Source organism: Callorhinus ursinus, unplaced genomic scaffold (genome assembly GCF_003265705.2).
Source record: "Callorhinus ursinus isolate GAN/ISIS: 27379988/994484 unplaced genomic scaffold, GSC_fseal_2.0 scaffold14, whole genome shotgun sequence".
NCBI classification, from domain to species: Eukaryota; Metazoa; Chordata; class Mammalia; order Carnivora; family Otariidae; genus Callorhinus; species Callorhinus ursinus.
The window spans coordinates 46813381-46880980 of NW_027397076.1; the positions used below are offsets into that span (position 1 = coordinate 46813381).

The window sequence follows — 67600 nt, forward strand, 5'->3', positions numbered from 1 at the left end:
CTTTTTCTTTTTCTTTCTTCTTTCTTTTTCTTTCTTTGTTTCTTTCTTTCTTTTCTTTCTTTATTCTTTCTTTCTTTCTTTGTTTCTTTGTTTTTCTTTGTTTCTTTTTCTTTCTTTGTTTCTTTCTTTCTTTTCTTTCTTTTATTCTTTCTTTTTCTTTCTTTGTTTCTTTTTGTTTGTTTCTTTCTTTTCCTTCTTTCTTTTTCTTTCTTTGTTTCTTTGTTTCTTTTCTTTCTTTCTTTATTCTTTCTTTCTTTCTTTCTCTTTCTTTTCTTCCTTCCTTTCTTCTTTTTCTTTTCTTTCTTTCCCTTCCTTCCTTCCTTCCTTCCTTCTTTCTTCTTTCTTTCTTTCTCACCAATTGCCCTCTCTCCAGGCCCAGGCCCAACATGGGGTCCTGCTGGGGGCGGTGGTCAAGCTGCCCCCATGCCCAGTTTGGCCAACAGGAGGCACCTGCTGGTCAAGGGAAAGGATGGGTCGAAAGGAGGGGTCTGAGCCCAAAGCCTGCTTCTCCTTCTCCAGGGACTTCAAAACGCTGGGAGGCCTTTTGTCACCGCAGGAGGTGACAAAGTCTGATTTGGGCTGCTAGGTGAGGGGGGCTGGAGTCGGGAATGCTCAGAGGGAAGCTAATGTCCAGGAGAGAGCCCAGGGCAGCGAAGATCAAGGTTGTTGCCAAGTGAGGGTGTGTGTGTGTGTGTGTGTGTGTGTGTGTGTGTGTGTGTGTAGCAATGGTGAGGGTGTGTGGGTGTGTGGATGGCCAGAAGATCTGGCTGGGGTCTGGGAATGGGAACCAGAAATTAGAGATGTGAGGGCAGAAGAGACTTCTCTGGGCTCTGCCTGGGGGTGCCAGCGACCCCCAGCCACTCAGACCCTGCCTCATCTCCTCACTTCTGGTTCCCTGAACTGCAAGGCCACATGCAGGGGGAGGAGTCTACTGTGTGGATAGCCTGAGTGAATGCTCCCCAAGGCCTCCTGTGCTCTGCTGCATCCCCCCCACCTATGTCAGGGGTGCCCCTGGCATCCAGGGCTTCTCTTTGGCACAGCCCTACCCACACTGTACTTTTGTCTGTGCCTACAGGTTGGAATCATCTTGAAGGCAGAACCATGTCTTACTCTTCTCCATAGAGGCCCAGTGCCCGGCATGTTTAGGGCTTTCAATGGATGGGTGGATCGATGGATGCCCCAAGGAACAGATAGATGCCTGAAGTAACCACCCCATCCCATCATTGCCTTTTCTCAATGCTCCCATGTTCCTATCTGCTCCATCCCAGGGGAAAACTTAGTTGTACAGGTCTGTGATTCTCAGGTGGAGACCACTGCCTCCTGAGCCGGCCCTGGATCAGAACCACACAGCAGCTGACCTCCTGGGCCAGGCTGTGCATGAAGATGACATGGGACGGGGCTGCCTGCCCTGCTCACTCACCTGCTGGGCACCTAGAGTGACCCCATGGGCAATAGTGAGGAGGCTGGGACAGGAACCAGACAAGGTTGGGGAGAATGAGGGGCCAGAAGTCAGGGGCTGGGGCCCAAGGAGCAGAGAAAGGAATAGGCAAGGACAGAGGAAGAGCGCTGAGGATGGAATGTGGGCAGTGGGGGGTGGGGTGGGTTTGGAACCAGAGTGGGGCCCTGGGGCTTGAAACGGGGCTCTGGGCCAAGGCCAAGGTGGGAAGGAGGGACGGAAGGAGGCTGTTGTCCCCCCCCCCACCCTTTCCTTGGCCACTTCAAGTGGGGTGGAGTCCAGATATCTATTTATTTATTTTTATAGAATTTTATTTTATTTTATTTTTTTGAAGATTTTATTTATTTATTTGACAGCGAGAGACAGAAAGAGAGGGAACACAGCAGGGAGAGTGGGAGAGGAAGAAGCAGGCTTCCCGCGGAGCAGGGAGCCCGATGCGGGGCTCCATCCCAGGACCCTGGGATCATGACCTGAGCCGAAGGCAGATGCTTAGCTTAACGACTGAGCCACCCAGGTGCCCCTAGATATTTCTCAAAGCAAAATCATTTTCATTCCGATGAGCCTCAACACAGGGTATGCTAAAGCCTTAAGGTAACAAAGGCTGACAGTAACAAAACTGATCCCTTTAAATCTCTTTTTCGACCCTTACAACTGTCCTGTGAAGTGTGGCCCTGTGAGGTGGGGAAGGGAGTAGTTTTCCCTCTTGCTTAACTGGGAGGAAGCTGAGGCTCAGGAAGGGTGAAAGTTTAGCCAGGGTCGCCCCCTTCTTACCAAGCAGAGCGTGGGGCACGTGCAGAGTCCCTGTGTTACTTCGCTGCAGGTTGCCCAGAGCCTTGCTTTCCTTGCAGAGAGGATCTAAGGTGACTTTGGCAGTGATGGTGTTCTCCTGGGTACTAGGGGCGCTGTGACCTCGTCTTGCCCAGACAGCTGGGGGGGGGCGGAGGGCGATCAGAGAGGGCCGCCACTGACTCCACCAATCAGGGCAGCTCTGACCTTGCCCTCGTTTTGACCTAACCCTGTAGTCTGGGAGCTGCCATCAAGCACCCAGGCCTCCCTTATAACTAAAGCTGGGGTCTTCGGATTTAAATTTCAGTTCCCGGGGCGCCTGGGTGGCTCAGTCGTTGGGCGTCTGCCTTCGGCTCGGGTCACGTTCCCAGGGTCCTGGGATCGAGCCCCACATCGGGCTCTCTGCTCCGCGGGAGGCCTGCTTCTCCCTCTCCCACTCCCCCTGCTTGTGTTCCCTCTCTCGCTGTGTCTCTCTCTGTCAAATAAATAAAATCTTAAAAAAAAATAAATTTCAGTTCCCTAATTCATTTTTAAAAGATTCTTTTTTTAAAAGATTTTATTTATTTGAGAGAGAGGGAATGAGAGGTGAGGAGGGGCAGAAAGAGAGAGAGAGAGAGAAGCAGACTCCCTGCTGAGCAGGAAGCCGGGTGTGATGCGGGGCTCCATCCCAGGATGGAGAGATCCTGACCTCAGCCGAAGGCAGGCGCTTAACTGACTGAGCCACCCAGGCACCCCAAGATTTTTCTTATATTTAAGTAATCTCTACATCCAACTTGGGGCTCGAATTACAACCCCGAGATCAAGAGTCGCATGCTCTACCGACTGAGCCAGCCGGGCGCTCCTAAGTCTCAGTTCCCTGATTCAGACCCAACCCCTGACCTTCAGTTCCAGCCATCACCCTTCCTACCCTCCCTAGCAGAGATGGCCTTGATGCTGATGCACCCTTTGGTGCCTCTATCTCCTGTCCTCTCCCCCTCTTCCTCCTCCCCAGCCTTTCCCTGGCATCTGTTTTCCCCTATCTCCTCCATGCCTCCCCCTCCCTAGCCTCCCCTGTACCTCCCAGCTGTCCTCAGCTCTTTCCTTCCCTTCTCTCCTCCTGTCCTTCCCAGTCTCCTCACTCCTTTCCCAAGCCCCCCACCCCTGCTGGCCTCTGCAGGTGGCAGTTCCTAGGTCATGGGGCTTCTCCTACTAGGGTACCCACGGCTTATCCCTGAGCCGGCCCCTCCTAGTGGGATGCAGGCAGGCACAAGGGGCCTACTGGGTGGAGGGAGAAGGTATACATGCAGCGGGTGCTAGGCTCCCTGTGTGGATCTGGGCTTCAGAAGGCCTTGGGTGCTGGGGAGGGGCAAGGGTGCTCACTCCAGCTCACCTACCAGCAACCAGTGCCAGGCACCCAAGGGACAGCGGCATGAGCTAATGAGGGCGGTCGCATAGCTGGATGGCATACCTGGATGCCAGGTGCTTGGAGCAGGTGCTGGGGGCTCTGAAGGCCATGGTGTGAGGGGCCAGGTCCCAGTCAGCTGATTCCCTGCTCAGAGGGACACAGGGCTGTATGCTGATTTTCCAGACTAGGGTAGTGGGCCACTTATGTGTGTGTGTTAAAATACATTTGACATAAAATCTACCAACTGAACCATTTTAAGAGTACAGTGCAGCGGCACTAAGTGCCTCTGCAGTGGCGTGCAACCACCCGTGCTACCCATCTCCAGAACTGCTTCATCTTACCAAATGGAGCCCCAGTGATCGCCAATCCACCCAGCCCCCGGCAACCACCCTTCTACTCTCTGTCTCTATGAATTTGACCAGGCATGGGCTTTCCTTGCCCTCCCGCTTCCGGCTCCACAGTGGCTGCTCTCCAGGGGTGTCCCCGGCCTTCCCCTCTTCCATGTTCCCTGCACCATTCTTTCTCTCCCCTTGCTTGGCCAAGCTGCTACCACCACTCTGCGCTCGCCACCATTTGCTCCCAGCTTCTTCCCCTGGTGCTCCTCTCCCAGGCCCCGGTGCTCCTGACATCCCCCTCAGCTCTGCCCTTGCCCACCTGGATGTATCCACCTTCCTCTCCTTCCTTCTGGGGCCAGCAGGTGCTCCGGATCCTGCCCTGACATGGCTCTGGAGAAGGCCATCCTATCCAGTGGCCTTCCCTTGTTTCTCACTCAGATTGACCTTTCTATACTGTTTGATGCTCCTGGCCACTGTCCCCTCCCCATCCTGACGTTCTCTTTCCTCTTGCCCCCAGGAGAGAGTGGAAGAACACAGGCTCTGGAACCCTCAGAGATCTGGGTTCCAACTCGAACATAGGCCTTTACTGGCTAGGACTCTGGGCATGTCATTTCCTGTCACGGAGTCTCAGTTTCCTTATCTCTAAAACAGGACAAGGTGTACAGATCTTGAAGGGTTGTGTGAGGGTCAAATGAGCTAATGTGTATAATGCCAGTCCTGAGCCCAGCAGCTGTAGGGGTCCAGCTTGGCAGCTTCCTTCCGCCTGTTCCTGAGATGTAAGCTCTGTCTTTGTTTTCTTCTCTTGCTCTGGCCCTCACCCATCTAAGAATTTATTTTTTAAAGATTTTATTTATTTGACAGAGGGAGCACAAACAGAGGGAGAGGGAGAAGCAGGCTCCCTGCTGAGCAAGGAGCCCGATGTGGGATGCAATCCTAGAACCCTGGGATCATGACCAGAGCCGAAGGAAGCCGCTTAACCGACTGAGCCACCCAGGCGTCCCACCCATCTAAGCGTTTAGATAGCACTTTTTCTCTCTAGTCTGACTACCTCTCTCCTGAGTTTCACATCCACAATTCCCAGTGGACATCTCCACCTGGGTGCTGCTTTCGTGCCTCCTGCCTCGACTGACCACCACCTTTTCCCCTGGGCGCCCAGGTTCGGAAGCTCTGAGTCATCTCGGACTTTCCTTACTTCTTCTCCCCTTCCACAGGTAAGCAGTCATCCTGCCCTCTGAAATGCCACTCAGACTTCCTTCTCGTCCGTGGTTCCAGCCTTCATCACCTCTCCCTTGGGTGGTAGCTGTGATGTCTCAACTATCTTCTGGGCCACCTGCTATTCATTCCGCTTTTTATTAGGTTTAATTTATTTATTTGTCAGAGAGAGAGAGAGCGCACAAGCATGGGGCGCAGCAGGCAGAGGGAGAAGCAGACTCCCTGCTGAGCAGGGAGCCCGATGCGGGGCTCGAACCCAGAACCCTGGGATCATGACCTGAGCCAAAGGCAGATGCTTAACCAACTGGGCCACCCAGGTGTCCTTCATTCCCCTTCCTTCCTTCCTTTTTCTTCTTTCAAGTTTTTTTAAATAATCCCTACACCCAACATGGGGGTTGAACTCATGACCCCGAGATCAAGAGTTGCATGCTTGGGGCGCCTGGGTGGCTCACTCACTTAAACATCCAATTCGATTTCAGCTCAGGTCATGATCTCAAGGTCTTGACATTGAGCTCCGCATTGGGCTCCATGCTCAGTGTGGAGTCTGCTTGAGATTCTCTCTCTTCCTCTTCCCCTCCCACTCGTGCTCTCTCTTTCTCTAAAATAAATAAATCTAAAAAAAAAAAAAAGTCACATGCTCTTCTGGCTGAGCCAGCCAGGCACACCCCCTCCTTATTTCAAGGTAGGCCTAACCCCAAGATCGCTCACCCTTTCCAAAACTCCCCACCACATCCCACTGCCTTTAGGACAGTCCCAACCTTGGGGCACCTGGCTGGCTCAGTTGGTAGAGCATGGGACTCTTGATCTTGGGGTCATGTTTTTTTTTTTAAAATTAATTAATTAATTAATTTGACAGAGAGAGACACAGCGAGAGAGGGAACACAAGCAGGGGGAGTGGGAGAGGGAGAAGCAGGCTTCCCGCCGAGCAGGGAGCCCGATGTGGGGCTCAATCCCACGACCCTGGGATCATGACCTGAGCTGAAGGTAGACGCCTAACGACTGAGCCACCCAGGCGCCCCGGGGTCATGGGTTTGAGACCCACGTTGGACATAGGGTTTGCCTGACAAACAAAACAAAACAACATAGCCTTCTAGGTCCTCAATAGTCCTATCACTTAGACTGTTTTTTAATTTAAATTTTTTTTTTTTTTTTTTAGGGAGAGGGAGCTCACACACACACTAGCAGCTGGGGAGGGACAAAAGGAGAGGGGGAGAGAGAGTCTTAAGCAGGCCCTGAGCCCAGCAGCCTGATACAAGATGCAGGACTCATTCTAACGACTCAAATCATGACCTGAACCAAAATTAAGAGGTGCTTAACCGACTGAGCCACCCAGACGCCCCAAGACTCTCTGCTTTTTGCTTCATCTATTGTTTTGTGAAATATTCCAAAGCAAATACAGATATGACATTTCACTCTTAAATATTTTAGTATGCATCTTTTTTTTAGTATTCATCTTTAAAAAAATAGAGTAGGGGTGCTTGGGTGGCTCAGTTGGTTAAGCGTCTGCCTTCGGCTCAGGTCATGAGCCCAGGGTCCTGGGATGGAGTCCCGCATCGGGCTCCCTGCTCAGCAGGGAGTCTGCTTCTCCCTCTGCCTGCCACTCCCCCTGCTTGTGCTCTCTCTCTTTCTCTGACAAATAAAATCTTGAAAACAAATAAAAAAGAGTAATTTTCTTATACAATCATACTATCATCACAGCTAACAAAATTGTATTTTCTCATGTCTAATTCTCAGTCCATATTCAAATTTCCTCAGTTGTTCCCAAAATGTCTTTCACAGTTCGTTTGTTCAAAGATTTAATCAAAGACCAAGCATTATACTTGGTTGTTACGTGTCTAAAGTTTCTCAGTCTTGACTTCAGACCACTTGCCCATCCATTTTTGCCACATCCTTCCGGAACACTTTGAGCTAGCCAACCCCAGGCTGCCATCGACTTTGAAAATTACTTTTTTTATACTTGGCTCTTTCCTTGTCTCTGGAACTGAGAGCTTGTTTCTTTATTCTCTAGAGTCACCTCAGAAAGTACCAGCCACCTTTGTGATACGAAATCTGTTCTTTTTCCTCTGGGGCAGAGGCAGCACCTGTCCCACCCTCTGAGATTGTCTGCTTTCCACCAGCGGATTTTGTGTCTGTTCACAACGTGGGCTTGGCTCTGTCTGTTGGCAAACGGCAGGGCCACTGTCTTCCTTGCCTTGCTGGCCCCCCGCCCCTGCCCCCCCATCTCCTGTGCATAGCACATGCCTGGCATCTAGAGGCAGCACACTAAAGAAACTAATGAATACCCTTCTTGTAGCATCTCCGCTCCTCTTCCGCTGCCTGCCTACTGCGATAACCCTAGGAGCAAGGTCCAGAATGGGCTTGGTGTGCCTTGCTGGAAGGTTGTGATCCTGGAAACTGGTTCTTAGTTCAGCCCAGAACTCTTTCCTTTTGCTCTTACAGCTTCTTTCCTTCTTTGCGTACACATACAAAGACTCAGGAAGTGGTTCTTAAGTCAGGACCGTAAGAACCTAAGGGGTGGGGCCCAGGCTGGGGTAGCTCAGAGTAACCGCTGGTTCTATCCTTGGGCTGTTGACACAACTCCTTCTGGGAACCATCATGGCACACAATGGAGGGAGGCAGCTTGAGGCCGCCCCCTCCCCTTCCAGCCTTCACCTGGCTTTGCTCCCAGGTATATGAAGTGCTGCCTGCTAGGATGGGATGGGGAAATCCAGAAGATACACCCATGCCTGCTTCGGTGTCCTCCCCCACCTGGCTGATCCAGGAGTGGCGGGAGCATAGACCTTGCCCACACTCCCCCAGAGGGAGGGGCCGCACCGGACTGGCTTCCTCCGGTTCTCAGCCCACTACTCCGGAGCCCCAGAAAATGGAGAAGGGACTAACAGAGAGGGGGACAGGAACACCCACTCTAGAATGTTGGGGGACTCCCAGGTCGTGAGGCCAGGGACTTTCTGGAAGTGTTTGTTCTGAACCCACCCGATCCCAGGGAGCTAACAGCGCCCTCTGCCGACTGGGCGATGGGGGTGGGGGCTCCAACAGAGACGCGAGCCAGAGGAAAGGAGTGGGCCCCGGGGCGGGGGGGGGGGGGGGGAGGAAGACCTCTTGAAGACCACCTCGTCACCTTGCCTCAGCCCAGCCGCCCGGCGCGGGCGCTCAGTCTGTAGCTCCGGGCCGCTTTCCCCGCCTTGGCTCGCACACGCTTCCTCCGTTTGCTCGAACCGGGCGGAATCAGGCGCCGCTGGGTCCCGCCCTCCCAGCCCGAGGCGGCACGGGGGCCGGGGGCACCAGGAGGACCCCAGGCACCCTGAGGTCCTGCCCTCGGCGCCCTCCCTTCGCGGGGGTGGATGCTGCCTTCCCGGGAGGGGCCACGTGGCCCTGGCCGGGCGGGAGGCTCGGCCCTCCCCTCGCCGGCCTGGTGACTCAGGCCGCAGCTGTTCCCGAGTCACATGAGGGAGGCAGGCGGCCACTGGGCGGAGGAGGCGGCGGGGGAGGGGGCTGCGGCTGGAGGCCGGGGCGGGGCCGCGCGGCGGGCGGGGCCGCAGCCTGGGGGGCGCCGCTAGAGAGCCCCTGAACCGCGGCTGGAGAGGAGCGCACAGCCTCGGGGAGCGCAGGTGAGGCCGCGGGGCCCACGGGCGGCCTCAGTCTGGGTGGGAGGTCGCGGGCAGCGTCCTCCGCTGGGGCCCGCCCCGGGTCCCCGAAGATCCGCCGCGCTCCCGAGGCCCTCGCAACTTTGCAACTTTGCAAAGTTCCGGAGGCCCGGGCGGGGTGCGGTGGGGGGTCGGCTGTGCTTATGCTTTGGGGGAGGTCAGAGCGCAGGGGAAGGCGGCTGGGGGAGGGTCGCGCTTGGGCCGAGGACCGTTTGTAGCGGCTGGCTGGGTGGGAGGGGGTGTTGGGCGCTGGGGTCTGGCGGGCCGAGGGTGGGCGTCGGGCTCCGGCCTCGGTCGGCGCCCTGGGATCCCGCCCGGGAGGCGGCGGGGCGGGTCCGGGCTTCGCGGCGGTCGCCCCCACCCCTCTCCAGCCCGGGAGAAGAGGGGCCTGGGAGACGTGGATCTGACCGCGGGTTTCCGGGTGGGAGGGGCCGGGAATGGGGGCGGCGCAGGGAAGGCCTCGAGGGCCGGCAGGGAGCACGGAAACCGAGGTCCCCCCTCGGCCGGTTCTCATCTCCCTGCGCTCCCCTCTTCCCCAGGCCCGGCAGCCATGGCGGTGGAAGGAGGAATGAAATGTGTCAAGTTCTTGCTCTACGTTCTTCTGCTGGCCTTCTGCGTGAGTGGGAAGGGGGCGATGGGGGCGCGCTGGCAGGGTGCGGGGAGACCTGGATCCGGAGTGTTGAGGGCTTGAGGGGCCGAGAATGAAGGCAGCTGGAGACCAGATGCGGGAGAAGAGCCCGGGGAACAGGCCTAAGACAGCATGGCCACCCCACCCCCTCCAGCTTTCGGGGTCGTCTAGAGGCTTGTTTGGACCAAGAATGGACAGCGTGGGTGCAGAGCACCCTCCCCCTCGCCCCTTCTGGCCCTTCCTGTCTGGTGACCCAACTACTTGTGATACAGGGCAATGGGGCAACCAGCCAACGGCCGGCCTGATGGCTATCGCTGTGGGCCTTCCCTCTCCTCCCCACCCTCCCCTCCCCCTTACCCCTCATTCCTTTCCAGTCCCTCATTCCTTTCCAGGCCCTCGTCCCTCATCCCTTCTCTTAGCTGCTTGGGGGTGGGGAAGGGCTCTGCCCACCTCAGTTTGCTCCTGTCCTGGGCTCCTGGCGTCAGAGACTGCTCTTTGTCAAGGGAGGGGCACACCACGCCTGCCTTTTTTTCTTCTCCTCTCTCCTCCCTGGCCTAGTGGGCCTGAGGAAGCCTAGTCACAGCTGATGAGGATGGGGCGGGCTCTGGAAGACAGTGAGAGGGCAGTTCTGGGAGCCCTTGAGGCGCATAGGAAGCACCACTCTAGGTGAGGAGTATGTGCCCTGGGGTTAGGGCTTTCTGGGAACTTCTCTTTTGGCATTTGATCAAACTGTGGGGCCAGTATGGGACACCCTCTTCCCCTGCACTCGTTTCCTGGAGGTGTGCGGCTCTGCCTCGCTGGGATGGGGCTACGGCTGTGTCCTGGGTGTACCTGCTGCCCTCCACCACGGAGGGCTGACAGGTTGTGGGGCTGGCCTCACCCTGACCTGCCCTTCTCACAGGCCTGTGCAGTGGGGCTGATCGCTGTGGGTGTAGGGGCCCAGCTGGTCCTGAGTCAGACCATCACCCAGGGGGCCACTCCCGGCTCCCTGTTGCCCGTGGTCATCATCGCAGTCGGTGCCTTCCTCTTCCTGGTGGCCTTTGTGGGCTGCTGTGGGGCCTGCAAGGAGAACTACTGTCTTATGATCACGGTGAGCTGGGTGTGGGGCCAGCGTGGGGGTCCGGGGCTGCAGGGAGGGCGTCCACGGAGGGGGCTCACGAGCTGAAGTGAGGAAAACCTTTATGAGTGAGCTAGAGGCTGGCTGGGCCACAGCAGGCCGCTCTCACCAAGACTCCAAACCTGACCCCTGTCCACCGTGCCTGCAGTTTGCCATCTTCCTGTCACTCATCATGCTGGTGGAGGTGGCCGCAGCCATTGCTGGCTATGTGTTTAGAGACAAGGTAAGCTGGGGAAAAGGGGAGGGCCCTACCTCAGAGGTCTGGCTGCTCTGATATGTGTGAGCCCTGAAGTTTGACCTCAGCAATGCTCCTTCCTCTTCCCAGGTGATGTTAGAATTTAATAAGGACTTCCGGCAGCAGATGCGGAATTATCGGAAGGACAACCGCACGACTTTGGCCCTGGACAAGATGCAGGAAGATGTGAGTGAGGTTGCTGGGAGCAGGGGTAGTGGGGGAAGAAGATTCTTATCTTCACATTGAAGGCGGAGGTTCACGTAATAACTTTCTCCTCGATATTTCTCTTCTCCCGCAGTTTAAATGCTGCGGGGCGGCTAACTACACGGACTGGGAGGGCATCTCTAGCATGCTCAAGGGCCAAGTTCCTGACTCCTGTTGCATCAATGTCACGAAGGACTGTGGGGTTTCTTTCCATGTGAAGAACATCTACACCGAGGTAGGGAAGAAGCTGAGCTAGCAGGGAACTTGGGAAACCTGGGAAAGATTTCAAGGGTTGAGAGAGGGACCAGGGATGGAGTGGAGAGGGTTGGGTCCCTGGGATGGGGAGGGGATCTGGGAGTGCTAGGGGTGGGGTGAAAGGTAGAGAGAGTAGGGAAGAGACAGAGGGACCGGGGAAGGTGGGTGGGAAGTTTCTGATTATGTTCTTGCCTCGTGTGCCTACTACCCTTCAGGGCTGTGTGGAGAAGATTGGGGGCTGGCTGAGGAGAAATGTGCTGGTGGTGGCCGCAGCGGCCCTGGGCATTGCCTTTGTGGAGGTGAGAGGCACCCTTGGGACTCATTCTGGGGCATCTGGGCAATAGGGGCAGTGGGAGGAGGGTGCTGGGGAAGTCCCGGCCTGGGGACGGGGGCCCTGGTTGTGTTTGGGGTCTCTTGGGTGGGCCTGGGATACTTTTGCCTTTCTGACTCCTCACCGCTCTATCTTTACTTTTAGGTACTGGGAATTGTTTTTGCCTGCTGCCTCGTGAAGAGTATCCGAAGTGGCTATGAAGTGATGTAGAGGGTCTGGTCTCTTCAGCCCCCTCATCTAAGGGAGTGGGATAGTACACTCCAGGTTTTTCAATTAAACGGATTATTTTTTCAGACTGAAAAAAATAGTCTGTTTGTCTTGAAGACAGTGATAACTTTAGCCTTTTCTTCTCCTCACCCATGTTCCTGTCCTCTGGGATCTTGTTCTGTATGCACCTCGGGAAGGAAAGGTGTGTTTTGGGGGGGGGGTGTTTGGGAAAGGTGGGTTTTGCTGAAGGCGCTGGTGGGGCTGGCAGTGGGAGTGGGGATCTGGGGGAGGCTGGGACCCACTGCGCTCCCTGTCTCCTAGTCCTGCACTGCCACGTTTAGTGCTGCAATGTTCATGAAGCCATGTCCTGCAAAAGTCAAAGGGATTCCCCACAAAGGCCCTACCTGGGAGAGGCCAGCCCACATCTAGCACGGGCATCTGTTCCTTGGTGTTCTGCCCACCTCTGAGGGCCTAGCAACTCCCTCCCAACAAAGGGGACCTGGCTCCTTTTAGGGTGGTGGTAAGTTGCTGACACCTTTGTGGCCAATACCATCCTTCTTGACTTAGATAAGAGGACAATTTAGGGGTTCCTGGGTGGCTTGATCGGTTGAGCATCCGACTCTTGGCTGACTCAGGTCATGAGATCAAGCCCCATGTTGGGCTCCCTGTTCAGTGGGGAGTGAGATTCTCCCTCTGCCCCTCCCCTCGCTCGCATGGTCTCTCTCAAATAAAAGTGTAAAAAAGAGGGGGCACCCGGGTGGCTCAGTCAGTTAAACGTCCTGCCTTTGGCTCAGGTCATCATCTCAGGGTCCTGGGATTGAGCCACACATCAGCCTCCCTGCTCTGTGGGAAGTCGGCTTCTCTTTCTTCCTCTCCTCCAACTCGTGCTCTATCTCAAATAAACTCTTTAAAAAAAATAAAAATAGAGGGGACAATTTAAGTGGGTATTACCTTTTTTCCCCATGGAAACCACCCAGCCTGGTCCTGACCCCTCTTCACTACCTTCCCTCCCTCCCAAGAAAAATAGGTAACGGCCATTTGTACTCTAAACACCGAACTGCAACTTTACTCTTTGTAGAAAATAAAGGAAATGTCCAACGGTGCCTTCTCGTGGCCATTCCAGGTGCAGCTTCAAAGAGCACTCGTGTGCCCAGTGGTTGCTAGTGGTTTTGCAGGTACTAAACACGCTGGGGACCCTGGGCATTAAGTCAGCCTAAGGGGTAGCACTTAAATGGGGTCAATCTCCCACTGGACAACTTCATTTCTGCCCACCTACAGTGTTTTGTTTGTTTAACGAGACATATTTATTGAGTGCTTATTTTGTGCCAGGCATCAGGCAGTACCAGGGTGGGAGCAGAAACAATGTGCTGCAGGAAGGCTGGATTCAGCAGACTGCCTGGGCGGGCTTGGGAAGGACCCAGGTGAGCACAGCATCCACCAGGCTGGCTGGCAGGTAGGAGGCTGGCAGCCAGAGCAGCTTGGCATCCCAGCCTGGGCTGTAACGGGTTCTGGGGTAACGAGCAGTCAGGGCATGCTCCAGGCACCTGCTCACCTTGGTCAGGTCTGCGTCACAGATCAGGTTCATGATGCGCTGCTGCACTTCCAAGTCTGCATCCCAGGAGGTGGTTGTAATCAGTGTCCCTTCCCACTCCAGCCCATGCCAGGCCCTGTCTTCTGGGTTCTGGAGCTGGTCCCCAGCAGAGGTCAGAGGGATCCTTAGTCCCTCCCCAATTTGGCAAGTGGGCAGGTTCCACATGGCCTGGGTGTCCTGTGGCACCCCATTCACCCTCACATCCTCCCAGCAGGCTGGTGTAGGACAGGCTTTTCTGGCACTCTCCTTTCCCCTCGTAAGCCCGTGTGGGCCCAGATACTCACATTTGGTGAGGAAGGCGTCCCCATAGGCGGCCTGTGTGGCGGGAGGTAGCCGTGCCCAGCACTCCTGCAGTGTCTCCTCCAAACACTTGAGATTTGTCACAGGGGTTCGGAAGAAGCCAGGCTCCACGATGGAGACTCGGACCCCAAAATGAGCCACATCCCGCCTGGATGGGGATAGAGGGAGGGTTCTGGCTTCTTGCCTTTACAGGAAAGGGATCCTCAGGGACTTGGGTGTGGGGGCTAAAATGGGAAAGTTATCACGGGCCGAGAACCGGGGTATTGAAGGTAAAGGGGATCCCTGCTGTCCTGGGATGGGGGCAAGTGGGCTGTGTATTTATGAGGTTTGTTTTCCTTTGTAGTCTAAGATCTAGAACAGGGGTCAGTAAACTTAAAGGGCCAGACAGTAAATATTTTTGGCAATACAGGCCTAAAAATTAATGATATCAGTCAGGGAGGTACTTACCTCACCATTTTATAATGTAACCATTTAAAATGTAAACACCAGGGGCGACTGGGTGGCTCAGTCGGCTGGGCGTCCGACTCTTGATTTTGGCTTGAGTGGTGATCTTGGGGTCATGGGATTGAGCCTTGCAGCAGTGGGGAGTCTGCTTGAGATTCTCTCTCCTCCCTCTGCCCCTCCCCCCATGCACACGCACGCTCTCTCTCTCAAATAAATACTCTTTAAAAAAAAAAATAAAATGTAAACACACCATTATTAGCTGGTAGGCAATTGGCCACATTTGGCCTAAGAACCAGTTTGCCAACTCCTGACCTAGAACTACCCCATTCCCTAGGTCCCAGAGCATAGGGTTTAGTCCTGGGTGCTGGACAGGAAGGGTGTAGCCTGGTATTTGCTGGGCAGACTGCACACGCACCGAACCTCCTTGACACAGATGCAGAAATCCAAGTAGAAAGTGTGTGTTCCATGATGCTGACTGGAAAATTAAAGGACCAAGCGACAGGGACAGAAGTACACGAAATTCTTTGCTGAGCGATGGTGACGAAGGCAGGCTTCCTATAGAAGGTGGGCTGGCTGGGGGCACATTACTGCTCAAAATTCAGACCCTGATTCCCTGTGGTACCTGTCAAGTGTCCTTCGTGCTCTCATGGGACTTCGAACATTGTTATTTAATTAAAAAAAAATTTTTTTTTTTAGATTTTATTTATTTATTTGACAGCTAGAGAGGGCACACAAGCAGGGGGAGCGGGAGAGGGAGAAGCGGGCTTCCCGCCGAGCAGGGAGCCCGACGCGGGGCTCGATCCCACGACCCTGGGATCATGACCTGAGCTGAAGGCAGACAGATGCCCCCAATTTTTTTGTTTGTTTGTTTAAAGATTTTATTTATTTGAGAGAGTGAGCACTAGAGAGAGCAAGCATGAGTGGGAAGCAGAGGGAGAAGGAGAAACAGACTGCCCGCTGAGCAGGGAGCCCGACATGGGGCTTGATCCCAGGACCTGGGATCATGACCTGAGCCGAAGGCAGACGCTGAATCTACTGAGCCACCCAGGCGGCCCTGAACGTTTCTGTTTAAATATGGAGGGCAGGAGAACATAAAGGTGAGGGGCAAGCAGACCTGGGGGTAAGTCCCACTGCTTCCACTAACTAGTTGTGTGGTCTTGGGTAAGTTATGTTACCCTGTGGATATTCATGCCCATCCCTTAGAGGGCTGCTGGGAGAAAAAGAGGAGAAAATGTTCTGTAAAGGTACTAGCTCATCACAAGTAGTAGTTACTAATACTACTACTAGGGGCAACAGTTTAGTTGAGCCCTAAACTGTCTCCTCTTCAGGACCCCACCATGCTAGGTTTTAGTCATCTCTGCAGGGCAGCCCAGGGCTCTGCACCCCTCACCTCAGGCTGTCAGAGAAGGCCTCCAGGCCAAACTTGGAGACACAGTAGCCCCCACCACTGGCTGCCAGGCGACCCAGGACACTGGTGATGTTGACCACCCGGCCCCGGGCCTGCTGCAGCAGGGGCAGCAGGGCAAGGGTGATGCCGATGGGACCGAGTGTATTCACATTCAGCACCCGATGGAAATCATTCTGTGTGAGCCACGGTGTGGGCCCAATGATCCCGGCCACACCAGCATTATTCACCAGACCAAAAAGCCCTGTGGAGAGATGAGACAGATACCACAGGGTAGGTAAGGCATTCCAGCGCACTCTCTCCCGATCACTGCTCCTTCCCCACGCAGTCCCTCCAGCTTCCCACTGCCCCTGTGAGTGAGCACCCTGCACCATGGCCCGGCGGCCCCGGCGCTACTCACCTGCTTCCCCAACATGTGTTTCCACCCACTTGGCTGCCCGCTGGACACTCTGGGGATCCGTGACATCCAGCAGGGTGGTGTGGAGGCGGGAGGAGGCCACTCGCTGTAGGTCCTCTGCCCCTGAGGGGGTCAGGCAGCTGGCCAGGACTCGGAAGCCTCTCTGGTCCAGTCTCAGGGCCAGAAGCTTCCCGAAGCCTGAGTCACAGCCGGTGATGAAGACGAAAGCATCGCTGGCGGGCAGGCTCTGCCGGTCCCTGAGTGACCACAGCACTGCCCAGAGCAAGACTCCCAGCAGCAGAGGCAGCCACATGGCCAGAGCCCAAGTGACCGGCAGGTGGCAGCCGAGGCTGGGCAGGAAAACTTGTCTAGTTTACTCTGGCTCTTAAACCCTTGTCCCTAACATCCTCCCTAGCTGGAAGTCTGGTCTGAGCAGATTGAGAAGTTATCTGCTTGGCAGGTAACTGGCAAACGCTGGCTCACCTAAGCAAAGCAAAGATCCAGGCAGACCCTGTATCTGCGGCCACCTCACCTAAAGCCAGATGAGCCGGGGCCGGGGCACGGGAGCAGAGGAATCTGCTTGGCTTTCACCTCTCCTGCTAAGCCAGCGGCATCTGAATTCTCTACATGTAAACTGGGCCTTATTTTTGGGAACACGTACAGGGCAAAGAGCACTTCAGTCCTGTTGGCCCCAAACTTCTCACCGCATCTCTGAACCTGTTTTCTACCCTACCAGTGGGGCCAGCACCCGCTGTGGCCCAGCTGGGAGCTGTGGAGGGTCAAGGGCGATCATGTGTGAGGAAGCACATGAAAAGCTGCCGGCTTCGACTCATCAACACGTGTGAGACTAGGGGAGCCCCCTCTGAGCACCCAGCTCCCGCGCCCCTGCTTACCTCTGGGGAAAGCGAGCAGGTAGTACAGTGCCTGAAGCTCCTTCTTTTGCTCCGTTTGAGAGACTTTGCTCCCAGTCTTTCCAGGCTTCCACACTAGCTACAGCTAATGCCAAAGTCCGCAGTGGGTGGCCTGGGTCCCGGAAGTATTAAGTGTGTGTGTCGGGGGGGGGGGGGGCTGGGAGGAGGAGCCAGGGAAGCTGGAGGCGGCAGTCAAAGCCAAGGCTTGGCACAGGCCAGGCATGCCCAGGCCCCCTTCCCGGCTGTCTTTTCCAGCCAGGGTGCCTGATTGCCTCTGTCATGGACTACTAGGAGGAGGGACATGTCAAGGATGGGCAGCTGCCACTCTGTTGGTGACCTTGGACCTGCCACTCCTCCTTCCAAGTCCTGAAGCGCCCCCATGCCCAAGAATTAATCTCCAACCTGGTCCGGACTCATGACACTGCTTAGCACCAGGCTGGGAGAGGCCACGAGCTCGTGGAGAAGCAGAGAGCCAAAGCTGGGACCAAGCCTGCTCTGCGTCATAGTTCTCCTCTGCAGGGAACTGAAGTCCTGAGTTAGGAAGCTTGGGGCAGGTGCCACTAACCTTCTCTGGGGAGGTGTGGGAAACTTCCGCCCTCTGCTTATGCAACATGCACCGGCACCAGGCCCAAAGAGGGATGGGATGGTAAGAGGACGCTGGTTCTACCCTTTACCCAAAAGGTAACTGTCACTTAGGGAAGCAGTCTTTGAATCTTCCACTCCTACCCACCACGCTGGGCTAGTAGCTCTTTGAAACATACCACGGAGAAACGGAGGCTTGTGTTTTATTCTTGGCCTGTCAGCTTCCCCCATGGGGGAGGTAGGAGGGGTGGCGTAGAGGGAAGGGAAGAGGGGCTAGGAGGGGGCAGACTGCAGCTGCCCTTTGTACACATATTCCAGTGCAGTGGCAATGGTGCGCATGTCCAGCTCGATGCTCCGAGCCCAGTTCTCCACATCCCCGATTTCCTGGGAAGGGGAGGAGATGGGAGGCTGGGAATCAGGGTGCGTGGAGTGTGGCAGATAGGGACACCTCCAGCCATCCCCTAGAAAGGGCTTTGCTTGAGCCCACCAACTACTTTTATCTCTAGCTTCTCGGACACTGGGGCCATAGATACCATTTCTGGGACCATTCCCATTTTCTTTTTAACCTGAGGCCTGAGCTGACCTGACTGGAGGCAGTCAGTAGGGTCCCAGTGCTGTAGGGAGTGTGGCCCACCTTGAGTGCCTGATTGAAGTTCTCCACCATCCCGATCCACTGGCCTGTTTGCTTGGCAAACTGGGCAGCCTGGACCTGTAGGGTCTTCACTTCATGGTCCAGCTTTCTCTGGTTCATGTAGGCCTGGGCCACACTAGAGGTCGGAAGAAGGATGAGATCAACTCACCCAACTGGTGGGGACTGGTTTCCAGGACTAATATTCCACTGCGAGGGTGGGAGGGCAGCCAGCAGCCAGACTGGGGAAAACCTCACGATTCTGGCCATTCTTGGATGTGATGCAAATGACTACCATTCATGCAAATGAGCCAGCTGCTTCCTCCCACTCCGAGCATTCCCAGGAGAGCCTAGCTGGGAGCTGACTGAACACTTACCATCTCCTACCCCACAGAGGAATTCCTAAAGCTGGGTGAGAGAAGGGAGGATTAACCTGGAGGGAATATCCCTGGGGAAGAAGCTGGGAGGGTAGAGGGGGCTCAGAGAAGCTGGGAAAATCCAGCAGCAGGGACACAGCTGGCCGTGCTTGGAAGCCCAGGGATCTGTGCAAGAAGTTGGGAAGGGAAATTGAGCCCCTCCCTGAATCTGGGGTGGGATGGGCGAGCAGCCCCCCTCCCCAGGAACTCAGGGTCAAGAGAAGATATCCCAGGGGCTTCTTCTTGGCTCTCAGTCTCTCTCCCAACCCTTCTCCTTTCGCCCACACAGATGGAGGAACACACACACACACACAATCTTTCTCTCTCTCTCACCCTTTCTTCCTTCTGCTCTGGGCAGTTTTTCTTTTCTCCTCAATCAAGATTGTCTGCAGTTACCATTAATGCCATGAGGTTGCTATCCCCAAACCCCTGCTCTGCCCCCCTTCCCCCAATCTCCCCATCCCACAACAACTGTTCTCTCTCATTGGCTGGTGAGTTTTTCGCTCCCCATCCTAAAGCTCTAGGTCATCTGGGAGACTCCACATCCGCTGCCCAGCCCCCACTGGAATCTGTGGGGGCTGGAGGGGGCAAGGGGTTGAGGTGGGTGGAGAGAATGGGAAGGACACCTGACAGGGGCTGAGATAGACTAAGGCTTTGTTTTCCTTTCCAGGGAAGGAGAGGACCCGTGGGCAGCAACACAAAACCCTTTCTAATCTGGCTTTGGCTTAGTTGTCCTCTAAGCTGGAAGAGGGGTGGCCCCTAGCAAAGGAAGAGCAGAGGGAGAAGTCTGGGCCAGTCTCACAGCAGAGCCCAAGAGGCGCCAATGTGGGAGGGAGGAAAGGGGGCAGACCTTGTCCTTTCTCTTTGGGACACAGCTTGGCCATAGTGGGGGGGTAGTGTAGGAGCTGAAACAGTAATAGCAGGGGGGCTCCCAATGCTTTAAGAGAGTCCCCTGGCAGTTCCTAAAATCCTAGTTTTTCCTGTTGACCTCCCACTCTCACACTGAGTGAAGGGAGAAGTCTGGAGGGGAGCGAGATCAGAAGCCCCAACCACAGCCTCCTTGTCCCCTCATCTTCCCCAGAGATGAGTCATGAAGATGACAGTCCCTGTATGGCTCACTTGGGTGACTCAGTCTCTGGATTCACAACCAAGCTATTCTACTTGTCCTGGGGTGGAAGGCATCATACTTCCCCCTTTCTTCCAATCATCATCTCAGTACTCTTCTGGGTCACTCAGGGTCAAAAGACAATATTCTTTGCTCCTTCCCAAGTCTTTGGTTGTTACTGACATTCTCCTATAGGACTGTGGCAGGAGGTGGGCTCCGGAGACCCGGAAGGAAGGGACGAGACGGCCTGGCTCTGCTATAGCTCCTGGCGTAGGTTCTGCCCTCACCCTCACCAGCTGTGCCATCTCTCTCCCGTCAGCTGCTCCCCAGGCCTGCCAGAGGGTGGGAGGTAGAGAAGGAGAGGGTGGCAAGTTTTGGGGAAGGGGGGTGCTTGCCCTCCTGCTGAGGCGACAGCTGCACTTGGAGGGGTGAAGGGAAGTGGGCAGATGGCATCAAGCTGTGAGCAACAGGGAGGTTACTGTGGGGAGGGGGGACTCTGGCCGCTTCTCCAACCACTGCAGCTGCTCCTCGGTTAGGGGTCAGAGCTGACTCAAGCCTCTCCCCATGAAGTTAAGCTGGCGGAGGGGAGGGGAGGGGAGGGAATGAATGGAACACCTCACCCCCTCAACAGCAATCCGAGGTCTGGACCTTGTCAATGCCTAAACTTGTGTGTGTGGGGGGGTGGGGGTGGGGGTGGGGGAGGGTGCTGATGGGGAGTTCATACCCCACATTGAGGTGATCCACCAAAGCTTCTGTCAGGCAGGTCGCTGCAGTGATAGCCTCTCGCCTCCTCTTCTCTGGGGATAGGGGAAAGGGATTGGAGTGGAGACTCGGTTTTCTGAAGGGTGCTAAGGGTCGCCACCCGCTAATTACTATTCCGCTAGGTGCGGGAACATCTCAACTAATCTCACAGTGCCGGAGCTGAAAAGGACCTTGCAAAACATAAAGCAAGCCTTTTCATTTTATTGTTTTTCAAACTTTTTATTAAAAAAATTTTTTTTCCTAATTCTTTTCATTTTAGAGGTGAGTTAACTGGTACCCTGGGAACGGAAGCGACTCGCCCAGGGGCGCTAACGAGTCAGTGGCAGCCACCCAGGACTCCAGACCCCCGGCACTATTTTCCCACTATCTTGGCTTGAGGATTCCCAGGCCAGATCCTCGAAGGGCCCCACCCCCATTTCCGTCGTTTCAGGCCGCCAAGACTCTCATCCCAGTCGGGCCCCAACACCCCGGTCCCTCAGGAGCGTCCCTTCCCATTTTCGGGCCGAGAGGGGCTCCCTGGGCCAATCGGCACAGCGCTGTTCCACGCGCAGGGGCGGGGCGAGGATGCGGGGAGACGGAGCGTGGGGGGCGTTACGTGGAGGGGGGGCCGGCTCGCAGTGTTGCCGAAGGGACCAGAGCCCGTTGGCAAGGGAACGGGATTTCCAAAAAAGCGCCCCCACCCCCTCCCCGCCGCCCGCGCCCACCAGCCCGCGTCCTTCCCTGCATCTGGGCCGTTACTCGAGGTCCAGGCTCCGGGCTGAGGCTAGGCCGCGGCGGGAGAGAAAACGGCGGACGGAGACGATCGGCTCACCCTGCAGCTCCTTGCGTTCGTTCTGCTTGGCCTGGTGTTCCTTCAGCAGGCGGGACAGCATGGTGGCGGCGGGCTGGGGGCTGGGCACGCCAGGCCCCCTCCGACTCCAGGAACTGGAACCCGCACCTCGGCTCCCGCGGGGCCCGGGTCACGTGACCGCAATGTCACGTGAGGCCAGGACCGCCCCCTTTTGAGAGCGGGGGTGGAGGGTATAGAAGATCTTGGCTTTGAACCGAGGGACTAGTAGAGGTTTGGGGGCAAATGCGCTCTGGTTTTTTTGCGGGGGCTCCCTTTTTTTGTGAGTGTTGGAAGAAGTTTTCTTTAGTGCGCGTATCGCGGAGCCCGTTTTGATCGTCTCCTTTGGATGTCAGGGCTCCCGGGGAGGGTCGGTACTGCCGGGCTGTGCATCATTGTTCCTTTACTGGGGGAGCAGAGGCTCCCTGGACTCATTGGAATTCTTTTCCTTTCCTCGCCTTTCCGTCCTGGCAGCTCTGGTCGCTTCTCCGTTGATTCTCAGCACCCTCCCTCCCTCTCGGAGGGAATGCTTTCCTCTCTTTTCCAGCCCCTTCGCTTCTCACCACCCTGCCAAGATCCCTCAGCTCTGGTGATCACTGTAGAGAAGAAGCATTTTCGGCATTTCAAGCGGCCTCTTAGGGAGGTTTGCTAATTTGGCTGGCTATGTGTGGTGAATGTATAATCCCATCTCTGTCCTTTTGTGGTCAGGGAATGCGAACCCTTTCAGTCTTACCAGAAGAGTAAGTGCTGCTGTCACGGGAAAAGGTAAATCATATAACACCTCTCTGAACTAAAGAGAAATGCTTCCGGGATTAACTCCAACAAGAAAAAAATTATAAATATCACCATCATATTCTTGCTATTGCCATCGTTTCTCTTGGTGCACCACGCACTAACATGTTCAGTGTCTCTCTGGGCAAGTTGCTTATGCTCTGGATTTTGGTTTTCTCCCTAGGAAAGTAAGGGGATTGGATTAAATCAGTAGTTCTTTTTTTTTTTTTTAAAGATTTTATTTATTTATTTGACAGAGAGAGAGACAGTGAGAGAGGAAACACAAGCAGGAGGAGCGGGAGAGGGAGAAGCAGGCTTCCTGCCGAGTAGGGAGCCCGATGCGGGGCTTGATCCCAGGACCCTGGGATCATGACCTGAGCCGAAGGCAGACGCTTAACGACTGAGCCACCCAGGCGCCCCTAAATCAGTAGTTCGCAGCCCTGGCTAATCATTGGAACCGCCTGGGGAAGTTTTTAAAAAATTCCCTGGCCCTAGACTGAGTAAGTAGATCTCTAAGGAGTGGAACCCAAGCATAAGTATTTTTTAAAAAGTTGTTCATCTGATTCTAGTATGCATCGGTGGTTGCGAATCACTGGACTAAACCATATCTAAGACTGTTTTCCAGCTTCAGCATTCTCTCCTTTTGTGGTTCAGTTACATAGTAGAAAATTGGCTTCACGATATATACTTACAGGGGAAGAGAAATAGGTGTTGATTTAGAATAAAACAGTCTTGAATTTTCTGAGAGTTGAGGGATTACTCATTGAGTCATTCAGCTATTTGCAGAGTAGCATCTTAAATCCTGGGAGGTGTGCAACGGTGAAAGGATTAGTGAATGAAATGGTTAAGTGGTAGCATAAAGCAGAACATTAAAATGCCACCAAGATAAAAATTCTGAATAAAAATGTTGGATACTGCATATGTGTCTATGCTTATATGTGTACTATAATTTATTTTCCCAACATTTCCTGGGTACTTACCATGGGTCAAACACTTTACACATATTAATTCATTTAATCCCTAGATCTATGGTGTGAATTATTGTTGCCCTCCATTTTCAGATGGAGAATCTGAGGTACGGAGCAGTTAAGTAATAGAGCTGATAACTGGTAGAGCTAGGCTGCAAATCCAGGCTATCTGACTCCAGAGCCTGAGTGTAACCACCGTCCTATGCCGCATAAACCGTGGGAAAGACCCCAGGAGGGTAGGCTCTGTTTTGTCACTATGCCCTTCTAGCTTGTGGGCACAGTTGGAGGGAATCCTGGTGGGGGAGGAGTGTTTGGGAAGAGGCTCCGCTCCAGCGTGGGGTTGATCAGTAGGAGCGGGAAGAGTGAGAGCATCACCGGGCAGCCTTGTCCCGTCCTTCCCCCAACCCCCGTTTGGCTCCACCTTCCAACTGCAGTGAGCAAGCAAAATAGAAGCACATTGGAAGATGCTCGGTGCCTCACTCCCAGAGCTGTGGGGCCTGGGAGAGAAGAGCAGGGGTTGGAGGGAGTACCAGAAAATGGTTACTTGGGGATGTGAAACAGAGGGCAGGGGCTAATGAGGGGGGTTGGTGTTGGGGGTTTTGGTGGTGAGTTTGTGAATGTTAAGATTAGGCTGACTCAGGGAGAGTGCCAGCCCGTCCTGTGTTACCCTCACCCGCCCTGGCACAACCGCCTGACATTTTCACAATCAGTATAGAGACTGCCAGGAATCTGCAGACATCAGCCCCACCCCCCTCCCCACACACTGGCTGTTCCTTTGCCCTAGAGCTGGGCAGAGGACATGGGTACCTCTATCTGGGGACTCCAGCTGATCTCTCCAGGGTCATCCTCCAGATGCTCTTTTTCTAGGCTTTTGCTGCTCACTGTGTAACTTCAGTTTCTGCTGAGTTGAAGCTCAACTCCCCACCCGCCTTTGGTTGAGACGGACACAAGCTTCATGAATCTCTGGAGAATGACTCTTGACATTTGAAATCTCTTTCTGCCCACATCTCTTTATACTCCCCGCCCCCCAGATTATTTCCTCTTAGAATGAATGAATGCAACCCCACACTCCTTTCCTTCCCCACTCATTTCCTTGTTCTTTTTTGAGGTCTTTTCCTGGGTTAGCGTTACCTAGCAAGTTCTAAACTGAACGCCTGGGCCAAACATTCGGGCCGAAAGCTGCTGAGTTGTTAAGGGTTGGATGGGGACTGAAGGAGAACATTGGGGTGAGTGGAGAAGGCTTCTCATACTGGGAAGCCTGGCTGGGTTTCAAGAGGGGGGTACTGTTGGTGGTGTGGCCAAGTTCCAAATGTTGGACTGCAGCCAGTGCTCAAAGAAAAGGGGCCCTCAAGACAGTCTAAATGGCTCCCTGTGGGAAGTGACCTCCCAGTCCTTCTCCAGAAAATGCATGGGTTTCCCTTGGATCCTCAAAGATGAGAGCAGTCAAGTCATTTCCCCAGCGATTCCTCTCAATCACATTTATATTCTCTCTCTCCCAGCCACTCCCATAGTTCAAGCTTTGGCTACAGCCAGAATTCAGAGGCAGGCAGAAGGATTCCAGTGCTGGAGACGTGGGTGGGGTGAGAAAGTCCTCGTGTTGTGTGTGTTGGGGAGGAAGAGACTGACCCTGGGACATATGCTCCAAGGCTCTGCTGCCAGATGAGGTGGAGGGAGAAGTTAACCCTGCAATGTGTTCTGGAAGTGTTTGCCTGTGTAAGCTAGAGGCAGCAGCTGGAAAATGTGTAATCTGGGGAAGCTGAAAAACAGGGATCCCAGATGGAGGCAAAAAAGGTTGTTAGAGGGGGAAGGGGCTGGAGAAAGCCCCAGCTTCCACTGAGGTAGGGCTGAAGCCTTTGCTGGGCCTGGACATTAATCAATTTTTAAAATTATTTTGAAATGGTTATAGGCTCAGAGGAAGTTGCAAAAATAGTACATGAAGTCCTGTGTACCCTTCACCCAGCTTTCCTCACTGGTGACATCTGATATAACTGTAGCACAATATCAAACCCAGGAAGCTGACATAGGGACACTGTTCACTAGCTTACAGGCCTTATTCAGTTTTCATCAGTGTTCTACATGCATTCATTTGTGTGTGTCAGTGTGTGCATGTGTGTGTAGTTCTATGCAGTTTTAGCCCGTGTATAGATTTGAATACCACCAAAATCAAGATACAGGGGCGCCTGGGTGGCTCAGTCGGTTAAGCGGCTGCCTTCGGCTCAGGTCATGATCCCAGGGTCCTGGGATCGAGCCCCATGTCCGGCTCCCTGCTCAGCAGAGAGCCTGCTTCTCCCTCTCCCTCTGCCTGCCACTCTGCCTACTTGTGCTCTCTATCTCTCTGTCAAATAAATAAATAAAATCTTTAAAAAAAAATCAAGACACAGATCTCTTCATTACCACAAAGGAACTTCCTGTGCTATCTCTCTTTTTTTTTTTTTGGCATTTATTTAATTTATTGAGAGAGAGAGAGAGAGCACAAAATGGGAGGAATGGCAGAGGCAGAGGGAGAGGGAGAAGCAGACTCCCCGCTGAGCAGGGACCCCCCCCCCTAGACTTGGGGCTGGGTCCCAGGATCCCATGATCATGACCTGAGCCGAAGGCAGACGCTTAACCGACTGATCCGTCTAGGCGCCCCTATTTATTTATTTTTGAAGTGTAATTAACACACGATGTTATGTTAGTTTCAGGTGTAATGTGCTATCTTTTTATTCTCACCTCCTCCCATCCCTGTCCCCTGGCAGTCAATAATCTCTTTGTCATCTCTATAGTTTTAATTGGTTTTAATTTCATGAATTTCCAAACTCTTGATTCAAATACAAGAAGTTCTTGGCAGGTTGTTTATTCAAACACCGAGCTTCATTCTCCAGATCTCCCTCTAGCTTCTTCATTCCACTCCCCCACTTCACCTACAACCTTGTGCCCCATTCCAACAATCTGGTCTTCACTTCTCCTTTAGGGAAAATCGACATGTCTAAATTTACTAGGCTGGTCTAGGACTCTTACATTCCCCCGCCCTCCCTTGCCCCACTATTTATAGCCAGGCTAATTTTGGGCAGCCTCTCTCTCTTTTCCTGCTCCTTCCTAGTGTGGTGGGTGAGATGACTTCTCAAATATTTGGGCAGAGGAGGTCAGGAGCAGATTCTTGGCATCTGATTTCAACCTTGGATTTAGCAGGAGCCAGTGGGGTGAAGAGAAGGGAGGCAGAAGCCGCAGGTGCAGAGAGGAAGGCACCTGGGCCTCTAAAGGCATTTGACCCACGTTGGAGATCTCGGCTCAGAGTCAGGAGTCCTGGGTTCTATACTGATTTGACTACTCTGCATTCTCATATCAGCTCTACTGTCTGGGGCTCTAAGATGGAAAAGGGGTAGAGAGGGCAGATCTGGGGGATAATAAAAGGATCCTGGTGCCGGCTTGCTGGCAGCACATGTGTTTCCTCGATAGCCCCTAGTTAGAGCTGTGCTAGTCCCCTTGAGGGAATGTCTGCAGTATACTGTTGCAAAATCAGAGGCTCAAATCTTCAAATGTATAGCAACTTACCCAAGGCAAGGATTGTCCCAGGGCCAGCAGAGAGAGCGCCTACCTTTCTGTTTGTTTTTAAAAGTATAGTCTTGGAAAAAGAAGTAAGAGAGACAAAGGGAGCATGGGAAGAGAAATTAGGTAGGGTGCATTGGGGCTTTTAAGAAAGTGAGGGAGAGGGGCACCTGGGTGGCTCAGTTGTTAAGCATCTGCCTTTGGCGCAGGTCATGATCCCAGGGTCCTGGGATCGAGCCCCGCATCGGGCTCCCTGCTCGGCGGGAAGCCTGCTTCTCCCTCTCCCACTCCCCCTGCTGTGTTCCTGCTCTTGCTGTGTCTCTCTCTGTGAAGTAAATAAATCAAATCTTAAAAAAAAGAAAGGGAGGGAGAAAAGAAAATATTTAGAAAAATTTCATATTTAAATAATCTCTCCCCCCAACGTGAGGCTCAACCTTATGGCTCTGAAGTAAGAGTCGCATGCTCTACCACCTGAGCCAGCCAGGCACCCCATGAGAAGAGAACATCTTTTTTTTTTTTTTTTAGATTTTTATTTATTTGTTTGTTAGAGAGAGTGAGTGCGAGAGAGTGAACAAAGGTACAAGCAGGGGGAGCTGCAGGCAGAGGGAGAAGCAGGCTCCCCGCTGAGCAGGGAGCTCGATGCGGGACTCGATCCCAGGACCTTGGGATCATGACCTGAGCCGAAGGCAGATGCTTAACGACTGAGCCACCCAGGCGTCCCGAGAAGAGAAAATCTTAAGGATGTGATAGACTTGGAGGAACAGAGACAACATTGGAGACATTGAGAAGTCTTCAGAGAAGGGTTCCAAGTGATAGAGACAAGAAAGGGGACAAAAATAGAGCTTGGGATGAGACAAAACCAGATAATGAGAGAGGGAAGGGAAAGATGGATAGGTGGATATACAGAAGACCAAAACCCAGTGAGAAGAGGAGGTGAGAGCAAGCGAGGTTCCAGTTGTGCCAAATTATTTCCTATCTCTCCTCCTGGCCCCATTTCTGGATTGGAGTTATAAATAGCAGAGGGCTGGAAAATGTCCCTCCCCCCCCCCCCCCCGCTTTGCTTCTGTCTTAGCCTGGGGGGAAGGGAGAGGAAGAGAGACAGGCTTGCGGGTCCCTGTGGAGATCCTTGCAAAGCCCCACCCAGATCCTTCATGGATCAGCCTGGGACACTGCCCTCTCCAATCCTTTCCCGTCAGAGGTGGGAAACGGACAGTTCAGGGAAGGGGGTCTGTGAGTCGAAGACATCCTTTCCATCTCTCTGCCTCTTGGGTCCAATCTTTTTCATCCTTGCCCTTGCTCTTCTTTGACCCCACTCCCTCTTCCCCAGCTTAATTAATTTCCTCTTCCTCTATCAATCACCCTCAGTAATTTTCTTTTCTCCCTTCATTCCATTCCATTCCATTCCTTTTTTTTTTTTTTTGTAAGCTCTATGCCCAAAGTGGGGCTGGAACTCACCAGCCCGAGAGGAAGAGTCGCGTGCTCAACGCACTGAGGCAGCCAAGACCCCCCCCGCCCCCACCATTCCTTATTGATCAAACTCTTGCCCTTCTTTCTCCATCTCTTTTCTCTGTTTTCTTTCTACCTGCCTCCTTTGCTCTCCTCCCTAGACCTGCTGAGTTTCTCTCTCCCTTGCTGCCTCTGTCTTTTCCTCAGTTCTCCTGAATGCTGACGATGTGGCTAGCATAGCCGTTGTCACTGCCGGGCTCTCGGGGGTGGGATGGGATGGGGCGGGATGTGGTTTGATTCGAACAGCATGCTAGGCGCTCTACGTGACCATGGAGAGAAGGGAGCACCAAAGGACCACACAGGACCCTGCCCTTTCATCTCCCTGTCTGCATCTCTCTTCCCAGACTGTCCTTTAGCCTCAAGCACTTCTCATTTCTTACCCTCCTTTCTCTTTTTCGGTCCCTTTCTATCTGTACTTGTCTCTCCCTCCCCATCCCCAGGCGCCGCCCCCACCACTCGGGGGCTAGGGCAGGAGTGGGGGGGGGGAAGGGCAGGAGCGCGCAGGCGGGGGCGGGGCCAAAGCCCGGGTGGGGATCCTGGCGAGCAAGGCCGGTTACCACCCCGAGTCGCCAGCCTGGACCTCCCTTTGCGACATCGCGAAGCCTCCACCTGCCGCGCGAGCGAGGGGCGGGGCCGAGGGCGGGGCCGGGGCGGCGCCCCTAGGGGAGGAGGCGGGAGCGGGAGCGCTCGCCTGGCCTGGGGCTGCTGCAGTCGTCCTAGCCGGTGCTGGGGCAGCGGGGGACGCGGCGGTGGAGTGGCGGGAGAGGGGTGGGGAGGAGAGAGATTGCGAGAGCCCTGAAAGACGTGCGAGACTCGAGACCAGAGACCCGCCGTGGGAGACCCGGGGCTGCGGGAGCGAGCGAGTTTTCTCGCGCTCGTGCGGAGCGCGCCCAGGGTTCGCCGCATGGCCGGGACTCCGGGCCGTGATCCTCGGGGCGCCCCCGGGATTTGTTACCTTCTTGGCTCCCTGCTGGCCGGACTGCTCGCCCCAGGTGCCGTCGCCTTCAATCTGGACGTGATGGGCGCCCTGCGCAAGGAGGGCGAGCCGGGTAGCCTCTTCGGCTTCTCTGTGGCTCTGCACCGGCAGTTGCAGCCCCGACCCCAGAGCTGGTGAGTCACCGCACCCGCCCAGAGTCCCCGTGCCCGAGCCACAGATTTCCCCCCAACACCCCACCCCATCTCTCATTCTTCCAACCCCACGACGACTCAGGGTATCCACAGATATCCAGTACTTCGACCTTGCCTTACCTGTGTTGGGTCTGGAGACGTACCCTCAGGGCCTGAGACTCAGAGTCTTGCTTTGGGGATGAGTTGGAGAGAGAGGCTCTTGTCTTGGCAGGTTTCCCCCAACTTGCATCCTTGCCTCAGTCCCAGGGTCTGGGACTCCCCTCCTTCAGAGGGCTGGATTCCCTCAGGAAGGGGGACTGGACATCTTGTCTCTGCTTAGGGCAGGAGGAGAGGGAAAGGACAGAGAGGTTGAAGACACCATGGGAGGGATGGAGGGTAGACTCCAGAAATAACTTCCCGTCAGAGCATTGCCATGGGGTGGGATGAAGACAGCAGGACACCGGAGGCCAGGAGAGCCCTGCCATTTTATTCTGTGGCTCAAGACCACGGGGAGGTTGGAAGAGGACCTGGGAGGGTATGGCAGCCGGTACTAGACGGTTTGATGATAGAATGACAGGAAGCAGAGCCCCCAAAAGTTGTAGCAGAAGCAGCAGCAGTGAGAGAGAGAGAGAGAGAGAGAGAGAGAGAGAGAGGGAGAGAGAGAGGGAGAGAAAGAGGGATCCAGAAGGGATGCTGGCCAGGTTGTTCTCCTTCTTCCCCCTCAGGAAATTTCAAGGTCTAGGAATCTCAGTAGTGGGGGAAGGCAGGGAGGAGTGAGGGGCAGAGGACAATTCTAGTTATTTTCTAATCAGTTCAGGACTCATGCGAGATGGACACATGTGTGTGGGGCCTGTGTCTGTTATGTTTCCTGTGCTGTTGGCTCCAGCTACATGTATGATTTTAAAAAGAGAGACAAGGGGAAGGAAGCTTCCCACCCCCTCCTGCCAGGGGGCTTTTCTTTCCTAGGCTGGTGCCTAAGGCACACTAAGTGTCCATTACTGGGATCAATGCCGTCCACTGGGATTATCTTCTCCCCGATACCATTGGCTTGGGGGCAGAGGGTAGGGACAGGAGCTCATTTCTCTTACCCCGCTCGAGGAGGAGGGGCTAGCTCTAATCTTTCTTCTTCCATTATCCCTGTCATCAGGGATGGTCAGTGGTCGCCCAAACTTTGGGAGAGATAGAAAGCAACTGACTTCATCTCTTCTTCAGCCCTTCTATCTGCTTCCTACCTCATCTCTGTCTCCCTCCCTCCCTTCTTCCCCCATCAGCCCGAGTTCCAGGACTGGAGGCCTTTTTAGGACATGCTGAACTCTCTGAGCTATTTCCAGGCAAATTCTGGGTTATTTTTAATAGCTTGGTCTCTTGTTATTTACCCCTCCTCTCTGAAGATGGCCCCTGATTCAGGCTCCAAGAGGCAAGCTGGGGGCTTTCCCAGGGGAGCCTGACTGCCTGACCCTGCTTTTGCTCCAGCAAGGGGTGCTCTGCTGCCTGGTGGCACATGAGAGACCAGGGGCCTTGCTCAGTCCCTAGCTTGGGAGTTGCAGGTCGCCTTCACCAGCATCCACTGATTGAAAGGCCTCACCCGTTTTGATGTCTTTCAATCTTGCCCCTGGATGAGACTTTGAAATCTAACCTTCTTTGCTCTGTGGCTTCAGCCTCATTTATATCTTTCAACTGTAAAACGGAGTTAAGCAGTAGTACTACCAGATAGTTGTGGGGTTTAAGAGTTCTTAGTATATATAAAGCCCTTAGAATAGCGCGAGGCCCAGAGGGAGTGCTGTGAAAGTGTTAGCACTGTGATTCGTGTATCGTGCTCCACAGAGCTAGAGAATAGCTTCAGTGCCTTCCTGCAAGCCTGGATCCAAACGCTTGGCTGGATCACCCTGGTTGAGTCAGCCTTCAGGCCAAGCACCCTCCCCAGAGGGCCACCCAGATTGAGAGTCAGGGAGGGCAGGCCTTGGGTCAGAGCCCTGGAGTGTGTGCAGAATTGAGAGGTGCGGTGGTAGTGGGCTACTCCTTTGCTTCCACTTAGCCGGGCTCCTAGGGAATCCCTCTGCCCCCAGCTGCCAACATGTTCTTGCTTTTGCCTGCAGTGGCTGCAGCTGAGGCTCTTGTTCTGTCCGGAGGCCTGGGGTGGCTGGGGATGGTGGGATGAAGCCAGAAAAGTATGTGGTGGGTGCAGAGGTGGAGGGACTAGAGAGGCTGCGTGTGGGAACTCTTGTTCCAGGGAGGGTGGGCTGGTCTGTTCCGCACTGAGAGTGAGGCTGGCCGTATGTATGTGCACCAGCTTCTTTCCTCCATATGGACCCGTTCCCTCCACCCTCCTCCCTACTCTAGACCTCTAGGGGAGATGTGAACACTGAACACTGATATTAGCTTCTCTTGGTGCTTAGCTATGTGCCGACCAGCTGAGGCACCACGTGAATAAGAGAGTCCCAGTCCTCTAAGAGATGACCATCTCTGAGTTTGGAGGTGGGGGGATACTCCGGACTTGTCTGAAAGTTGGCCGTGCCACCTGGTTTCCTTTTCTGTGTGGGGTACCCTCCCCTCCCCTTCCCTTCCTTCTGTTCTTTTTCTGGAGTGGTCTGTCTCAGTGTTCTGGAGATGGCCCGTCATTGGGTATGGTGGAAACGCATGGGTTTTGGAATTAGGCGGATGTGGATTTGAATTCCAGCATCCTGCTTAATGCGTCTCAGTGAGTTTCCTCGTCCGAAAGACAAGAAAAGAATCCTCACATAGGATTGTCATGAAGCTTAAATGAGAGCATGCGTGAAAGCTGCCTAGCCTGATGTCTGGAGCATTAGGTAGAGGGTGAACAACGTTAGTTCCTCATATCCCTGGCATCTAGCCTAGGGCCTGACCCATAGTAGGTGCTGAATAATGTCACTGCCTTGTCTCACCAGTGCCTGACACAGGGCTTGGCAGGCAATGGGTTCTCAGTACATAGTTGTTAATGAATGCCGAACGCATACCCTCTTCCTTGCCACTCCCCGCCCCCTGCTTGGTCTGGACACCGGCTCTGATGCGGGACGACAGCTGCTAAGAGACCAGAGCTGTGGGAAGGGAGAGTGGCTCTGTGCCCTCCCCTCCCCCTCAGGACTGGCCCAGTGCCCCGTAGATGCCTGTCTGCAATATTGCCTGAACAGCTTCGGGCCCTGTCCCCCAGCAAGGGAGAGGGAGGAAGAGAGTGTGGGAGAGAGGCCTCGGGGTTTGCCCTGCCTCCACTTTTGAGTCTCTCCTTCTGTGAAGAGAGATCCCTGTAGTCAGCCGCGTGCCAGTCACCTCACCTTACCCCTTCCTTCACTCCTGGCCTGGGGTTCAGCCCCAGGGGACCCAGGCAGCCTCCATTCCCAGCACAGTCCTCCCCTGGGGAAGAAGCCTTGGCTGTGATCATGGAAAATTGTCCTGCCAAGAAAGTTATAGCTGGGAAAGTGTCTGAGGGGGAGGTAGGAGAGAGGACAGGGTGGGGGCAGGGAGGGTGGGAGGAATGGGGAAAATCATGGATGTGGGGAGCGGAGGGACGATGGGAAAGGGGATTCAGGGTATGGGCAGAAAATGGGGGTAGGATGGGAGACAGATGAGGAACTTGCCCCTACCTCCATGCCAGCTAGAGTGACAGATAGAATCCCGGGCTGGCCGTGTTGCTGGGAGGATGGGGTCTCTGATGGGTCCCTGATGGGTCCCTGATGAAGGGTGATGAAGGACAGGCCCATATCTAGCCCCTTGCTTGGCCTCTGAAGCTGGTCCCTGGGCCACCTCGTGGTGCCAGTCTGGGCCCCTGTTACTTTTGCTCTTAGTATTCTTGGCATTTCTGGGAGGGTTCCAACTGGACTGGGTTTGGGGAGGAGGGCAGAGCTTGGGGATGGGGCCAGGAAGTGGGTAGGAAAGGCCTGGTCAGGAACAGGTGCTGGGAACAGGCGGTTCTTTCAAAAAGCTGCGCTGGCCAGGCCACTTGGTTTGGCGCGCGTGCGTGTGTGTCTGTGTGTGCGTATCTACGGGGCACATGGGCCCTCATCCAGATAGTATGTGCATATATAATGTGATGATTGCATGGCCAAGTGTATTAATTTGCCCTTGCCAGGACTTGGGGGACGTGTCTTCTGGCCTTCCTCCTTAGTTCTTCAACATTTCCTTGGTTCTGAGGGGTCGGGTCTGGGCAGCGCTGGGGAGGCACGGCACTCTGGCTGCCAACTCTGGCCCCTGCCCCATTGTGCAGGCTGCTGGTGGGTGCTCCGCAGGCCCTGGCTCTGCCTGGGCAGCAGGCGAATCGCACCGGAGGCCTCTTCGCTTGCCCCCTGAGCCTGGAAGAGACTGACTGCTACAGAGTGGACATTGACCGCGGAGGTGAGGACCCCGCAGGATTGGGGAGGGGGCATGGCACAGGAAGGGAAGGGGGAGGACTCGGCCTCCTCTTCCCTCTCCTTATTCCCACTGTCCTGCCTCCAGCTGATGTGCAGAAGGAGAGCAAGGAGAACCAGTGGTTGGGAGTCAGTGTTCGGAGCCAGGGACCTGGGGGCAAGATTGTCGTGAGTACCATTTCTTGTGCCTGTATGCCAGGGCGGGTGTGTGCGTGTGTATATGGTGTGTGCCTGTGCGCAGGTGTGCTTATAGAACACAGGTTGGCATGTGGTATGATGGCCTCATTCCCAGGACCAAAGGTACAAGACATGGTGCCTGTCCTTAAAATTTTAAGACTGTCTAAGCATCCATCTATCCATTTGTCAAACTCTTACTGAGAACCTTTTAAGCCTCAGGCATTGTGCTAGTTACTGAGAGAGGAAACGTAAAGATGGGAAAAAGCCTGGTCCATGGCTCACAAAGCCTACTGAATGGTTCTGGAGACTCTCGTTCTCTGTTTTTCTGTGTCTGTTTCTCTCCGTATCATCACTAACACGTGCAAACGCAATTAATAATCAGAGTCACCGTAGGGCGGAATAGGGTTAATGTTTTTAAAGAATTTTTAAAATTTTTATTTATTTGAGAGCTTGAGAGTGAGAGACAGAGCATGAGCAGGGGAAGAGGGAGCAGACTCTCCGCCGAGCCGGGAGCCCGATGCGGGCTCGATCCCAGGACCCCGGGATCATGACCCGAGCGGAAGGCAGACGCTTAACCGACTGAGCCACCCAGGCGCCCCAGAATATGGCTAATGTTAAGTGAGCAGTACAGTCCCCAGTATGTGAAAGTCCAAAGGAGGAGCGGAGAGAAAAGACTCCTGTGGGGGCAGTGGGGGGTAGAGTTCAGCCAGCCTTTCAAGAATAAGCAGTGCTTCAGGAGTGGAGAGAGGAGGAAGTTCTTCTCAGGCAAAGTGGTGGCACTTACAAAGGTCCTGAGTCAGGACCAGCTTGGCCTGTCGGGGATAGGCACATATGGGGTGCTGTGTGCTGGCTTAGTGGGGCCTGGGTCCCCAGGCAGAACGTGGAACAAGGCTTCTTCCTAGCAGCGCAGGGAAGTGAGTGCAGATGGGATAGGTATGTGTGTATCGCCTAGCACTGGGCTGGGGGGTGGTGCCCAAGTGATGTGTGTGTGTCTGCGTGCTTGTCTGCACAGGGGCTGCGTGGCTCCAGCGGGTCACCGGCCCACATGGGGGTGGGGGGGGCGGATGACCCCGCGTCGCTTCCTCCCACAGACCTGCGCACACCGGTACGAGGCTCGGCAGCGAGTAGACCAGCTCCTAGAGACCAGGGATGTGATTGGTCGCTGCTTTGTGCTAAGCCAAGACCTGGCCATCCGTGATGAGCTGGATGGTGGGGAATGGAAGTTCTGTGAGGGGCGCCCCCAGGGCCACGAACAATTTGGGTTCTGCCAGCAGGGCACAGCCGCTGCCTTCTCCCCCGACAGCCATTACCTCCTCTTTGGGGCCCCGGGAACCTATAACTGGAAGGGTGAGTCACTCCTCAGGGAGGGGAGAAGGGAACCAAAACGTCCTCTTACCTCAGAGATGGGATTGGGGGCAGCACGTGGCCAAGCATGCCCACACGCTCACTGCCATGTCGCCCTGGGGCACTGCCGCGTCCTCCACCCCCATCATGCCAGCACACGCACAAGTCGGGGAGTCTCCCCGCCTTCGAGTGGCTGAGTGTTCCCCACCACACTGGCACGAGCCCCCGCACGCACGGCTGGGCCTGCTCGCTCCAGCACGCCAGCCCCACGGCGTCACCCCCTTTCCCGTCTCCGCACGCTGCCGCTGGCTGAGCTGACACTCGGTGAGTGGGGCGGCAAGTCTGTGGGGCCGGCGGCTTGGGCTGGGGAAGGGGTAGAGATAGGGCTGCGAAGGAGAGGAGGGGCTTCCCCGTGCGCCTGCCTAACTGGCACCTGGCCTGAGAGGTGCTCCTCGCCGCCTGGCCCGGGCACTAACAGGTCTGTCCTTGCAGGCACCGCCAGGGTGGAGCTCTGTGCGCAGGGCTCAGCGGACCTGGCGCACCTGGACGACGGGCCCTACGAGGCGGGGGGTGAGAAGGAGCAGGAACCCCGCCTCATCCCGGTCCCTGCCAACAGCTACCTTGGTAGGGACCCCTCCCTGGCCCAGAGCGGCTCTAACCCTCTGCTCCTCTCTCTTGTCCTCCCTCCCCACGCTCCCATCCTTCTGTCTCTCTGTCTCTGTCTCTCACCCTTTCTCTCTCTGTCTCCCTGTCTCTGATTCTTGTATCTCTCGTCTCTTTGTCTCCCTCGTGTTCGTTCTCTCCCTCTTCCTCTCCTATCTCCTTCTTCTTGCCTTTGTGTCTGGCTCTGTCTCCCCACTCTGTGGCCCCTCCTCTGGATGTCCCTTCCCTGGTGTTTCCCCCCACCTGCCCCCCGCAGGGTTGCTCTTTGTGACCAACATTGATAGCTCTGACCCTGACCAGCTGGTGTATAAAACTTTGGACCCCGCTGACCGGCTCCCAGGACCAGCCGGAGACTTGGCCCTGAATAGCTACTTAGGTTTGTAAGCTTCCACCACGTCCCCCTGGGCCCTGCGGGCTTGGCCTGGCCTCCCCTCCTCTGCTGCCCGACCCTCACCAACAGACACCCAGGGAAATACATATTGGGCCCAAATTTCAAAGAAGAGCTAGGCCCAGTGACCAGGCCCCAGAAGATGCCCCAAGGGGGATGGCCTAGGGGGCTGTGAACAGGGGTCTCCATGGAGGAAGAACCAGGTGGGTTGAGGCTGTACTGGGAAAGGAGGGTAGAGCTCTAGTGGGACTTTCTCTGAGGGATGGATAGTGGGCACATGCCAGAGAAAGGTCTATCCTTGTTGGTAAGTCCCTCTCATTGTTTCGTCTGCAGCCCTGTGCAAAGGGGGAGGAAACCAGGCCTGGGGGATGTTTGGGTGAATCAAATTCTTTCCCACTCCCCCTTCCCTCCCCTCTATCCACATGAAGACTTCCTTTCCCTGCCAGCATGGACGGAGCTGGGGGTGCAAAGAAGGTGCATTAGATGGGGCTGGGGCCTCCTGGGTGTGCAGAAGGTAGAGCAGCCCCCTGGGGATCTTCGGCGTTGCACCCTGCTCAGCTCTTGCCCAGCCGGCTGGCCTTCCTAGCCATTGCCTTTCTCCTTCTTCCCCAGTCCCTGAGGCTGACCTCATTGCACTTCTTGTGTCAAATTCTAGTCTCTGGGTGTGGGAGGGCTGCCAGGCCTTGGGAGGGGGAGGCAGGGCAGTCCAGCTGTGGTGGTGATAACTTGGAGGGCACCTGTACCTTTTGGCTCCAGACCTGTGAGGAGGGGGCAGAGTGCGGGAGGGCGGTGCCTGGGCGCAGCTAGGCTCCTGAGTCTTTTGGGGAGGGCTCACTGGTAAGTCACCCCACCCAGGTTTCTCCATTGACTCGGGGAAGGGTCTGGTGCGTGCAGAGGAGCTGAGCTTTGTGGCAGGGGCCCCCCGTGCCAACCACAAGGGTGCTGTGGTCATTCTGCGCAAAGACAGTGCCAGCCGCCTGGTGCCCGAAGTTATGCTGTCTGGGGAGCGCCTGACCTCTGGCTTTGGCTACTCGCTGGCTGTGGCTGATCTCAACAATGATGGGTGAGAATGGGCACAGGGGAGTGGAGCCTGGGGGAGGCTGGGCGGGCCTCCAGCATCTTTCTGACTGCCGTGGCTGGGGAAGGAGCCACACTGACTGTTTCCCTCTCTCCATAGCTGGGCAGACCTGCTAGTGGGTGCCCCCTACTTCTTTGAGCGCCAAGAAGAGCTGGGGGGTGCCGTGTATGTGTACATGAACCAGGGGGGTCACTGGGCTGGGGTCTCCCCTCTCCGGCTCTGTGGCTCTCCTGACTCCATGTTCGGGATCAGCCTGGCTGTCTTGGGGGACATCAACCAAGATGGCTTTGCAGGTGTGACTGGGAACTGGAAAGCCCCGGGGGAGGGAGGGTCAGAGGCAGGGATGGGGAAGCACCTCAGAGTTCCGGGGGAGGCCTTCTGACTGCTCTGGGAGAGAAGCAACCTAGGCTGGCATCTGAGCTTTGCCATTTACCAGCTTTGTGACTTGGGTCAAGTAAACTTTCCGAGCCGGTAATATCTGCAGAGAGTAGCTAAGAGGCTTAAAAATGATGTGTGTAAGATGCCTGGGACTTAGTAGCCTCTCAATAAAATAAAAAACATAGTATATGGAACTGAGTGACTGAGGGAAGGTTGGGGTCCGGATGACTGCCCCCCCCCCCCCCCCCGTCTGATTACCTTTTTTCTCATACCCACAGATATCGCTGTGGGGGCTCCCTTTGATGGGGATGGGAAAGTCTTTATCTACCATGGGAGCAGCCTGGGGGTTGTCGTCAAACCTTCCCAGGTGAGGGAGTTCGTTGGGATGAGGTGTGGGAGGAGTAGGTGTGGGGGGAGTTAGGGGGCAGCAGAGGGCAGGGGGCGGAGCTGGGGGTGATGCTGTGGGGGAGCTGATGGTCTGGTCCTGCAGGTGCTGGAGGGTGAGGCCGTGGGTATAAAGAGCTTTGGCTACTCCCTTTCGGGTGGCCTGGACGTGGATGGGAACCATTACCCGGACCTACTGGTCGGCTCCCTGGCCGACACTGCTGTGCTCTTTAGGTGAGCTCCTTCCTCTCCTCTGCCTCTCCCTGCCTGAGATCAGCTGGGCTCTTTCCCTGCCTCAGAGTCTCATGTTTCTTGTGCTTGACTCTCCATTCCCCAGGGCCAGACCCGTCCTTCATGTCTCCCATGAGGTCTTCATTGCTCCCCGAGCCATCGACCTAGAGCAGCCTAACTGTGCTGCTGGCCACTCGGTCTGGTGAGACGGGATCCAAGGGGAGGCAGGGAGATTTCAGGGCCCACTTTTCCCCATTCTCCCTTTCTCTGCCCAGTGTGGGGCTGGGGGCTGGGGCTGGGGGGGGCAGGAGTGAGGCGTTGGCCCATCAACCTGGCCTGGCTCAGGAGCTACCCTTGCCCCCACAGCGTGGACTTGAGGGTCTGTTTCAGCTACATTGCAACCCCCAGCAGCTACAGCCCTATTGTGGGTGAGTGAAGTCCTCCTCCCCTTTCCTGCCCCGTTGGGCCTCAGGGTGGGTCCCTCTGAGGTAGAGAGACGGGCATCTCAGGGATAGGGTCAGATTAGAGCCGTTCCCCAGCTCACTGGCTCTTCTCTTCTCTCCACATGTCACAGCCCTGGATTATGTGTTAGATGGAGACACAGACAGGAGGCTCCGGGGCCAGGTCCCCCGTGTGACCTTCCTGAGCCGTGGCCCAGATGACCCCAAGCACCAGGCCTCAGGCACCGTGTGGCTGAAGCACCAGCATGACCGAGTCTGTGGAGACACCATGTTCCAGCTACAGGTGGGCCCTGAACCCTTGGCCTCTGAGGGTCATTGTCATTGCATGACTTCTTTTCTTTGATTCTTTTTAGCTTCTTCCCTAACATGCTCACAGCTCATTCTTTGATCTCAACTTTTGGGAAGCCTCCCTTATGGGCTGACCTCTTCACCTGCGGCCTTCTTGTGTCTTCTGCCTTCTGTGTGCGGAGTACAAGTTCTATCCTCCCTGGAGATGGAGATGGCAGGTTCCCTTGTCATACCTGGTCCTCAAAAGCCCTGGATCCTGGTCTCCTCTCTTTTCCACCCCAGTCGCTCTCCCTCCCCCTCACTCTGGTCTCTACCTCTCTCTCTCTCATCTCTGCAAGCTTCTTGCCAAGTTTCAGAATCTGACCTAGGTCTGGCTGGGGCCTGAGGATTGTCCTAGTATCCATGTCCATCCTTCCTCTTCCCAGGAGAATGTCAAGGACAAGCTTCGGGCCATTGTGGTGACCTTGTCCTACAATCTCCAGACTCCACGGCTCCGGCAACAGGCTCCTGGCCAGGGGCTGCCCCCAGTGGCCCCCATCCTCAATGCTCACCAGCCCAGCACCCAGCGGGCAGAGGTGAGCATGGGTTCTGGCTTAGCTCAGGAGAAGGAGCTGGAAGGAGTAATGATCATCATCCCTCACAGTGACAAGCATTCATAGCTTCCAAAACTCTTTCACAGGCTACCCCAGCAGTTCCCCCTGTCTCTTGGTGTTGTGACAAGTAGACCACAAAATGGAAAATGGCTCAAGTGATCATGGGTTCCTCGTTAGAGGGGACACCGACCTTCCATTCTATGCATCCATTCAGGGGCCCGGGCTGATGGGGATCTGCCATCCTGAGATGTGGCCCCCGAGGTCCTTAGGTTGCCTCCATCCCTGTCAGCTGGAAGGGGGAGCATGAAGCTCCTTATACGGCTCTCCTGGCCAGCCTGGAAGTGATGCCCTTCACTTCTCTTCACATTCTAAATCCAGAATCGGTTACACGCAAGGGAGGCTAGGGAGATGTGGTCTCGCTGTGAGCTAGCCTGCTGGCCTCTACCTCAGCGTCATCACATGCTCGTTTTACTGAGGAGGACACAGCTCAGGGTGGTTCAGTGACCAGCTCAGTATCACACAGCTAGTAAGCAGCAGATCTGAGAGTTGAAACCCTGTTACTTAATCTTGTGATACTCCACCCCACTGTGTGCCTTGGCGACACATTCACCTCCTGCCTCACCCCTAGGAATGACCGTCTCCTCACATCTCTCCCTAGATCCACTTCCTGAAGCAAGGTTGTGGTGAAGACAAGATCTGCCAGAGCAATCTGCAGCTGGTCCATGCGCGCTTCTGTGCCCGTGTCAGTGACACGGAGTTCCAGCCTCTGCCCATGTGAGGGGGAGCGAGGGGGCAGGTGGGGTGGAAGGCGAGAGTTCAAGGAAGAGAAGGAATCGCCCTCAGGAGGCCAGGCCGAGGGGCGGGGCTGAGCTTGCAGACCGAGGGCGGAGGCTGATAATTCAGAAGATGAGGGTCAGCGATGGGGCCACAGAGGCTCTCCTGGCAAGGAATAACATGCCTGCACAGGACGTATAATAATACACAGTTTATGTGCAGCGCACTGTTTAGTCTCCCCAACCCAGTGAGGTAGGCATTATTATTAGCTCCTTTGTGGATGGAGAACGGGGGCCTAGAGAGGTTAAGCTCCTTGCCCCAGGTGAGGAAGTAGGGGAGCTTGGACCGGAACAGCGGTCTCCAGGCTCCCCGTCTGGTTCTCTTGAGTGTGGGAAGACCTGAGGCTTGGACTGGCATGGAGGCGGATGTGGGGGAGCCAGTGGGAGGGGAGACCAGGGAGTGGAGGCAGGCAGCATGCCCCGGGCGGGGAGCGGGCAGGAGAGGGAGAGGCAAAGGAAGATGTTCAGATTTAGAGTGTGAGTGGGATCTGACCTCCAGGGATGCAGATGGGACGACAGCCCTGTTTGCCCTGAGTGGGCAGCCGGTCATTGGCCTGGAGCTGACGGTCACTAACCTGCCCTCGGATCCAGCCCAGCCCCAGGCTGATGGGGACGATGCTCACGAAGCCCAGCTTCTGGTCACCCTCCCTGCCTCTCTGCACTACTCAGGAGTCCGCGCCCTGGACGCTGCGGTGAGGGCCTGCGGCAGGGTGGGGTGGGGTGTTGGGGGCTCTCCGGTAATCCGGACTGACCTCTCCTCCTTTCCGCACTGTAGGAGAAGCCGCTCTGCCTGTCCAATGAGAATGCCTCCCATGTCGAGTGTGAGCTGGGGAACCCCATGAAGAGAGGTGCCCAGGTTGGCATGTCAGCCCTTATCCCTGTCCGAGAGCCTCTCTAAGCCCTGACCCCTTCTCCAGCCCCTAGCCTTCCCTGACTCTAATCACTCTCCGCTCTTGGCCTAGGTCACCTTTTACCTCATCCTTAGCACCTCAGGGATCACTATTGAGACCACAGAGCTGGAAGTGGAACTGCTCTTGGCCACGTGAGCCTGGGGGGGCCAGGGGGTGGTGAGGGTAGGGTCAGCTGGGTTGATGTCCACCTGGATGGGGCTCTGCTGTTTTCATCGGAGCCCTTGGGGTGGCGCCTATGCCCCATTGCCCATGTGTGCTCCTGCCCACACGCCAGAATCAGCGAGCAGGAGCTTCATCCGATCTCTGTCCAAGCTCGTGTCTTCATTGAGCTGCCGCTGTCCATCACAGGGTAAGCTCTGCCCAAATGGGCACATCGGCTGGAGGGGTGGGCATTGCTACTCCCAAGCCCTGGCCTGGGCTCTGCCTCCTGACCCTCTAGTCAGCCAGGCCCCAGGCCTCCTCAGCACCCCATTCTGACCCTTCCATGCCAGGCTGGCCATTCCCCAGCAGCTCTTCTTCTCTGGTGTGGTGCGGGGTGAGAGTGCCATGAAGTCTGAGCGGGATATAGGCAGCAAGGTCAAGTATGAGGTCACGGTGAGTGTCCTGGTAAGGCCCCTGGTCAGGTCCCTCCCTTCTTGGCCCAGAGAGAGGCTGAGACATGTCCCAAGGCTGTGGTTCTTCCACCCTATGGGGGCATGATGGTCCAGCACGTTCAAGGCCTCCCCTTGCTCCTGGACCTTGATTGTGGGCAGGTGTTTGTGTTGGGGCCTCGACTGACCATTTCCTGGTCATCCCTGTGTGGACATGTTACCTGCTGGTCTGGGTAGGCCATGAGGGTCCAGGGAAGCTTTCGTGCCAGGGGCTTTAGCTGGGGGATGGGGACAGTGGGGGAAGGCTGATGTCTCTCCTTAAAACTGCCTGTGCTTGGCTGGGGCCTCCCCACCCTCGTAGGGACATCTCCAGGCCTTCCTGGCTTTGGCGTAGGCAGAGAATGTTGCCTGGTGGGGTTTAGGATCCCAAGTCTTCGTTGGGATTCTGCTTCCTGAGGCCTTCCCCTCAGCCCTTGTCCCCTCTGTCTCTGCAGATTTAAGGCCACTCAGAAATGGAGCACCCTCCCTTCACACTCCCTTCTGCCCACAGGTCTCCAACGAAGGCCAGTCACTGAACACCCTAGGCTCTGCCTTCCTCAACATCATGTGGCCCCATGAGATAGCCAACGGGAAGTGGCTGCTGTACCCCATGCGGGTGGAGCTGGAGGGCGGGCAGGGGCCCGGGCAGAAGGGGCTCTGCTCCCCGAGGCCCAACATCCTCCAGCTGGTGAGGCTTAGGCAGGGTGGTCAGGGCCACTGAGGCAGGGTGGAGGGGGGTTAGACTTTGGGAAGGACGTCATGGCGGCTGTGGGAGGCTGTGGGGGCCCAGGGGGAAGGCAGTGGGGAGGAGATGGCATCTCAGGATGGCTGTGTTGGGAGGGACGCTCACTGCTCCCACTCCCCGCATCCAGGACGTGGACAGCAGGGACAGGCGGCGACGGGAACTGGAGCAGCCGGAACAGGAGGAGCATCCTGAGCAGCTGGAGCCCAGCACGTCCTGGTGGCCGGTGTCGTCCGCCGAGAAGAAGAAAAACATCACCCTGGTGAGGACAGGGCAAACACGGTACAGTCCGAATGAGGGGCGGGGCTGTTGGTGATGTGACAGGGGGTGTGGGGGGCAGGGAGCTTTAGGGGGGGCTGGGCGTCCAGGAGGCTGGCCTGTTGACAGGTGTGATGGTCACACACCTGGAGCGAGTTGACAAGACAGTTTATATCACACCCGTGAAGCAGCTGCTGACACCACGGGTCCCCCCTGTGACCACCAAGTATTCACTCCAGAGCAGTGCCCTTGGCCTGCAGCCAGTTAGCCACACAATCAATTACTTGTTGGGCATAGTTTGGTTCTTTAAGTGGATGTATTGAGCCAATAAGCACGCGCTCTGTGCTCTTCCCTTGTAGGACAGTGCTGCCGGTGGGTGTGGAGGGGACAGACTGGGGGGTATTTGGCCTGGCTGCAAGGAGGCGGAGACCTGGGTGTGGAAGGTTGGGCGATAGAAGGAGTCAAAGAGACTGTTGGCGGGGGTGGGGGGGGATGTGAACAGTTGGGCTGGGCCTGGCGTCGTCTGTCTGGGGAGGAGCTCCACTGTCACACCCTGTCTCTCGTGGGGGCCCTCAGCTTCCCTGCTCCCGGAGAGCATGGCAGGAGGCCACACGAAGGCGCGTGGGGGTACCGTGAACTTGCATCATGCTAGGTTCCCTGTCACGGGTATCATCCTGCCTTCTCCATGTGGCTGATTTCCCCTGAAAGGCCTCCCTTTCTAATAATAAGAACTTTGATTTTTTCACTTAAAATTGCCTTTAGACAAACTGGCCAAGGATTCTTGAGTTGCTCAAAAGTGGCAAAATAAAAGATGATTCAAAGAATTCAAATGCTCTCAAAGGCCTTCTCCTGTACACGAAGTGTGGTGAATATAACACAATTTTTAGGCGACTGGATCATCAGGTGGGATTGGGCCAAACGGATGTAGGTGAGACCTGGAAGGAGCAGGGCTTAAGTCCCCGGTGCCCCAGCAGCTCCTGGGACAGCCTCCTCCTCCTTCAGTGGGTTTGGGCTTAGCATAGGAGTGTGGCTTTGCCCGACATGGACCTGGATTCAAATATCTGTTCTTTTTTTTTTTTAGATTTTATTTATTTATTTGAGAGAGAGAATGAGATAGAGAGAGAGCACGAGAGGGAAGGGGGTCAGAGGGAGAAGCAGACTCCCTGCTGAGCAGGGAGCCCGATGCGGGACTCGATCCTGGGACTCCAGGATCATGACCTGAGCCGAAGGCAGTCGCTTAACCAACTGAGCCACCCAGGCACCCCAAATATCTGTTCTACCACTTACCAGCTTGCTAGCTGTGCAGCCTGAGCCAGGTCACCTGGCCTCTTTTCTTTTCTTTTTTTTTAAGAATTTATTTTTAAGGGCGCCTGGGTGGCTCAGATGGTTAAGCGTCCACCTTCGGCTCAGGTCATGATCCCAGGGTCCTGGGATCGAGTCCCGCATCAGGCTCCCTGCTCCTTGGGAGCCTGCTTCTCCCTCTGCTTCTCTCTCTCTCCATCTCTCATGAATAAATAAATAAAATCTTTAAAAAAAAGAATTTATTTTTAAGTAAGCTCCACACCCAACGTGGGGCTCAAACTCACAACCCCAAGATCAAGAGTCTCAAGCTCCACTGACTGAGCCAGCCAGGTGCCCCCTCCCCTTTTTTTTAAGTAATTTCTTTGGCCAACAAGGGGCTTGAACTCATGACCCCGAGGTCAAGAGTTACATGCTCTACGGACTGAGCCAGTCAGGCACCCTGCACCTGGCCTCTTTGAACTTTAATTTCCTAGTTTGGAAAATTAGGAAATGAGGATGATAATAATATGCATCTTGCAGGATGGATTTAATAAATACCTTACAGCTAGGAGATGCTCAGTAAACGGGACCGTTGTTATATAACATAAGCATTAACTGGGAAACTACTCTGCTGCTGCTGTCAAATAAGAGACCTCCTCCCTGCTCCCCATGTATTTCAAGGTCAGATAGACCAGATTTGGGGTAGGCTGCTCTTTTGGACCATGGGGTTAGTTCGGGAGGACTTCCTGGAGGAGGTGAGTTTGAGGTCGGCTAAGGAAAATGGGAGAGATATGAGTGAGGAACAAGGGCAATAGGGGGTCCAAGGTGTGGGATCTCATGGATGGACGGACGAAGCGAAGTCTCGGCAGATTCTGTGTCTGTGTGAGCGCATATGTGAGGCTGCTGGGCCCTGGGGAGGCTCAGTGGGCGGGGACCACGTGGCTCAAAGCCCTGCCTGTCCTGGTCCCTAGGACTGTGCCCGGGGCACTGCCAACTGCGTGGTATTCAGCTGCCCTCTCTACAGCTTTGACCGCGCCGCTGTGCTGCACGTGTGGGGCCGCCTCTGGAATAGCACCTTCTTGGAGGTAAGGGCACCGTGGCGGTGGGGCGGGCATCTTCTTCCCCAGCCGTCCCTCTGGGACTCACTGCTCTTTCTGCCTTCTCCCTGTCCAAGTGCAGCACACTCTTAACCCAGGACGGGCAGAAATGCCCTCTGTATTGGGCACCGTGGCACTTGGAATTTCAGGAGCGGGGGCGGGGCCGGGGGCACTAAGGAGAAGGCTGCCTTCTCTGCTCCCGTAGGAGTACTCGGCTGTGAAGTCCCTGGAGGTGATCGTCCGAGCCAATATCACCGTGAAGTCTTCTGTCAAGAACTTGCTGCTCAGAGATGCCTCCACGGTGGTGAGCTGCAGGCCTGGTGAGGTTGGGGTGGGGAAGCTCTTCTTCCCTCTGCTCCGGTCCTTGTTCCCTGAACCCTTCATTCCCCAGATCCCCGTGATGGTTTACCTGGACCCTGTGGCTGTGGCCGCAGAAGGAGCCCCCTGGTGGGTCATCCTCCTGGCCGTCCTGGCTGGGCTGCTCGTGCTGGCGCTGCTGGTGCTGCTCATGTGGAAGGTGCGGCTCGGGGAGGCGGCGCTGGTGGGGGGCTGGGCTTCCCCGTCAGGCGGGAGGCCCTCCATGCGTTGGTTCTCTGTCTCACCCGCTCTTTCATTTATCGGCCCATCGACACTGAAGGCTTGTATGTCCCAGGGACTGGGTCGGGCTCCGGAGTTTCAGAGAGAAGTCAGATGCAGATGCTGACCTCCGGGATTTGATGGGCTAGTGGGGGAGGTGAGCCTTGCAGGAAGGACCAGGCGGAAGGCGCTAGGGCGAGCGAGTGCAGGGGGAGGTAGAGGTGAGAAAGCTGGAGAGCAGGTGGCTTAGAAGAAGGTGGGGTCATAGGATCTGGAGGTGGGAGATGAGGTGGGTGGGCCCATGGGAGGCAGAGCCACAGAGGCAGGGAAGTGGGGGCTGATTTAACAAGAGCATGGCAGGAAGGCTGGGAAGGCAACTGTGATAAAGAAGACACAGCAGCGGGGAGAACAACCTCCAGGGACTGCCTCCAGCACGGAACTCAGAACCTTGGCGTAGCAGGCTCTACGTGGAACCGTCTTCAAACACAGAGAGTGTAGACAGAATCCCCTTTGTGTCTGGGGTTCCACCTAAAAGCACACACGTGCACATGTCAGTACAGGGAACCACATCCACCACCCTTCGTCAGACCCTGAACCACATGCCACATCTGGGCAATTGGAGGACCATGCATGTCTTTGGGGCCCTCTGGAGAACTGCCCCCGGTCCTCCCCGGACCAGGTGCAGACGAAGCGCACTGTTTGGTAAATGTGAGTCATCAATGGACCAGGCCTCTGGCTGAGCATCCAAAGTGTGGGGAACCTGGCCAGTCTTCGGGGACTTCATGAAACTGGCTCCAGAATCCCTGCCCCCTGCTTTCTTGGAAGGGGGACGGAATAGAGATAAGGGCCCCCACCCACCCCTCCTGAGTCTTCCCATGCTCCACCTCTTTTGCTCCTCCCCGCCCTTGACATCCCAGTGTGGCTTCTTCCATCGGAGCAGCCAGAGTTCATCTTTTCCCACCAACTATCACCGGGCCCATCTGGCTGTACAGCCCTCGGCCGTGGAAGCTGGGGGCCCGGGGACTGTGGGGTAATTGTGCGTGTGCATGTGTGTGTGCGTGTGAGTGTGTATGTGTGAGTAGAGCCCCCAGCATTCAGGGGACCAGGGTGAGGAAATGAGATTGCACGGGGGTGGTGTGGAACGGGGGTGGAAGGTAATTATAAGGGGGGTTTTATAAGGGTGAGTACACACAACCTGAGGCATGCACAAAGGGGTGGCCGGGCTCATGCAGTATGAGCATGTGGAGGTGCAGGAAGGTGCCATGCATGGCTTTTCTGTGGGCATGAGTGTGCAAAGACAAATGCACAAGGACATGCCGTGCAGTCTGAGCATGTAGGAGCCTTGGGTGGTCCTGAATGTGAGTGTGCAAGGGGCATATTTCCACCTCCGTATAGAAGGGCCAATGTGTTCATGATGTAGGGCGGGGCGAGGTCACCATATTCATGGACTTGAGAGGGCCCTGCCCCGAGGGAAATGCTGTTTGAGTACACGGGGTGTGTGTCTGAGGCTCGAGAGGAGTCATTCCCAGTATGCAGGGGTCTAGGAAGTCATTTTTTTGTCTCAGATCTTGTTTATGTTCTGGGGCATGCTGTTGGGTCTCTTAAAAAGCTTGGGTGGGGTCAGCGGTCCTGCTGTTCCATCTTCAACCCCCTCTTTCCGGAGCCCAGGGAGATGTCCTTGGTCCTGCACCTTTGGCCCCTCCTGGTCTTTTCTCTCGCCGTGGGGGAGGACCTGGGGGCCCGGCATTAATTGTGGCACCTGCGGGGGCCACGCACCGCACGGGATGCTGTTCCACCCAGCTCCTTTCTGCTGTGGTTGGTACTTTCTCCCCCACTCATGGCGGAGGCAAGGTGCTGGGCTGTGCTGGGCATCTGCTCCAGGGCCCTCAGCCCTGCAGGCTCCTCATGTCTGGCCTGGGGTCGTTACAGATGGGATTCTTCAAGCGGGCACAGTACCCCGAGTCCACTGTGCCCCAGTACCACGCGGTGAAGATCCCGCGGGAAGACCGGCAGCAGTTCAAGGAGGAGAAGACCGGCACTATCCTGAGGAACAACTGGGGCAGCCCCCGGCGGGAGGGCCCCGATGCGCACCCCATCCTGGCTGCTGATGGGCACCCTGAGCCAGGTTCCGATGGGCATCCCATGTCGGGCACCACCTAGCTCCTTGGGTCCCAGCCTGGCCCATGGGTCCCCTCCACCCTTTCCCCCGACATGGCTCCTTGGGATGAAGAGGGTAGAGTGGGTTGCTGGTGCCCCATCAGGATGTGACAGGATCTGCTTCCTCAGGGGCATAGGCATACGCCCCCAAGGAACACCTCCCAAAACTTCCCTCAGAACAGTGTGTGATGAGGGCAGTAAATCAGGAATGGGGTTGTGGAGTAGGGGAGAAGGGCAGTGATGTCCTGATGCAAACGTGGGAGAAGGGACCCTGATCCCTCCCTCTCCTATTCACCCTGTTTAACAGGACCCCACGGACCTGTCCCCCCTGAAAGTGCCTTAAGCCCGGAGGGTTGGGGAGGAGGTTGTGTTGCTGACTCAGGGGCTCTTCCCTCCATAGTTTCCCCTCTCCTCTGACCTTAGTTTGCTGCATCAATCTAGTGGATTTTGTCTATTTATTAAAAAATATTTGAGGACAAAACCTCTGGCTTCTTTGCTGAGTCCTGCTCCCCCTCGGCCAGGGTCTGCAGGAGAGGACTGCTTCCCTCTGTAAGCCCCACAGCTCAGGACAAAGGTGGTAGTGGGAGGGAGGGCCGGGGGACCCAGCACGGGCACATGGGTGTGGTCTCAGATGAAGAGGAGGGGGACCTTTACTAATGGGAACAAGGGAACCGCCCTAGCAGCGGGTGGGCAAAAATTGGGAGACCCAGTCTAGGGATTTGCAGTCAAGGACATGGCGAGACATCGCTTTCCTCCCTGTGGTCAGGTTAGGAATAGAGCCTTCTCACTTTGGCAGGAAGGACTGAAGTTAGACGCGGGGGCAGAGATGGGGGAGGGCAGAAAGGGGCGGTGGGGGGAATGGCTTCTCTGCCTAGATCCCCCTCAGTAGAAGACAGGTTAGGTGGTAGGTGGGATTGCTCTGGCCGGAGGCAGGACTCGAGAAGGGTTATTTCACAGCCTCTCCCATGATGTGGGGCCCGATAGGCAACCACCTGAAGAGAGGGGGATGTTGTTCCATTTGGAGTTGAGAGAACTGGGCGCTCTCGAGGTCCTTCCAGGTCTCTCTGGTGAGGCAGCAGCCGTCCTCCAGGTGGGCTCTGAAACTTGCTGCCACAGGAAGGCCCAGCTTCCACGTGGCTCAGCCACACGCTCCCAGAAAAAGAACGCTCCTCCCTGGGAGAGCAGAGAGAGTTAGCGTCCCTTCTTTGCTCCATTCTACAACATCCTCTGCCCTCACCTCCACCCCGCGGACCACGCCCGGTCAGACCTCTCGGTGAGGCGGGGGTTGCTGGTCAGCAGGTTCATGAAGCACATCACTGCTTCTGACTTTCTCCGGAGCCCCTGGCCCCTACCCGCCCAGTCAAAAGCGCATCTAAAGAAGTGGGGGTGACTGGTGAGCGATCTTTAAATCAGGGCCAGGGGGGACAGCCTAGCCGAGGGCAGACAGATGGGGAGCTGGAGAGACAGGAGCAAAGATCTCACCCAGAGATGTGTACAGAGATGCTGTCTTCTGAGACTCAGACACATACATCCAACCTTATCCTGTGGCTGACATCCCGGGGAAACCTTGCACCTGACTTGTGACTAATGCTGCGGTTCCTTCAGCCCTTTGCTTCTTGCTGAACCCTCTCTAGGTGATCTCATGCACCCCTGTGCTCTGAATTTACCAGCTACAAGCTGGTGACTTCCACGTCTCTACGTGCAGGCCACATCTTTCTCTGACGTCCCCCAGCCTCTATGGCTTTTCTGCCTGCCTGTCTCAGTGGCACCTCAGACCCAACGAGTCCCAAATGCATTCCTCTCATTTCAGCAACTGACACTTCCCTCTACCCTCCTTCTTCCCCTCCACCAGTCACTGATACCAGAAACTTGGAAACCATTCTAAACTCCTTTCCACACCCAGGTCAAAATCTCACAGGTTCTATGTCCTCTAATATCTCTATCTAGAACCCTTTTTTATTTTCCCCTCTCCTCCACATCCGGCTCAGTCCCTCAGATCTCAGTGTAAACATCCCTTCCTTAGGTGTCTTTCCCCCCTCTCTCTATCCCCCCCCAACTGCTGCGTTAGGGGCATCTCCCGTGGGCTTCCGCAGCACCCTATTCTGCCCCAGCGAGGCCCCGGTCATGTTCACTGTTCCCCAGCAGGTGGGGGTGGATGGGTGTCTAACGTGCTAGCACGCAGGAGTCCCTACCCCGGAGCGGCCAACGCTGCGTTTGCCTGCCCCACGCCCGTTCCCCCTCCGCGCTGCTCACCGGCCTCAGCACTCTCTGGACCTCCTGCAGGGCCCTCCTTCGACTCTGCACAGAGCACAGCACCTGACCACCACATCCATGCAGCCATCCGCCAGTCCTTTCACGTCTGCTCGGAAGACACCACGAACTGTTCATATTGGAGATGTTTGTTCTCAGCCATGCTCTTTGTCAGGAACCTCTCAAAGTGGGGGTTTGGGTCCAGGCAGGTGATCCTGCAGCCCACTTGGTAGAACTGGAAGTTGGCACCGGTGCCGCAGTCCAGCTCCAGCAAGGCCACCTTCCCGGAGGCTCCCATAAGCCCCTTTATTTGGCCAAAGAGGTCCTGTTTCTTACTCCCCATCTTGCGGTTGCACTTGGCAGTCAGCCCAGCCATCAGGTAGGGCAAGCCGATTTTGCACAGGGGCCGCCAGCAGCCCAGCAGAGCCATCAGGTGCAGGGGCAGCGTGAGGAGCAGGACCAGCAGCTGCAGGAGGTGCACCAGGGCATCCATGACACGCCGGCTCGGAGCTGCGCTTCCGTTGGGATGCTGGCCTTCTCACTCTCTCCCATGCCCTAGACAGGAGTCTCTCCGCCCTCCGCGATGGGACTTTGTTCCCTGTGTCCTACTTGTCAACTTTCTCTTTGCCAGCGTATGAAGGGTACATGGAATGCTTGCAGAAGACGCAGGTACTCTGGCCCCATAGTTTTATGTGGGGGGAGCCGGTGTCCCGAGTGGTGCTAGTGTCCTGAGTTCTGGGGTGCTGCCAGTTGAGGGTAGGGGTGTGATCATTTCAGAGAGGAGTGGGAAGGGCGAAGGGGGACAGGTCTCAGATCACAGCTTCATGGGGGCCAAATGCTGGGACAGAGCTGACTCATGGGCATGTGCTGGCCTCATTTTGTCCCCAGGATCTGTTCAGGTTATGCAAGCTGGAAAATCTGGTTGGGTTCCCCTGGCACACCCCCAGGGCTCTGTAAACTGTAACATGCCTTTGCCCCAGATTGAAGCCCAGCACAGAGGATTCAGGGGAAGGCCAGATTGGTCAGGAGAAGAAGGGAGATTGCAGGTCAAAAGAAAGGCATTTTTTCAACTGACCGGTTCAAGATCACAGTGCCCCAGCAATAGAAGAAAAGAAGGGAGAAAATGGCAGCGTGGAGAAGCCCAGGTCCCAGAGTTAGTTCTAACATTGTAACTTGCTGAGTTTCTTTGGGCAAGTCTTTTTCCTTTCTGGGCTCCAGTTTCTCAACTGTAAAATGGGGAGATGAAGAGAGATTAGATGGTCCTCCCATAGTTTCTAAGGTCTCGCCCTGCTCCTACATTCGTGTGATCTAAGGAGAGTGGGGGAAGACAGGAAGCAGGTGACCCTAGCTGTCCTCACAGCCCAGGACCATACTCCCGACGCTTCGGTCCCAGGCTACAATGGAGGCAGACCAGAGTTCGGGGTGACAGGCGACTTAGCAGAAAGTCTCCAAATTATTATGCGGTGGCTCCTCTTTTGGCTGAAGCCTCCCTCAGAAGCTTGGGGGAAGCTCCCCACGGACAGTTCCACAGGCTACCCACCAATTGCATAGTGGCCAAAGGAAATTTTGTATAGGAAAAAGAAAATCAACAGCTTGGCATTATACAAGAGGGAAATTACAATAGTCTAAAATCTCATGAGTAGCATTTCCCAGGGCCACTGATGGCTTCTGGGGGAAGACTGAGTTTAAACAAAGTCCCGGGTTGAGAGGGGTGCTCTGTCAAAGCCCACTGCCTCTGCCCTCCAGTCAAACCCACCAGTGGATCTGCTCCGGTAGGTGGGGGCCTTAAGAGAAGAGGTGTGGGGACAACTCCTGAGTCAGGCAGGGATGAGCTATTTCAGGAAAGTGTCTTTTCCCCCACAGAGCTGCCCGAGCCAGGGGCAGCCCCCGTGCTGCTGGTCAGGTGAGAGGTTCTGTGACCCCACAGTCAGACACATTCTTCTCTGGGCTTTGCTTCTGTTGTGACTGTAAGGGAGGCAGCAATTCTCCCCATAGCAGGGGAGCTCACGGAGGAAGTAGCAATGATCCAAGCCCAGTCAGAACACGGTGTGGGCGCGGAGTGCCTTTCTGCTGTAGTGAAGAGTCAGGGGTAGCCGAGCCAACTCGGGGACAAGAGAGGCTCCTCAGAGCGGGGATAGGAAAGGAAGGGTGTTCCCGGCAGAGGAAAAAGCAGGTGTATGGACAGATGCCGCCTGCCCCTTTCTGGAATGGGTGAGCAGCTCAGTTTAGTGGAGAATGGGTGAGCTGCAGAAGTGGTGGGAGGTGAGGTCAGAGAGAAGTCGCTCCGTAGAGGGTTCTTTTTGCTTTTAAAAGAATCATTAAACTCTTTTCTGGAAAAGGTAATACATTCACATGGCACAAAATTTAAGAGGTACAAAGGGACTAGAGAGAAAATTCTCTCTTCCACTTTAGTCTCTCAATGACTCAGATCCCCCCTCTGGAGGCACCAAACATCACAATAGCAATTTCCTGGAATCTTTCTGGAGATGGAGATGATCTGCGAAATAGCAGATGACACACCCATCCCACATTTAGATGCACACACACACATGTGTCTACATGGTCCTCTTTCTTTACACAAATGGTAGTACATTGTACACACTCTTGAATACCTTGCTTTATTGGGTTTAGCAGAGACTGCTCAAGAGTCTTCCAAAGTGGCTATTCCAATTTACACTTCCACTAGTAACATTTGGTGTTAGGCATCTTTTATCTATCAATCAATCAATCTATCTATCATCCATCTATCATCTATCATCTATCTATCTATCATCAATCATCTATCTATCTATCATCTATTATCCATCTATCATCTATCATCAATCATCTATCATCTATCTATCTATCTATCTATCTATCTATCTATCTATCTAATCATCTATCTATCATCTCTACTCACTCATTCATATTATTATTGACTCACAGATTTCCTGTTTTATTCAATGGGCTGTAGCCTAATACCCTCTTTGTAGAGTTTTAATGATGTATAATTATGCATAAGAAAGCATACATAGCTATGGTGTATGCTTGATGGGTTTTGACATATGAATACATCTGTGAAACCATTACCACATTCAACACAGTGAACATGTGTACCAACCATGAGAGTTTCCTCACATCTTTTTGCAATCCATCCTTCCCTCTTTCATCCCCATCCTCAGGTAACCACTGGTCTGCTCTGTCACTATAGATTAGTTTGCATTCTCTAGAATTTTATATAAATGGAATCTTATAGTATGTACTTTTTGTCTGGCTTCTTTCTTTTTTTTAAGATTTTATTTATTTGAGAGAGCGAGCGAGCGAGAGAGTGAGAACACAAGCGGGGGGGGGCAGCAGGCAGAGGGAGAAGCAGGCTCGATCCCATTAAACAATGACTCCCCATTCTCCCCTCCCCCCAATCCCTGGAAACCACCATTGTACTTTGTCTTTATGATTTTGACTGCTCTAAGTACCTCCTATAAATGGAATCATACAGTATTTGTCTTTTTGTGACTGATTTATTTCATTTAATCTAATGTCCTCAAGGTTATCCACGTTGTAGCATATTGAAGAATTTCTTTCCTTTTAAGGCTGAATAATATTTTGTTATATGTATATCCACATTTTGCTTATCCATTCATCTATCAATGGACACTTGGGTTGCTTTCACGATTTAGTTACTGTGAACAATACTGCTATAAACGTGGGTATACAGAGGTGCCTGGTGGCACAGTGGTTAAGTGTTGGGCTCTTCATTTCGGCTCAGGCCCTGGTCTCAGGGTCGTGGGATCAAACCCCACCTCAGAATCTGCTTCAGATTCTCTCTGCCCCTCCTGCTCATGCTCTTGCTCATTCTCTCTAAAATAAATAAATAAATCTTAACCCCCCCCCCCAAACGTAGGTGTACAAATATCTCTTTGAGACCCTGCTTTCAATTCTTTTGGATATATTCCCAGAAGTAGAAATGCTGGATTATATCGTAATTCTATGTTTGATTTTTTGAGGAACCAACATGCTGTTTTCCATAGCACCCATTAAGAATGATGTGGGCTGGGGCGCCTGGGTGGCTCAGTTGGTTAAGCAACTGCCTTCGGGTCGGGTCATGATCCTGGAGTCCGGGGATCGAGTCCTACATCGGGCTCCTTGCTCGGCGGGGAGCCTGCTTCTCCCTCTGACTCTCCCCCCTCTCATGCTCTCTCTCAAATAAATAAAGAAAATCTTAAAAAAAAGAAAGAATGATGTGGGCTGTAAGACTGATGAATCACAGGCCTGTACCCCTGAAACAAATAATACATTGTACGTTAATAAAAAAAAAAAAGAATGATGTGGGCTTTGGGGTTGAGACAAAAATCCCTGTGTTAAATAAGTAATGTAGTTACATTTAAGATAATTTTACTTCTTCCTTTCCAATTTGGATGACTTTTATTTCTTCTTCTTGCATTGCTTTGGCTAGAATTTCCAGCACTGTGTTGAACAGAAGTGGTGAAAGCAGGTATCCTTTTCTAATAGATCTCAGAGGAAAAGTTTTTAGTCTATCATCATGGAGGATGATGTTTGCTCTGGGTATTTATTAGGATTATGTGAAATATATTTTAGGGAGAATTGACATACCTTTTGGTCCAAAAGTATGTTATGTGTCCCCAATTGTTCATATCTTCTTTTGTCCCATCAGTAGTATTTCAAAGATATCTTCATGTAGATACTGAACATTTCTTAAGCTTCTTTCTAGTTATATTACTTTTTTTTTGACTAATATAAAAGGAAGTCTCTTCTTCACTTTTATCTTCTAACTGGTTTCCATTTGTGTATATGTCTCATCGTTTTTATTTCTGTATATTAGTTTTGTACCTAGTCATCTTATTAAATGCTCTTACTGTTTATAATTATTTTTTAATTTGATTCTTAATTTTTTCTTAAGATTTATTTATTTATTTTCGAGAGAGAGAGAGAGAGAGCGAGCGCGAGTGAGGGGAGGGGCAGAGGGAGAGAAGCAGACTCGTTGCTGAGCCTGGAGCCCCACACAGAACTCAATCCCACGACCCTGAGAGCATGACCTGAGCAGAAATCAAGAGTTGGACACTTAACCACCCAGGCGCCCCTCTTTGGGTTTTCTAAGCATAACACGATCCGTGCCAGTAACAGTAATTTACCTCTTCCTTTTCAATTTTTATATCTTTTATTTCCTTCTCTTGCTTAATTGCTTTATCTAATTCCTTAGAACAATGTTAAATAGTAGGATGGGTACTAAATCCTTTTCTTGTTCCAGAAATTAATGGGACTGCTCCACATGCTTTCCCATGGGCTATATCTATTTTCTCTCAGCTTTTCACCCACCCTTTTATTCTCTGCTCTATATTTCCTGGAGTTAAGAACCTGCATTTACCTGGCTCACTTGCTTCCTAGCTTGTTTGTGGGTTCTGCCAATAGTAAGCCCTGGAGGGAGAGCAGACCGTGGGAGGAAGAAGGCATATTTTTGCTGCCATGTGCCCAGTGTGGCCGTTTTTTGGCAGTGGTGGTTCCAAAGCAGCAGTGGATTCCATCAGCCTGAGCCAAAGGCTGCACCTTTTCAACCATTCCAGCTCTGCCCTCTTCGGCAGATCTAGAACATGTGACAGTGTCGGCAGGACAGCGACAGGGTTTGTGGGCTCCAGTCCCGGGCTGTTAGTCGCTTATGATCTCTGGGAATCATCCCTTATTCCTTTTGCCCCTCCAAACTTCCTAATTTTTCCCCTCGGAAATATATATATATGTTAAACCAAGGGGACAAATGTATATGTTTTAAACATGGGGAAAACATATATGTATGTTTTATATATATCTATATGTATCTATATTTTTAAAAGATTTTGTTTTTATTTATTTATTTGAGAGAGAGAGAGACAGAGATAGAGAAAGAGCAGCTCAACAGGGAGCCTGACTTGACTCGGGATTTGATCCCAGGACCCTGGGATCATGACCTGAGCTGAAGGCAGATGCTTAACCAACTGAGACACCCAGGTGCCCTATATATATATATATTTTTTTTAAATTAAGTTTTTGGTTTAACATATTTTCTAAAAGACATATTTATTTATTTTACAGAGAGAGAAAGAGTGCGTGCATGAGCGGGAGGAGGGGCAGAGGGAGAGGGAGAGAGAGAGAATCTCAAGCAGATTCCCTGCTGAGCACAGGACCCAACATGGGTCTCAATCCCACGACCCTGGGATCATGACCTGAGCGGAAATCAAGAGTCATTCGCTTCACTGACTGAGCCACCCATGAGCCCCTTGGATTTAATATATTTTTAGCCAGTTCTCTACATTACGTTTCTTTTGATTTGAAAGCATTAGAGTTGATTTCTGTTTGCCTGACTGGACTTTGACTGAGACACCCATTGAGAATGATGTGGACTTCGGGGTTGAGATAAAAACACTTAATAGTGTTAAATAAGTATTGAGATGAATGTTCATACCAAATCCTCTGTCCTCTTAAAACCTCTCTCCTATCCTTACTTTCCATTGATGAATTTACATCATACGTTATGATAGAAGTCATCATAAAGAAGGTGTGAACTTCTTTAGTTTCTACCATGAGGTCTACAGATTACCTGCCTCTTCTCCCGTCTTTCCTTCCTCTTATTATAATGGAGGGCATGTTGTTATTCCTGTTGAGGGTTAATCTCTCTCTATCTATCTTATACCCTCTTACTGTCCCGATTTTTCACGTAACATTGAAACTGTACTGAGATATATAGTTCACAAAAACATACCTTAAAATTCTCCAGTTTAAATTACGAAATTCAGTGGTTTTTAGTATATTCAGAGTTGTGCAACCACCACCACAATCAATTTTAGAGTATTTCATCACTCCAGAAGGAAACTCAGTGCCTATTAACAGTCACTCCCTATTTCCCCCAACTCCCCATTACCACCAATCTGCTTTCTGTCTCTAGGGGTTTACCTATTCTGGACATTTCATATAAACGGAATCATACTCTAGCCCTTTGTGACCGACTTCTTTCATTTAGCAGAATATTTCCAAGGTTCATCCATGTTGTAGCATATCAATGCTTCATCCTTTTTATGTCCAAACAACATTCCATTGTATAGATATATATACTATATTTTGTTTATGCTTTCATCAGTTGATGTTCGTTTGGGTTGTTACTGCTTCTTGGGCATTACCAACAATGCTGCCATGAATTTTAATCTTAAGTTTTATTTCCTCTCTCTTAGATAATTTATCTCTATGGATCTTTCAACATTTATTAAATGTAATAAATTACATTTATTATCTCTAATATATGTCAGGTTAATAACAAAGCAACCCTCTTGACTTCACTTCTCCCTTTAGCTACCACCCCATCCTCTAGATCTCCTTCACAGCCATACTTCTTTTATGCCCTTTTATTTTTTTTAAAAAGATTTTATTTATTCGAAAGAGAGAGAGAGGGCAAGAGAGTGAAAAAGAGCATGAGCGGGGGGAGGGGCAGAGGGAGAAGCAGACTCCTCCTTTCTGTGCAGGGAGACTGACGTGGGGCTTGATCCCCGGACCCCGGGATCATGACTTAAGCCGAAGGCAGATGCTTAATCAACTTGAGACGCCCGGGTGCCCCCCCTCTTTTTTTTTTTTTTGGTAAGTGCCCAGCATGGAGCCCAGAGCAGGGCTTGAACTCATAACCCTGAGATCAAAACCTGAGCTGAGACCCTAAGATCAAGACCTGAGCTGTGATCAAGAGTCAGATGCTGAACCTGACTGAGCCATGCAGGTGCCCCATGGCCACACTTCTTGAGTCATTTGCTCGTGTTATCTCAATTTACTCACTTTCCATTCCCTCTTCCACCCTCTTCAATCCAATGCCACAATAAAAACTGTTTTTATCTTACTTGAACATTGCCAGATCCAGAAACTATCCCCTGTTCTTACCTTATTTGACCTCTTACCAGCCTCAGGTGCCGGTGGTTACTACTTCCTCCATGGAATACTAGTTCATCTGAGCTGCCCCAGCATCAGAGCCTTCTTGTTTTCACACCCTTGGCTGTTCCTTCTCAGACTCCTTTCTTAGGTCTTTCTTATCTACTCAACCTCTAGATTTTGTTTCTTTAGGTTTAGCCTTATGTCTCCCTCTGTCTACATTATCTCATTAAGTAATTTCATCCATTTTCATGGGCTTAATTATTCACATATTAATCTCTTTAATGCAGACTTTTCTCCTGAGTTTCATTCAGATTTGCATATCCAATTGCCTACTTGACAAATTCCCCAGGATGTGTGCTGGATGTGTCACTTAATGCGTCCCAAATGGTACTTGTCAAGTCTCTTTTGCCCATTCTCCTCACCATCTCAAAAAATGGCATCATCGGCTTCCCACTTGCTTAAGCAAAAACCTAGGACTTATTTTACTTCTCTTTCTCCTGCTTCCTTACCACCCTCCCCCTCACTTCTTCTTTCTCCTCCTTCTGCTTCTTCTCTCTTTCTAAACTTTGTATAATGGAAGATTTTGAATACACACAAAAGTTGGCAGAGTCATGCACCCCCATGTATACGTCCTCCAGCCCCAACACAACCATCAGGCCATGGTCAATCCTGCCCCATCCATATCCTTCCCCCTTCCACCCTGGATATTGTTTTGAAGGAAACCCTAGACATGTCATTTCATCTGTAAATATTTTAATATATATCTTTAAAGATATGTAACAAAAAATATAACCAGAATATTATCATACCTGAAAAAGTCTAACATAATTCCTAGGACTCATTTTTTGAGTTTCTTTTTCCTTTACTCCCATATCCAAGCTATCTCCAAGTCCCGCCAGCTCTACTTCCTGATTTATCTTTATTTTATGCCCTTCTAGCCTCTCCACTGGCACAGAGGAAGCCACAACTCTTGTCTGTCTGGCCCATTATGATAGCCTCCTAACTGGTCTCCCCACTGCCACCCCCTACTTAAAATCTTTTAGTGAATTCCCATCACCATTAGCATAAAATCCAAAATCCTTATGGTGGCCCAAAGCCCTGCAGATCTAGCCTCTGCCCACTTCACCCCATTCTCCCACACTCACCAAGCTTGAGCTATACAATCTTTCACTTCCTCACACTCTCTTCTTTTTGCTTCAGTGCCTTTGAGCTTGTCATTTCCTTTGCCTACTATGCTCTCTTTCTCTGTAGCAGTCCCCTCCTCCCTCCTGCTTACTTAACTTTTACTAACCTTTCAGGTCTTAGAGTGCAAGCATCCTTTCCCTTCCCCCATCTAGGTCAAGAACTCTTAGCTCAGTTTGTAATTACTGTTTGTTGCTGTTATTATCTAATTAGTTTCTGTCAATAAGTTTCATAAGAGCAAGGATTATGTCTTTTTTTCTGTATCATCACATATCCAGCACCTAGTATGGTGCCTGGCAAGTAGTAGAAACTGAAAATGAGACAGATATAAACTAAAGGGACCCCATGAAAAGCTGCTTTTTTGTTCCCTTTCCTGCTTCTATTCTTGCTAGGACCTACACCCCTCCCTTACACAAGCCTTATAGAACAGATAAGGTATGTTCTCCTTGTAAAGGTCAAGGAGTTAATGATGTCTTTTGACTCTTCCAGCACAATAGATAACATCTAAGAAGGGACTGGGTGAGGTTGTCAGAAACATTTTCCAAGACCAGTGACTTGCCAAGATCCTGGGCTGCAGGGCGTAAGTGACTCATGGAGGACACCTAAACACCTGTCTTTGTTCCTGGATGCCTGAGAAGACATATCAGGACCCAATCCTCAACAAGAACCCAGGACCCCAAGCAAAGATGAGACTCACTCTTCTTTCCTTTCCCAGTCTCCCAGACTCTCTGGGTGTATCTACACTCTCTCTATGTCTTCAGTAAACTACTCTCACTTCCTCTCAGCTTGTATTTGATTTGCATCCTGTGCGAAGCCAAGGACCCTCTTGGCTGGTCCTGAGTGACTCCCTCCTCCCTCTGGTCCTTGGACCCAGCCAGCATCAAAAACATGTGTGATCAATAAAAACAAATAGTTTTTATTACAATTTATAATTGAAAAATTTTGTCAATAATTTAAAGCCTGGGGTTTCCTCTACTGAATTAACTATACATTGTCAGAAAGCGTATTTTCCTCTTCATTGCCATATATACTCAGGGCCATTTCTAGTGTCAGTCTCAGAGATCACTCAACACATATTTATTGGATGGATGAATACAAGGTCTACATCACTGAGAAAGCGTCCATTTCATTGAGAAATGTCTGTATCATTGAGGGTCTTATCTGCCAACCTAAGGAGTTTGGATCTTATCCTATAGGAAATGGGAAGGAGTCAGATGGTCTGATGGCTAGTTGGAAGCATCTCTCTGATGACTGCATTTATTTTTTTTTAAAAGATTATTTATTTATTTATTTTTGAGAGAGAGAGAGAATGAGAGAGAGAGAAAGCACATGGGGGGGAGGGTCAGAGGGAGAAGCAGACTCCCTGCTGCGCAGGGAGCCTGATGCGGGACTCGATCCAGGGACTCCAGGATCATGACCTGAGCCGAAGGCAGTCGCTTAACCAACTGAGCCACCCAGGCGCCCTGATGACTGCATTTACAGGAAAAAGACTGGGAGACCAGCTGAGAGATGATTTGCATTGACATCAGCCGTAAAAACACATTTTTCTAGATATATCTCCTTTGGCAAGGGAAGCAAAAGCAAACTTAAACTATCAGGGCGACACCAAAATATAAAGCTTTTCACAGCAAAGGAAACCATAACAAAACAAAAAGACAACCCACTGAGTGGGAGAAGATATTTGCAAGTGATATATCCGATAAGAGGTTAATATCCAAAATACATAACTTATACAACTCGGGCGCCTGGGTGGCTCAGTTGTTAGGCATCTGCCTTTGGCTCAGGTCATGATCCCAGGGTCCTGGGATCGAGTCCCACATCGGGTTCCCTGCTCGGCGGGAAGCCTGCTTCTCCCTCTCCCACTCCCCCTGCTTGTGTTCCTGCTCTCGCTGTCTCTCTGTCAAATAAATAAATAAAATCTTAAAAAAAAAAGAACTTACACAACTCAATGCAAAAACCCCCAAATAATCCCATTAAAAAGGCAGAAGATATGAATAGACATTTTCCCAAAGAAGACATCCAGATGGCCAAAAGACACATGAAAAGATGCTCAACATCACTCATCATCAGGGAAACGCACATCAAAACCACAATGAGATATGATCTCACACCTGTCACAATGCCTAAAATAAAAAACCTAAGGAAAAAAAAATGTTGGTGAGGATGTGGAGAAAAAGGAACCTTAGTCCACTGGTGGTGGGAATGCAAACTGGTGCAGTCACTTTGGAAAACAGTATGGAAGTTCCTCAAAAAATTAAAAATAGAACTACCATATGATCCAGTAATTCTACTACTGTGTATTTACCCAAAGAAAAAAAACCCTCTAATTCAAAAGGCATATGTGCCCCTCCGTTTATTGTAGCATTATTTACAATAGCCAAGATATAGAAGCAACCCAAGTTTCCAAAGACAGATGAGTCGGTAAAGAGGCTGTTATATATATATATATATACACACAGTGGAATATTACTCAGCGTTTAAAAGAATGGGATCTTGCCATTTGTAACAACGTGGATGGACCTAGAGGGTATAAGTGAAATAAGTCAGTGAAAGACAAATATCACATGACTTCACTCATATGGGGAATTTAAGAAACAAGACAGATGAACAAAGAAAAAAAGAGGCAAACAAAAAACCGGATTAAGAGTACTTTTACCGTGACAAGCATGGAGTAATCCATAGAATTGTTGAATCACTTTATTATACACCTGAAACTGGAATTAAAGAAATAAATAAAAATTAAAAAAGAGTTAAAAAAAGAGATGATTTACAGTGGTCTAGAGAAGGGATAATGAAAAATGGAACAATAGTGGGGACAGAGAGGAGATTTATGTAGGAGGTGGTAAGAAGTAGCATTTTATTTTTCATTTACAAAATTTTGGTAAAATATGCGTAATATAAACATTACCATTTAAATCAATTTGAAGTGTATAGTTAGCGGCATTAATCTCATTCCCATTCACATTACTGTGCAATCATTGCCACCTTCCATCCCCAGAACTTGTCTTTTTTTTTTCTTTTACGATTTTACCCAGTTATTTGACACAGAGAGAGACGCACAAGCAGGGGGAGCGGCAGGCAGAGGGAGAGGGAGAAGCAGACTCCCCGCTAAGCAAGGAGCTCGATGCGGGACTCGATCCCAGGACTCCAGGACCATGATCTGAGCTGAAGGTAGACGCTTAACTGACTGAGCCACCCAGGCGCCCCGTCCCCAGAATTTTTTGATTTTCCCAACTGAATCTCCATGCCTGTTAATAACTTCTCATGAGCCCGTAGCAACCACCATTTATCTATATATTTATTTTTTAGAAAGATTTATTTATTTATTTGAGAGAGACGGAGAGAGCATGAGTGGGGGGAGGGGCAGAGGGAGAGGGACAAGCAGACTCTCCACCGAGTTGAGAGCCCCATGTGGGGCTCGATCCCAGGATCCCGAGATCATGACCTGAGCTGAAGTCAGATACTTAACTGACTGCGCCACCCAGATGCCCTGTAAACATTTATAATTCTTAACAGATTACTCAGACTTTTGACTCTAGTCACTGGAGGCAATTTACCAGAATAAGGACTTTTTTTTTTTTTTTTAAGACAGTGAATTTGGTTTTGGCATGCTGATTTGGAGGTGATATGTCCAGTGAGCAGTTAAATATGTGAATCTGGAATTTTGAAGAGCCATTTTAGGCTAGAGATAAATATTGGAGACGCATTAGCATAGAGGTGGGTTCTGGTCTGGAACTCCAAACCAGCAGCTCTTCCTGTCCTTTCTGATTTGGTTGGATACATTGTAATTCCCCCGAGCCAAGCACCTAAGAGCCATTCTTCACCCTCCTGTTCTCTCACCCCCGTCCCCATTCAATTCATCACTAAATCTTGCCGTGTACTTCCAAATACCTTCTCAACCTTCAATCTGTCTCCTCTCTCTTATCCCAACCGCCAGTGCGGTAAATTCAGACCCATATCATCTGGTTTCCGGACCATGAAAACAGCTGCCTAGTTTTGTCACCTTCAAATCCATTCTCCACGCAGTCCTCAAACATGATTCACCTAAAACAAACATCACCATGCCATGCCCTTATTTAAAAATCTGAATTGTTTCCTAATTGTCATCCAGAGGGTAAAGTCCAAGCTGCTTACTATGGCAGAAGGCCTTCTGTGATCAGCCCCTGGTCGACATCTCAGCCTCTTCTCTGAGGCCTTCTCCTTTGTTAATGTGCTTCGACAACCCCAAGTGTGTGCAGTTCCCCTGCTAGCCAACTCTTTCATACTGGAGCTTCTGCCAGGCGGGTCCCCTACACCTCACTTAGCTTACTCCTTCTCTTTGTTAGATTCATTCAGGCTCTCCTTTGCCCAGAACGGCTTTCCTGCTGACTCCCTAATTCTGATACTGTCCTGGGCCTCTGTTCCCTCACACTATATACAGATACTATTGTACTTACCATATTGTGCCAAAAATATCTATTTACGTGTCTGTCTCCTTTGGCTTATGGGGCACAGGACTACGTCTTATATGTTCTCTAGCCCCAACACAGTAATAGTCAATATTGTTTGCAGGATGAATGAATGCTCTAAAGGAAACGTGTATAAGTAGTGAACAAAACACACATATAGGAAACTTTTTTTTTAAAGATTTTGTTTATTTATTGATAGAGAGAGAGAGAGCGAGAAACAGAGTATAAGCAGGGGGAGCTGCAGGCAGAGGGAGAGGGAGAAACAGGCCTCCCGCTGAGCAGGGAGCCCGATGCGGGGCTCGATCCCAGGACCCCGGGATCACGACCCGAGCCGAAGGCAGACGCTTAATGACTGAGCCACCCGGGCCCCCATATAGGAAACTTTTTAAACAAGTTTTTATTTAAATTTCAGTTAGTTAACATATAGTATAATATTAGTTTCAGGTGTACAATGTAGTGATTCAACACTTCCATACATCACCCAGTGCTCATCACAATATATAGGAAACTTTTATGTGAAATTCAAAGCAGTATTGCATATGGTTAGTGCAAAATATGCATGGGACAGACTCCAAATTCTGTGGGCTGGAGCAAACTGCAGGGGAACAATTTCTCCTCTTCCCTTGGTGACATCAGGACTGTTGTTACTGTGAAATATTTTTTTTTATTTTGCAAAATGGTAATAATTAATATTTAGAAATTTGCTACTCAAAGTGTAGTCCCTGGACCAACAACATTGGCTTCACCTGAGTGTCTGTTAGAATTGCAGTCTTGGGCCCCACCCCAGACCTGCTGAATCTAAATCTGCATTTTAACCAGGTCCCCAAGAGTAAGAGACAGGTGGGGCTAGGTAGGGAGAGATAGATAGAGGACTATGTGACCAGGCTCACAGAAATCCCCAAAATGTGGAGGTGTGGGAAAACCAGAGATAAGGGAACAAACCGGACCACCCTGCCCTAGGCATGGGGGGGTGGGTGTCTTTTTTATGATAATCACCTGTGACCAACAAAGACTAAGCAGACCCTGAAAAGGAGGTGGGCCACTGAAGGTGTTATCACTAGTCCTTGCTGAGTGGTGATATCAATAGAGATGTTAAAAGGATTTCAGTTCCCCAGTTGGCTTTCTATAAAAGACCAACCCTAAAGGCCCTCCTTGGCAACCCTGTCTGGACCCCTCTCACTCTTGAGAGGTTTTTCTGTGTATTCACTTAATAAACTTTTATCGCTTTATTCACTCTCCTTTGTCAGCGAGATTCATTCTTCGATTCCATGAGACAAGAATCTAGCTCTCCCGCATCACCCAGGTCATTCCTACGTGTATTCAAGTTTGAGAAGCACTATCTTAAGAAACCACTTTATTGTCTGAAAAGGGGTCTGAAGCCTGTGAGCTCAGATCCTTAGTCGCTCTCGCTCCTCCAGGAAGTAGTGCCGTGTAGGGCTTGGCTGGACATTCCAGAGCTTGACCTCAGGGAGGAGTGGTGGCAATGGACTCTATCTAGCAGCTGTGCTCACATAGTCAGGTCTAGAGACTGAGCCCCTCAGAGGTGGGGCCAAACAGGAGCTGTCGGGGGCTGGCCACTGGGCTTGGGTAAACAGGACCAAATGGAGTCTGGCCAGGAGTAGGCAGGGAGGCAGGAGGACCTGGATGGAACTGGTGGGTGAGACAATCGGGGCCTGGTCAGTGAGCAATGGTCAGGGCCAGAGGATCAGATGAGCCTATTCCTGGGTTTGGGGCAGGGACTGGGGCTGGGCGCTCAGCTTCAGGAATGGGGCGAGGTGCAGGCTTGGAGTAAGGGTCAGAATGTTGAGCGTAAACAACATTCTTGTTAACCCAAAGCAATAATTTACCTTCTAAAGGGGTGGCTGTGCGAAAATGTCCTGCTTTATCCTGCGGCTGGCAGGCTTTCATCTTCAGTCTCTGGTCCTAAGGACAACTCACAGGGAGCAGGTGGTGGGGTGGCAGGTCGCGGGGGCCTCCCAGCACCCAGGTGTGCTCTTCCTGTTGTATATATTTGTTGTGTGACTCCTGCGTCTACTCTCTTGTATTCACATGTGATGTTTTGGTATTTCACAGCAAAACTCATGGAAGCCATCAGATATGTGTTAGAATGAACACCGTGATGTGTGTGAAGTCTTGACACCTGCCCTTTCCTTCTGTCAGGGAAGAGAGCTGTGGATCAGAATTTGGACCTTGCACCTCGCCTGGGAGGGCTGAGTGACCAAGTAGAGATACTGCAGGCTTGGGAAGAAGGCAAGTGTTCCTCAGCCCAGTCCTGTTAGGGTTATCATTTGGAAGGAATAGGGTCAAGATTTTAATATCAGGGCAATATATGCCTTAAAAAAAAGAGATTTTATGTATTTATTTGTTTGCGAGAGAGAGAGCAAGAGAATGCATGAGCAGGGGGGAGGGGCAGAGGGAGAGGGAGAGAATCCCAAGCAGACTCCCCCTGAGCATGGAGCCTGATGTGGAGCTCGATCTCACGACCCTGAGATCATGGCCCCAGTGGAAATCAAGAGTTGGACGCTTAACCAACTGAGCTGCCCAGGCGCCCCAGTATATGCTTTCCTAATACAAAAGTGGATTTTATTGGTTTGGGAGAAAAACTAATCCTCACTAGGATGAGGCATGCTTGCTTTTTATTAGGTAAACTGTGAGGAAATTGGCTACAGCACACAATGTCTACTTCATTCATGAAATCAGAAATAATTTGGATCTGGTAAAATATGGACAGAGGAGGGTTTCTATTAGCATTTGGCTAAAATCTGAAGTTTGAACATGGGTAGAGAGAGAGGAAGGGTCTGCAAGAAATCCTTTTCTCCTGGAGATCTGGGTCTATAAGGACTCTTTTTTTTTTTTAAGATTTTATTTATTTATTTGACAGAGAGAGACACAGCGAGAGAGAACACAAGCAGGGGGAGTGGCAGGCAGAGGGAGAAGCAGGCTCCTCACGGAGCACGGAGCCTGATGTGGGACTCGATCCCAGGACCCTGGGACCATGACCTGAGCCAAAGGCAGACGCCTAACGACGGAGCCACCCAGGTGCCCCAAGGGTCTATAAGGACTCTTTTGCTTGTATGATACAAGGGAGTGGCATCTCTTCTAGTCTTCTTCTGGACTGTTCCTTAATAGTTCCCTCTTACAGAGTGGTATAGTGCTCCAATAGAACACAGGGGATGATTTTTTCTCCTGGGGAAGCCCAGAGAGGCAGGAGGACATGATTAGGGGCTGAGTTGCAGCCATGAGTCGGGGAGGATGCACTTCTCACCTCCTTGGGTTTGTGAGGAGGAGCCACCACTTTGATCTACTGAGCTGTAGGTGGCTCTTCTAGCAAGCGAGAACTTGAAGTTGATTTATCTGAATTCTCACTCCCTCCCACTGGGAAGCAAAGAACTCCCCAGTAGCCCAGAAAGGAGGAGCGTTATTACTAGGGAAACCAGGAAAACTGCAGGGCCTGGGCCTTGTATCCATGAAGGGCCTCAAGTATAGTGTTTCCCTTATTGCCAAATGAGGTCGCATTGTCTTTGTGTTTATTAGTTGTGTTCAAAGTTTTGGTTGGTTAAAAATAAATATCTAAAATATATCAATATTTTGGGCGCCTGGGTGGCTCAGTTGGTTAAGTGACTGCCTTCGGCTCAGGTCATGATCCTGGAGTCCCGGGATCGAGTCCCACATTGGGCTCCCTGCTCAGCAGGGAGTCTGCTTCTCCCTCTGACCCTCTTCCCTCTCGTGCTCTCTATCTCTCATTCTCTCTCAAATAAATAAATAAAATCTTTAAAATATATCAATATTTTAATAACTCTGTTCTGACATTTCTTTATTTTTTAATGTACCCAGAGCCTGGAAAATGAAGACGAATAGTCTCTTCTCAGTCTCTGAGTGGCCCTGCCTGCTACATCCAGGTTGTAGATAGAATGTGAAGTCAGTTATGACAATTGTAGAAAGTTACTCATGGTTCTGTATGTTTCCCCTTGCAA

At 52.6% G+C, this 67600-nt stretch overlaps 5 protein-coding genes across 8 annotated transcripts; 2 read left to right on the forward strand and 3 right to left on the reverse strand.

Annotated features, from left to right (window-relative positions):
• Positions 1-8634: 8634 nt before the first annotated feature.
• On the forward strand, positions 8635-11892 carry CD63 (CD63 molecule). The gene is made up of 8 exons (XM_025882799.2): positions 8635-8781; positions 9357-9433; positions 10347-10535; positions 10711-10785; positions 10888-10983; positions 11096-11236; positions 11472-11555; positions 11732-11892. Exons 2-8 carry the CDS (start codon positions 9368-9370, stop codon positions 11795-11797), a joined length of 717 nt encoding a protein of 238 aa, XP_025738584.1. The 5' UTR covers positions 8635-8781; positions 9357-9367; the 3' UTR covers positions 11798-11892.
• A 1182-nt stretch (positions 11893-13074) lies between these two features.
• RDH5 (retinol dehydrogenase 5) lies at positions 13075-17459 on the reverse strand. Of its 2 annotated transcripts, XM_073900874.1 has the most exons (5): positions 16825-17459; positions 15935-16281; positions 15520-15778; positions 13670-13833; positions 13075-13402 (listed from the first exon to the last, which is right to left on the reverse strand). In XM_073900874.1, exons 2-5 carry the CDS (start codon positions 16242-16244, stop codon positions 13179-13181), a joined length of 957 nt encoding a protein of 318 aa, XP_073756975.1. In that variant the 5' UTR covers positions 16245-16281; positions 16825-17459; the 3' UTR covers positions 13075-13178. The 2 variants fall into 2 exon arrangements, with proteins under 2 accessions (XP_073756975.1, XP_073756976.1); XM_073900875.1 differs by having other exon boundaries at positions 13223-13481; positions 15935-17459.
• Positions 17460-17603: 144 nt separating this feature from the next.
• On the reverse strand, positions 17604-21319 carry BLOC1S1 (biogenesis of lysosomal organelles complex 1 subunit 1). Its single transcript, XM_025882800.2, has 4 exons — positions 21147-21319; positions 20298-20370; positions 18059-18191; positions 17604-17808 (listed from the first exon to the last, which is right to left on the reverse strand). The coding sequence occupies exons 1-4, from the start codon at positions 21205-21207 to the stop codon at positions 17698-17700; spliced, it is 378 nt and encodes a 125-aa protein (XP_025738585.1). The 5' UTR covers positions 21208-21319; the 3' UTR covers positions 17604-17697.
• Positions 21320-28645: 7326 nt separating this feature from the next.
• Positions 28646-48352, forward strand: ITGA7 (integrin subunit alpha 7). 3 transcript variants are annotated; one of them, XM_073900876.1, is made up of 26 exons: positions 28646-29044; positions 33261-33388; positions 33491-33570; positions 34671-34926; positions 35416-35547; positions 35843-35962; positions 36830-37037; positions 37152-37345; positions 37709-37797; positions 37921-38048; positions 38152-38247; positions 38412-38473; positions 38620-38789; positions 39220-39369; positions 40046-40161; positions 40720-40912; positions 40996-41076; positions 41183-41262; positions 41406-41480; positions 41623-41725; positions 42272-42448; positions 42633-42764; positions 45013-45126; positions 45344-45442; positions 45530-45655; positions 47644-48352. In XM_073900876.1, exons 1-26 carry the CDS (start codon positions 28839-28841, stop codon positions 47872-47874), a joined length of 3546 nt encoding a protein of 1181 aa, XP_073756977.1. In that variant the 5' UTR covers positions 28646-28838; the 3' UTR covers positions 47875-48352. The 3 variants fall into 3 exon arrangements, with proteins under 3 accessions (XP_073756977.1, XP_025738788.1, XP_025738789.1); XM_025883003.2 differs by lacking the exon at positions 35843-35962; XM_025883004.2 differs by lacking the exon at positions 35416-35547.
• TMT1B (thiol methyltransferase 1B) lies at positions 48310-51454 on the reverse strand. The gene is given in 5 exon segments (XM_025883005.2): positions 48310-48957; positions 48960-49044; positions 50125-50189; positions 50192-50236; positions 50239-51454. Coding segments are annotated over 5 exon segments (711 nt in total). The 5' UTR covers positions 50615-51454; the 3' UTR covers positions 48310-48817.
• Positions 51455-67600: the final 16146 nt, after the last annotated feature.

Coding starts and splice junctions, on each gene's coding strand:
- BLOC1S1 (XM_025882800.2), bottom strand. CDS start 21,207: ATGCTGTCCCGCCTGCTGAAGGAACACCAGGCCAAGCAGAACGAACGC. Junction 18,192..20,297: donor GTGGATCACCTCAATGTGGG/GTATGAACTCCC, acceptor TCCGACCTCTAG/TGTGGCCCAGGCCTACATGA. Junction 17,809..18,058: donor ACTTCAATCAGGCACTCAAG/GTGGGCCACACT, acceptor TCCCCTTCCCAG/GAAATCGGGGATGTGGAGAA.
- RDH5 (XM_073900874.1), bottom strand. CDS start 16,244: ATGTGGCTGCCTCTGCTGCTGGGAGTCTTGCTCTGGGCAGTGCTGTGG. Junction 15,779..15,934: donor AACACATGTTGGGGAAGCAG/GTGAGTAGCGCC, acceptor ATCTCTCCACAG/GGCTTTTTGGTCTGGTGAAT. Junction 13,834..15,519: donor GCCTTCTCTGACAGCCTGAG/GTGAGGGGTGCA, acceptor ATCCCCATCCAG/GCGGGATGTGGCTCATTTTG.
- ITGA7 (XM_073900876.1), top strand. CDS start 28,839: ATGGCCGGGACTCCGGGCCGTGATCCTCGGGGCGCCCCCGGGATTTGT. Junction 34,927..35,415: donor GGGAACCTATAACTGGAAGG/GTGAGTCACTCC, acceptor CTGTCCTTGCAG/GCACCGCCAGGGTGGAGCTC. Junction 35,548..35,842: donor CCCTGCCAACAGCTACCTTG/GTAGGGACCCCT, acceptor TGCCCCCCGCAG/GGTTGCTCTTTGTGACCAAC.
- CD63 (XM_025882799.2), top strand. CDS start 9,368: ATGGCGGTGGAAGGAGGAATGAAATGTGTCAAGTTCTTGCTCTACGTT. Junction 11,237..11,471: donor TGAAGAACATCTACACCGAG/GTAGGGAAGAAG, acceptor ACTACCCTTCAG/GGCTGTGTGGAGAAGATTGG. Junction 11,556..11,731: donor TGGGCATTGCCTTTGTGGAG/GTGAGAGGCACC, acceptor CTTTACTTTTAG/GTACTGGGAATTGTTTTTGC.